At 41.2% G+C, this 72,089-nt stretch overlaps 2 protein-coding genes across 6 annotated transcripts in view; both read right to left on the reverse strand.

Moving 5' to 3' along the window:
• Nucleotides 1–27,218: 27,218 nt before the first annotated feature.
• On the reverse strand, nucleotides 27,219–51,233 carry LOC128690107 (RNA-binding region-containing protein 3). Of its 2 annotated transcripts, none has more exons than XM_070090701.1 (8): nucleotides 50,603–51,233; nucleotides 44,770–44,921; nucleotides 43,712–43,837; nucleotides 39,174–39,308; nucleotides 38,313–39,046; nucleotides 37,810–37,963; nucleotides 36,402–36,546; nucleotides 27,219–28,871 (listed from the first exon to the last, which is right to left on the reverse strand). In XM_070090701.1, exons 2-8 carry the CDS (start codon nucleotides 44,904–44,906, stop codon nucleotides 28,779–28,781), a joined length of 1,524 nt encoding a protein of 507 aa, XP_069946802.1. In that variant the 5' UTR covers nucleotides 44,907–44,921; nucleotides 50,603–51,233; the 3' UTR covers nucleotides 27,219–28,778. The 2 variants fall into 2 exon arrangements, with proteins under 2 accessions (XP_069946802.1, XP_069946803.1); XM_070090702.1 differs by having other exon boundaries at nucleotides 36,375–36,546; nucleotides 50,603–51,231.
• Nucleotides 51,234–56,154: 4,921 nt separating this feature from the next.
• Nucleotides 56,155–72,089, reverse strand: part of LOC128690106 (alanine--glyoxylate aminotransferase 2, mitochondrial) — a 47,535-nt gene continuing 31,600 nt past the window's right edge. For 3 of the 4 annotated variants that reach the window (XM_070090703.1, XM_070090705.1, XM_070090704.1), the window contains exons 7-12: nucleotides 71,779–71,871; nucleotides 71,428–71,649; nucleotides 66,574–66,789; nucleotides 65,309–65,385; nucleotides 58,708–58,879; nucleotides 56,155–56,738 (exon numbers count right to left, since the gene is read on the reverse strand). In XM_070090703.1, the coding sequence (XP_069946804.1) occupies nucleotides 56,640–56,738; nucleotides 58,708–58,879; nucleotides 65,309–65,385; nucleotides 66,574–66,789; nucleotides 71,428–71,649; nucleotides 71,779–71,871 (879 nt within the window). In that variant the 3' untranslated portion in view covers nucleotides 56,155–56,639. The remainder of the gene's footprint in view (nucleotides 56,739–58,707; nucleotides 58,880–65,308; nucleotides 65,386–66,573; nucleotides 66,790–71,427; nucleotides 71,650–71,778; nucleotides 71,872–72,089) is intronic. The other variant, XM_070090706.1, reaches the window with a different exon arrangement.

Raw genomic sequence — 72,089 nt, forward strand, 5'->3', positions numbered from 1 at the left:
TGAAAATGGGAAGCACAGTGCCTGTATTCTGAAGGCAGGGTGGGGATGTTGTAATCATGGGGGTAATATCATTATGATGTCGGCACACTTCTGGAAAGACAGCAATTGAGCGAACGTTGGTGAATGGTTTCTTTTTTGAGTTACTCTGCTGTGACAGGAGATGGTCGTTGTGTTTGAATAAATAAATAGCGCGCTCGCATATGCACACATGCACGTGCGTGTGCACACACACAAAAAAAAAGCACTGTGCAACAATACACATGGTATTCATGTCTGGTTTTATCCAGAGTGGTCAAACAGGTAAACATTGCATAAAATTTTAATAGAATTTTATGCTATCATTGATTAACATGGTATATTACTGTATACAAATTTTTATTTTTTGCACCAAGTGTAACTTAGCAGCTTACCAAAAACTAAAATTTATATAATACAGTCTACTATGTCTGTTATACATTATCTGTGAATCATTGCCCCTGCCTGCAGTCTGGTCTCAGACCAGGCCTCCTGCATGTGAAAGGAAATATTACTGGAATAAGAAGATTAAGCCCTACAGAAAAACCAGGGTGTGATCCAGAGAAATTATTGCTAATTATTATTATTAGACCATTCTCCGGTTAACACCCATGTTATTACCTGAGGTGGGTGCCACATCCCCTCCCAGATGAGAGTTGTATGCACAGTTATTTTTACAGATACAGTGAGTCAAGGACAAACAGTCAGTATTATTACAGAAGAATTATGTACACTAGATCATCTTTTGTTCACTCTGAGGACTTGTCATGTGCTGACAGCAAAACATCTATTAATTGACTCACATTTATCAGAGAGCAGGAAGCCTTCACTTCATACATCTTCCATTGCCATGAGACTCTTCCAGGTTTAGTTCTTAATTTGATTGTTTCATTATTCACTGCTCTCATTGACTTTATCTCCAAATGTCTCACATTTAATACAGTGACTTGCTGAATTTTTAATTGAAATTAACCTCTTACACCATCTGCTAGTCCTTTTCACACTTATGCTAGCCTTTACCTTCAAATGGAAGCACATCCTTGCTGTGCAGTTCTGAATGACCCATATGGATTTTGCACCTTATTTTACACATAGTAATGATACAGTAACTTCAGTTCACATGTGTGGCAGTACACATTTTATTTCCCTGGACATAGAATCCTTGTACCCATCCATTTCACTGGAGAGAGAGCAGCATCTGAAGCAGCTTTCTACAAGGAGAACCAAACAAGAATAACTGAACTACTTCAGGACTTGGGAGTGAGGCGACCCATGAGTTAGTCGCGATGGCTGTTGCGTGTAAGGAGGACAAGATCCCGCAATTCAGTGGCAAAAACTAAGAACAGAGGAAGGGAACAGCAATCTGAGCAAGGATCAGTATATTTTTTATTTATTTATTATCACACTGGCCGATTCCCACCAAGGCAGGGTGGCCCGAAAAAGAAAAACTTTCACCATCATTCACTCCATCACTGTCTTCATCCACTAGACCTTCAAAAAGAGTGAGCAATATAAGGCAGCCCTATTCTATGCAAGATGCACAATGATATTTGCGTCCTAGAAGGCAGGGAAAAGCAGCAGTTGGCCTGCATCAGTGGGTGAATGCAATCTGACCAAGGTTTAGGTTTACAAGAGAGAGGACAGGCAAACTTGCTGGATGTGGTAGTGTAAAGGGATGGGGATGGCCAGCCAGCTTCATACTAGAACAAGTTACAAGCCATTTAACTCACAAGAATACCTGCTGTGAGCCTTCATTAACCTGCTACCTGTGAAAGAGTTGCTACGATACTTCCTCTCTTAGGACAAAGAAACCTAGAGCTGGCATTTGAGGACCTAAATACTCTACATATACATCTCTATAACCCTTCCTCCATTGAATTACCTTTCATAATGCTGCACTGTCTTCAGTTTCTTCACATTATAAAATTTGCACCACACACACACTGATGAATTTTTTTTGTAACTAAATGTGAACAATTATGAAATAGTGTACAGTATATCCTTTCCTTGAGGAGTGCTAGACACGGACATATAGTACACACTAATTTATACTGGATACTATAAGTAAGTTGATCATAAGTTGAGCTGTATTTGTTTAATGTCAAATTGTACAAAGGCAATGAAGATAATATTTAGAAAAATTAAATCTAGGTCACTGTATAAAATTATAACAGGAAAGTGTCAACAAAATTGATTGGTACTTTATATCACTGGTACACTGTAATTTTTAAAGCATACCAAGTACAGTACCTTGTTTAGTGAAGAGATGAAGAAATTCTTTTATTAATTTTTTATATACTATCACTACTAATGCGATATATTATAACCTCATACACAAGTGAGTTACATGCAGCACAATTGTAAATAATTATTGTGGTACTGTATAACCCATTTGTGTATGTGACACTCTTGTAAACATAATAATATGCTAGTAACAGCAAGCAAACCCAAAAACACTTTTTTTTTCTTTTTTAAGGTATGTCTGGTATCACGTTATTAGATAAAAAGCAGTTAGAAAATATGTTGTACATATATTCTGTATCAGGTACATGGACAGTTAACATTATTGTTTTAGGGAAGAAATTTTCTAAATATTGTATGGGTGAATTGCAGTCTCCACCCTTTTGCTTGGGTTTAGCTCTTGGTTTTGGTAACAATAATAATAGTCTATCCTTTGTTGTCACCACCTCAATTGAAAGTGCTGATAGTGTTGCAGTTTGAAAAAAATAATGTTGAAATGGCAGAGAATCTTTTTCTGAAGGTAATGACACAAAAAATGTGAAAGTTGATGGAAAACTTAGAATTACTCAGGTGCAAAGTTGGAGGTCTAGAATTCAGTAATTTGGTTAGTGTTACACAAAATTCAGTAAATTCCAATTTAAAAAGAAAATCGAAAATAAACACTAGGTATTCCAGCCACTAAAGCAACCTTTCCTTTGTTCACTAATCACGCCCCCCCCAGGTCTCTCCTGTATATCGCTTACCCTCCATTTTGAATCCGTCATCACACACAAAAAATTAAAGTTTTACCCGACGTCTTGGCTAATAAATCATATTGAAGAATAATTGCTCATGGTGTCAGCCATCCAAATAATTGAAGCAGACCTAATAGAAACTACTTTGGTCCTGGGGAACACAGGGTTGCACTACTCTGGTCCTGGGGAACACAGGGTTGCACTACTCTGGTCCTGGGGAACACAGGGTTGCACTACTCTGGTCCTGGGGAACACAGGGTTGCACTACTCTGGTCCTGGGGAACACAGGGTTGCACTACTCTGGTCCTGGGGAACACAGGGTTGCACTCATAAAACACTTGGGGGGGGGGAGAGATGAAATTGGGGTCCCTACCCTTCTTCAGGAAAATCTCCCAAAAATCAAGCATTTCTGCCACTTGGGGTCTATTTCAAGAAACGTCTGACAAGAAACTAAAATCATCTCCTTTTCACTAGAATGTCTTCCAGTCTATCACCTGACACCAAGTAACCATTAAAAGTATGAAGACCACCCTAGACAATGCCTTAGTTTCAGTTTCAGTACCATACTTCTGACCACTTCAATCATGACCTTGCTAAATATTTCTTTCTTGGATACTATAAACTGAGTAGATATTAATTATATTCTTGTTAATATTTAAATAATCTACCTCCAGCTATACAATATCAAGCAGTTTTAAGGTCTAATTTTAATCTGGCCAAATTTTATTTTTATTTTTTAAATGTGTGAAATACATTAATTTATTTGAAGACAAACCCAGGTACAGTAGTTTGTAATGATGTGCAGATGGTTGGAAAAAATTCTCCCAATTGTTATTTAAACCTTTCAACAATCACAAAAAACATGAATTGTTCTCTGCACGTGCCATACATGTACAGTTATACATAGTGTGTGTGTGTCCCCTCACCTATGTGTGGTTGCAAGGGTTGATTCCTGGATTCTGGCTCTGCCTCTTAGTTATAACTTCATAAAAATTTATTTTCATTTTAAATATAGACTCTTTAGGATGGATAGATTTACATCACTCTAGCAAGGTTAGGTCAGGTTATTAAGTTTTTATTCTAAATATTATATTTGCATGCCATGTTAATTTATGTATTTATATCTTATCAGCATACAAGTTCAAATTATAAAAAAAAAAAAATGTACTGTACAGTTTAGTGTGTTTGGCTCTACTAAAACAATAATAATTTTGTCAGACTGTAAATCCATAGTTGCAAAAATAAGTCAGAACATCAAGGAATTAATATGCAGGTATTTCAGTAATGTTAAATAATAATAAACTAAATTTAGGTTGACTGGAGATAGGTTGGGTAGGATTAAGTTAAATTATATTATATTTTAGCAAGGTTAGGCTTAGTTGGTAAGCTTGTTTTGGTGCAAAAAAATTGTTTGTATACTATGTTAACTTGGAAAAATGCAAGGTTCACATTGATGCCTTTTTAAAATTCTTAGTATACTGGGTATTACTTTTTGGGGCTTTTTGTCTTGTTTGACCAACTAACCCCCCCATCCCCCCAATACGTATATACATACACTGTATTTATATACACTAAATATAAGTACACTACAGTATATATTTTATATAAAAACCTTTAGTGTCTCAGTAACCTGTTACAGGTATTTAAAAGACCAAAGGTGTAAGTCCAACCACTTATTGAAGTGTTAAACACATTATTTGCCAAAGTAACTAAAGAGTATTATATTTGAGAGAAATTTACATTTCTGCCTTTTATTAAGTTAACTTGTAGTTTTGAGTGTTGAAAATTTGAATAAAGATGTTAAAGGGTAGTTTATGATTAGGTGACTCATTCTAAGCACAAACATCCACTCATCTTGCTGTAATGTGTCCCAGTGTGCTGGTTTTAGTTCATCTCAGGTAGTACAATAATCATAAAAAGAGTTTATTATTTATTGTTACAAAATGCAATGTATGGAGCCGTGCCAAACTGTTAAGAAAAAGATTGTAGAGTTTATTAAAACTTTGGAACTGCTACTATCCAAGTCCTGATTATGAATATGGAGGTTTATCTCTTCTGATTTAGTGCTTTGGCCCATAAACATGTTGGTCAAAGACTAAGCTTACCATGCATCCAGTGGCATATTTTTAGGGTTAAAAGTTGAAGGTTGAGTGGACAGGCTCTGCATTTTAAATATTTTTTTAGTACTCATTATTAGTAACCACTATTCAGAATAAGGTAGCAAGTGCTTTGTTTCATATTTAGCTACAAGCTACACATGAAACAAAGGCATGGCGACAAAGTTTGTTGTTTTGGCCATCCAAAATTGGTTACAAGTCTTGACACCCTGCCATCACTCTTCTAAAAGAAGAATCTCCCCACAATTATTTGTTTATTTGTGTTGGTGAAAGAGTACAGTAATTGCAAGCTGACAAAGTTCAAGGTTGAGGTATTGAATGTCTCTTGGCATGTATGAGTGCTCAAGTGTTGTACAGTTTTATTTTTAACTTCATTTGTAATTGCTGTGAAGGAAGATGAGTAACCTATATGTTGTTGGCAACTAAAAGTACAGCAAGGAATGTTGCAGTTAAAGTACTCTATCACTGGTGATATGGTTCATTACACAGAACTTGGTGAATTTGGTGTCAAAACTTTTAATGTAAATGCAAATGTATATTCGTGCATATACTACACATACAGTAAATTAAATTACTAAACTATTTCTTTTTAATTATAAAATCAAGTTGTGTGGAGTCTTTTAAATCCACATTAACTTACAAAACTATTTAGTTTTATAATCATTAGTTGTGTGGAATCTTTTTTTAAACCAGTCACCATTTTTATAACCACTCACCATTTGTCTCGCCATTTATTTTGGTACACTCTAGTTCCTGATGACTTTCTGGGTGTGCTAACGCATACAATGAAATAAAAGCCCATGTTACCAAAATAAAGGTTTAAATTATGCAATGTGTGCTGGCAGGATTTTAAACTGTCAAAATATTTCTATAATAGTACACTAGTATTAATAATTGTGGGTAGTACAGTGCAGGTATTGCATAATCTTATTTTCAGGTTCTTGCAGTAAAAAGCTACCAAAATAATGCATTTTTTAATTAATGTACTATTACTTTGTATAACATCCCTAGTGAATGTACTTAATGCTGTACTTAATGGATATCAAAATGCTAATCAAATATTTGTTATCCAATCTTTCCTGTGTTTAAATTTCATGGAGTTTTATTTAGATTGCTTTTGTTGTTGAATTGATCATTGTTTAGTTAACCTTGTTTTTTATTTATTAATCATATATTTCTTAACCAAGTACAATACAGTGTGAGGTATTCTAAATTCAAGATACTGCTTGTAACAAAGTGTTGTTACTGTAACCTCTGTATAGGATTTTTTATATTATTCATACTACATGGGGTGGTAAATATTACATTAAACATTTAGTTCCTATGCAAGAATTATACTAGCCAATTTTTTTAAATAGGTGCCACAGCCAGCCTGTTTAATCCTTGTTATTGTGATTTAAACTAATGTATTAGCATTTTTAATGTTCCGAGCCGTTATGCGTGTGAGCAACAAAATATTGTTAGGCTGTCTCACAGTGTGCCGAGTGTTTTACACACGTGACATTCAGGTAACGTCATATACATACTGTATGATTCATATTATGAAGGTATTTAATCCAACTGGTATTGCAAAGCTATGAGGTTGTTCTAAAACAGTACCACCTTAAGTCAATGCTGTGGTATGACATGTAGGAACATAACTTTAAATAATGTGTGTATTTTAATTGCAATTAAAAGCATATGGTAAGTAAATTAAAAAGCATATGGTAAGTAAATTACACATACATACCTTTCCTTAACATATTTCAAAGCTTTATATGGCAATTCTTATACGTATAACTTTTCAGAAAAAAGTGTTTATATAGCGTTGAAAATACAGTAGTATATTGTCAAATTAAGAATATTTATTTTAAATGCATTATCTTCATGTAAACAGAAATTGTCACCAGTTGTAAACAATATAATGTGAGCCTGCAAGGGACAGTGTGAGCCTGGCGTGATAATGTAAATGCCCTTCGGTCCCCTTAAAGGCGTGACCTTTGCTGAGCTGAGCGAAATAAACCAGTGTAGCAGTCAAAAGTTTGTGTTATTTTCCATTTATAGAAGATGGTGAGGGTCTCTTAAATCTAAGAATTAATTAAATCTGCTCCAATTCCTTACATCAAGTCAGGCACTATATGTCATATCTTCAATTCTATAATGGGAGTTTACCTCCGTACTATCCCCTGCCCCGCTGTTTTCTGTAACCTACTGATCATCCCTCCTCCCTTCTGCTGCCCAATACCCTCACTTCCTTCCCTACCCTGCAGCGCTGTATATTATTATTATTATTATAATAAAAAAAGAAGCGCTAAGCCACAAGGGCTATACAGCGCTGCAGGGTAGGGAAGGAAGCGAGGGTATTGGATGGCAGAAGGGAGGAGGGATGATCAGTAGGTTACAGAAAACAGCGGGGCAGGGGATAGTACGGGAGTAGACGGTAGCAAGAGATTGAGGTAGAAAGGGCTGAAGGTATCAGAATTTGTGAAGTCAGTTGTTGTCAAAAAGTCAATGACAGAGTCCGGATGAAAGGTGGGTCCATCAGTGAGAAGGGCAGGTAAAGAGAGAGCAGCGGAGCGAAGACGATGATGGAGGTAAATTCTGTGTGCTCTTTGATAAAGTGGGCAGTCCAACAGAATGTGGCTGACTGATAATGGAGCCTGGCAATTCTCACAGAGAGGAGCAGGGCGCCTCTCCACGAGATATCCATGAGTAAGACGAGTATGGCCAATGCGAAGACGGGAGAGAGTAGTCTCCCAACCTCGACACTAGTGATAAGAAGACGGCCAGTAACCTATACTCGGTTTCCTCTTCAAGGGGGGCTCCTTGGCGTGGTGAAGAGGCTCTTGGTCTGAGGAATTAGCCCTGTCGGTCTTCTTCCTCAGACCGAACCTAATTACCCCCATTCTCCCCTATCCCATCCTCCCCTTTTTCCATATTCCTCCTCCTCCTCACCCCTCCCTTTTGCCCTTCCTCTTTTTGGCCTTTGGGATTTCTCCCACAGGCGCGCTAGTTCCTAGGTAGGGGAAAGGACACCGGGGTCCATCCCATTCCGTTGAGGTTCTTGGCGGTGGCGTAGTTTGCCGTGGAATCTGGATTGCCTGGGGATGTCCCGATCCCTCTCCGGTATCCCGGAGTAGCTTTGGGTGTCTTTCGGGCGACGGGTGTATCTCTGGAAGCCACCTTTCGGATTCCTGGGGTGGTGGCTGAAGGAGGTATGCTTTGTGGTGGATATCCGGCCGCCCTCTCTTTTGTCCACCGAGGTAGCTCGGCAGATGTGAGGTTGCTATCCCGGATTGCTGGTTTACTGGCATGAAGGGTAGGGTATGGCACGGGTTCCATGCTGCATCTGCGCTACTAGCAGTGTTGAGGTCCTCTTGGGCGCGGAGGGAGATTTCCGGCCCTTTCATTCCTCCTGGGAACTATTCCTCCCCGCTCCCCCCTTTTTTTATACTTTTTTTTATTTTTATTTTCTTTTCTTCTTTCTTTTTTTTCTTAAAAACAAAAAGCAAAGGAGTAACCTAACCATGGCAGCCCTAGTCCATGAACCCACTACCCCCGGGCCCCTTCTTGATACCGCACCCCATTCTGACCCTGCCTTGTGTTTAGACCACTCTTCGGACACTCCTGATGCCCCTGTACCTCTTGCTGGTGCTGTTTCCTCACCCGCTTCAGGTACCGGGGCTTCGACTGACTCCTTCGATTTGTCTGAACTCCGCTCTCCTTTGACTATGCTTCCGGCTTCTCCCTCTACGGTACGGCAATTTTTGAATCGCCCGCCCATTTCACGCTGGACCAACTCCGGTCCTACTCCTAAACGCCAACGTCAATCGCCTGATGATGCTCCTTCGTTACCTTCCCATTCTACTCGGAAAAGACCGACACGTCAAGCACTCCTTCTCCACACTCAGTTTCGGACCACACAGTGGACTAAATTCTTTACTTTAAGACCGACTTCTTCTTCTGCCTACCTTTCTGACCATAGTATTGGCAAAGCGCTCCTGCGTCATGTTGGCAGAGATATTTCATTTCATGCTCTCAAGAGCGGTACACGCATCGTCACTGTCCAGAATGCTACCCAAGCTCATGATCTTTCTCTCCTTTCGAATATCGATACTACTCCTATCACTATTGAAAAACATCTTTCTCTCAATTCTTGTAGTGGTACTGTCATTCTGCCCCATACCATAGTCCAACAGAATTTCCAGTCATGTGGCAATGACATTTATGAACAGCTGGAACTCCAGGATCTCCCAATCCTCAAAGTAGACACTTATGTCCTTCCTGCCCGGGGGCGGAGACGTTACCCTTGCAATGTGGCTCGTTTAACTTTTGACAGCCGAGAACTCCTGTCCTCTGTATATGTCGCTGGACATCGGTTACAAGTTCGAAAGGTGATACCTACACCGCAACAATGTAGAAATTGCTGGCGTTTTGGTCACCCAGCGAAATATTGCAGATCTATGGCCGAATGCCCAGTCTGTGGTGCCGACGACCATTCTAATACATCTTGCAGTCAACCTCCATCTTGCCTTAATTGTAATGAAGCTCACCCTTCGTACTCCCGCCGTTGCCAGGTCTACTTAAATGAACGTGAAATCCGTTGCCTCAAAGAGGCAGAAGGTCTCCCTTATGCTATGGCAGTTACTCATCTCCGCCTCCAAGGCAGACTACCCCGTGTTTCTTATTCTCGTGTTTCCAAACATCCCCCCACTTCTGGGGTCCCATCTTCTGCAGCCTCCTCTGTTGTTACCCCTCCCATAGCCACTACGGCATCTAATCCTTTTGCTGTCCTTGGCTCTGACGTCCCGACTACAACTCAGTCTGTTCTCACATCTTCGCATCCTTCCTCACAAGCCCCAGTATCGACAAGACCTCGTACGACACCTAATACCAATCGCCCCTCTACTCAGAAGTCCAAAAAATCCACATTGCTCAAATCTTCTTTGCCCCTTCTTCCACCTCCACACTTTACCTTTCCAGTCTCTGTACCTAGTTCTTCCCTCTCTCTGGCTCTATTACAAGTGTGGAGATTCACCCTCCTCCTCGTACTATGCCTTCCACCCCCGTCCCCTCCCAAGTTTCTCCCTCTTCTGCCACCTCCCAGGTTTCTGCCTCTTCTGTCCCCCCCCACACTTCATCTCCAGTCCCTTACACTCTTTCGTCCCCCTCTACTTTGGTACAGTCCATTACTGTCCCAATTTTTACTCACCCTCCTCCTATCTCCAATATGGTCTCCCATTCATCTTTGAATTCAGAAACACTTGAAGCCATTTCAGAATATATTGCAGAGACTAAACCTTCAATGGACACTGATTCACTTCCTGTTCCTTCTCTTCCCTCTCCTCTATCTTCACAACCCCATTCTTCGCAACACTCCGTTCCTTCGCTACTTGAACGTCTTCCAATGCCACCACATGTTGACTTTTCTAACCCCTCTAGTCCGTAGGTGCCTTTACCTACAGATTCCTGGTATTTTCTTCATCGCCAATCATGGCCTATTTACAGTGGAATATCCGCGGCCTCAGGGGTAATCGGGGTGAGCTTCAGATGTTGCTTTCCAGGTTTTCCCCTGTTGGTGCTTGCTTACAAGAACCAAAATTACACTCGGCTGTTTTCCAACCTATCTCAGGCTATAATTTATTGTATTCTTCGGATTCTTTCTCAGATGGGACCTTTAATGAAAGTGCCCTTCTTCTACGCAATGATATTCCGTACTGTCAACTATTTGTCCATACCTCGCTGCATTACACTGCAGCCCGTATCCACTTGAATAAGTGGTTTACAATATGTTCTTTATATCTCTCTCCTTCTCGGGCATTTTCTATCCCAGACTTTGCCTTTCTTGTTTCATCCTTACCGCCACCACTTCTGTTACTTGGTGATTTTAATGCCCACCATTTCCTCTGGGGGGGGGGGTCTCATTGTGACTCACGTGGCATCCAGTTGGAGGCTTTTCTCGCCTCTCACCCCCTTCATGTTTTAAATATGGGTACTCCCACCCATTTTGATCCTCGTACTCATACTTTCTCTTGCATCGATCTATCAGTCTGCTCTTCCTCCAATGCACTAGACTTCACCTGGTCTGTTCTACCAGACTTACATGACAGCGATCATTTTCCCATCATTCTTACTTGTCCTTCCTATTCACCACCTTTCCGTAGCCCTCGCTGGCAATTTGATCGGGCAAATTGGGATCTTTACTCACACCTCACTGCCTTTAATGAGGTTCCTTCTTCATCCTCCATTGATGAGCTCCTACACATCTTCTCGACGTCAGTTTATACCGCAGCTTCTCATTCTATACCCCAAACCTCAGGCAGGCATTCTCAGAAGTGCATGCCTTGGTGGTCTCCTGCTTGTGCTCGTGCAGTACGTTTGAAACGTGCTGCATGGGGCAGGTGCCGGTACAATAGAACCGCTGAGAGACTTCTTGATTTTAAGCAGAAGCGTGCAATCGCTCGCCGTGTCATCCGTGAAGCTAAACGCACTTGTTGGCGAGACTATGTTTCCACCATCACCTCTGCTTCTTCTATGAGTGCAGTCTGGAAAAGAGTGAGGAAATTGAGTGGTAAATACTCTCCTGACCCGGCTCCTGTTCTACGGGTCGCTGGTGTTGATGTAGCAAACCCTCTCGACGTTGCCATTGAACTTGGCACACATCTGGTCCGTATTTCCCGAGGGCTCCATCTATGCCCCTCGTTTCTTTCCTCAAAGTCTGCCAGAGAGTTAGTACCCTTGGACTTTTCTTCTCTCAGAGAAGAACAGTATAATGTGTCTTTTACACTTCAAGAACTGGAGGCAACGCTCTCAGCTTGCCGATCATCGGCAGCTGGGCCTGACGACATTCATATTCGTATGTTACAACATTTATATCGGTCAGCCCTTGTAGTCCTCTTACACCTCTTCAATCTTATTTGGGCACAAGGAGTTCTTCCCCAGCTGTGGAAATCTGCCATTGTTCTCCCTTTCCGCAAACCGGGTACTACAGGACATGTTGCCTCCCACTATCGCCCCATCGCTCTTACTAGTGCAGTTTGCAAAGTGATGGAACGTCTCTTAAATAGACGTTTAATGTGGTATTTAGAGACACAACAGTCTCTCCGCTGGTCAATATGGCTTTCGTAAGGGTCGTTCTACCATAGACCCCTTACTACGCTTGGATACGTATGTTTGTAATGCCTTTGCGAATAATCACTCAGTTATTGCCATATTTTTTGACCTTGAGAAGGCATATGACACAACTTGGAGGTATAATATTTTGGCCCAGGCCCATTCCTTAGGCCTCCGAGGCAATCTACCATCCTTCCTTAAGAACTTTTTAACTGACAGACATTTCCGTGTTCGAGTCAATAATGTTCTTTCCCCGGACTTCGTCCAAGCTGAAGGTGTCCCTCAGGGATGTGTTCTAAGCACAACACTTTTTCTCCTTGCTATAAATGATTTGGCCTCTGTTCTTTCACCCAGTATTTGGTCATCACTCTATGTTGATGACTCTGCTATTGCTTGTGCAGGCGCTGCCTGTCACCGTATTGCAGTTTCTCTCCAGCATGCGGTCGACCGTGTTTCCACTTGGGCCACCACGCATGGGTTTAAATTTTCAAGTACCAAAACTCACCAAATTACTTTCACTAGACGCTCTGTTATCTCCGATCATCCTTTGTATCTCTATGGCTCCCGTATCCCCGAACGTGATACAGTCAGGTTTCTAGGCCTTCTCTTTGACCGTCGGTTATCCTGGAAACCTCACATTACCTCTCTGAAGGCAACTTGTCACAGCCGGCTAAACCTTCTTAAAACCCTTGCTCATCTTTCCTGGGGAGCTGATCGTCGAACTCTGCTTCGCCTACATTCAGCCCTCGTTTTATCAAAACTCGATTATGGTGACCAGATTTATTCCGCGGCCTCTCCTGCTACTCTCTCTAGCCTTAACTCTATCCATCACCAAGGATTACGTTTGTGCCTTGGTGCTTTTCGCTCTTCCCCTGTTGAGAGCCTCTATACAGAAGCAAATATTCCATCCTTGTCTGATCGCCGTGATGCCCATTGCCTTCGCTACTATGTACGCTCTCACGATCTACACAATCCTTCCATTTATAGAATGGTCACCGATATTAGTAGACATTATTCGTTCGCCACCCCTGTTTGCTCCGTCCCTTTTCTCTTCGCCTACATTCACTCTTGTCTTCCCTTCAGTTACCACCTTCATATGTTCATGTAGCATCTCACTTTTCCCTACCCCCCTGGGAAGTTCCAGCTGTTCGGGTCTGTTCTTTCTCACTCCCTTGCTCGAAAGCTCAACTGCCTACGGTGACTTCCCGCTCTCTTTTTCTTGATCACTTCCACTTCCATTCTCATGCCACCGCTGTGTACACAGATGGCTCTAAGTCTTCAGACGGCGTCGGATTCGCAGCAGTGTTTCCGGACAGCGTCGTGTGGGGGCATTTACTATCTTCAGCTAGCATTTTTACTGCTGAACTGTGTGCCATTCTTACAGCACTTATTCATATTGCATCTATGCCTGTGTCATCATTTGTAGTAGTCTCAGACTCCCTTAGTGCTCTACAGGCTATAAGAAAATTTGATACATCTCATCCCCTAGTTCTCCGTATCCAACTTTGGCTACGCCGTATCTCTACCAAACAAAGTTATTGTTTTTTGTTGGGTCCCTGGTCATGTCGACGTACAGGGCAATGAACAGGCAGACACTGCTGCACGGTCAGCAGTACATGACCTACCAATTTCCTATCGAGGTGTTCCATTTCTGGCATAGTAGACCAACGTTGTTGCCAACGGGTGTGAAGGTGGGAAGATATTGCAGCAAAATAGTCCGTAAATGGAATACCTCTATATGAAACTGGTAGGTCATGTACTGCTGACCGCGCAGCAGTGTCTGCCTGTTCATTGCCCTGTACGTCAACATGACCAGGGACCCAACAAAAAACAATATCTTTGTTTGGTAGAGATACGGCGTAGCCAAAGTTGGATACGGAGGACTAAGGGGTGAGGTGTATCAAATTTCTGTATAGCCTGTAAAGCGCTAAGGGAGTCTGAGACAACCACAAATGATGACACAGGTATAGATGCAATACGGATAAGTCCTGCAAGGATGGCATACAATTCAGCAGTAAAAATACTAGCCGAAGATAGTAAATGCCCCCGTATGATGCTGTCCGGAAACACTGCTGCGAATCCTACTCCGTCAGAAGACTTAGAGCCATCTGTGTACACAGCAATGGCATGAGAATGAGAGTGGAAGTGGTCAGGAAAAAGAGAGCGGGAAGCGACCGTAGACAGTTGGGCTTTCGAGCAAGGGAGAGAGAAAGAACAGACTCGAACAGCTGGAACTTCCCAGGGGGGTAGGGAAAAGTGAGATGCTACATGAACATTGAAAGGCGGTAATTGAAGAGAAGACAAGAGCAAATGAAGGCGAAGAGAGAAGGGACGGAGTAAACAGGGGCGGCGATCAAATAATGTCTACTAATATCAGTGACCATTCTATAAATGGAAGGATTGTGGAGATCATGAGAGCATACATAGTAGCGAAGGCAATGGGCATCACGGTGATCGGATAAGGATGGAATGTTCACTTCTGCATAGAGGCTCTCAACAGGGGAAGAGCGAAAAGCACCAAGGCATAAACGTAATCCTTGGTGATGAATGGGGTTAAGGCTAGAGAGAGTAGCAGGAGATGCCGCTGAATAGATCTGGTCACCATAATCAAGTTTCGATAAAATGAGGGTGGAATGTAGGCGAAGGAGGGTTCGACAATCAGCTCCCCATGAAAGATAAGCAAGGGTTTTAAGAAGGTTCAGCCGGCTGTGACAAGTTGCCTTCAGAGAGGTAATGTGAGGTTTCCAGGATAACCTACGGTCAAAGAGGAGGCCCAGAAACTTGACTATCACGTTCAGGGATACGGGAGCCATAGAGGTACAAAGGATGATCGGAGATGACAGAGCGTCTAGTGAAAGTAATTTGGTGGGTTTTAGTGCTGGAAAATTTAAACCCACATTTGGTGGCCCAATTGGAAACACGGTCGACTGCATGCTGGAGAGAAACTGTAATGAGGTGACAGTCAGCGCCTGCACAGGCAATAGCGAAGTCATCAACATAGAGTGATGACCAAATATTTGATGGAAGACTAGAGGCCAAATCATTAATAGCAAGGAGAAAAAGTGTTGTGCTCAGAACACATCCCTGGGGGACACCTTCAGCTTGGATAAAGTCCGGGGAGAGCACATTATTAACCCGAACATGGAAATGCCTGTCAGTTAAAAAGTTCTTAAGGAAGGATGGTAGATTGCCTCGAAGGCCTAAGGAGTGGGCTTGGGCTAAAATATTATACCTCCAAGTTGTGTCATATGCCTTCTCATTATTATTATAATCAAAAAGAAGCGCTAAGCCACAAGGGCTATACAGCGCTGCAGGGTAGGGAAGGAAGCAAGGGAATTGGATGGCAGAAGGGAGGGGGGATGATCAGCAGGTTACAGAAAACAGCGGGGCAGGGGATAGTACGGGGGTAGAGGGTAGCAAGAGATACAAGTAGAAAGGGCTGAAAGTATCAGAATTTGTGAAGTAAGTCAGTCGTCGTCAAAAAGTCAATGAGAGAGTCCGGATGAAAGGTGGGTCCATCAGCGAGAAGGGAAGGTAAAGAGAGAGCAGCGGGGCGAAGACGACGACAGAGGTAAATTCTGCGTGCTCGTTGATAAAGTGGGCAGTCCAACAGAATGTGGCTGACTGATAATGGAGCTTGGCAATTCTCACAGAGAGGAGCAAGACGCCTCTCCATGAGATATCCATGAGTAAGACGAGTATGGCCAATGCGAAGACGGGAGAGAGTAGTCTCCCAACCTCGACACTGGTGATAAGAAGACGGCCAGTAACCTATACTCGGTTTAATAGACTGAAGTTTGTTGCCGAGCATAGTAGACCAACGTTGTTGCCAACGGGTGTGAAGGTGGGAAGATATTACAGCAAAATAGTCCGTACATGGAATACCTCTATAAGAAACTGGTAGGTCATGTACTGCTGACCGCGCAGCAGTGTCTGCCTGTTCATTGCCCTGTACGTCAACATGACCAGGGACCCAACAAAAAACAATATCTTTATGCTTAGTAAAGATGCGGCGTAGCCAAAGTTGGATACGGAGGACTAAGGGGTGAGGTGTATCAAATTTTTGTATAGCCTGTAAAGCACTAAGGGAGTCTGAGACAACCACAAATGATGACACAGGCATAGATGCAATACGGATAAGTGCTGTAAGGATGGCATATAATTCAGCAGTAAAAATACTAGCTGAAGATAGTAAATGCCCTTGTACGACGCTGTCCGGAAACACTGCTGCGAATCCTACGCCGTCAGAAGACTTAGAGCCATCTGTGTACACAGCAATGGCATGAGAATGAGAGTGAAAGTGGTCAAGAAAAAGAGAGCGGGAAGCGACCGTAGACAGTTGGGCTTTCGAGCAAGGGAGGGAGAAAGAACAGACTCGAACAGCTGGAACTTCCCAGGGGGGTAGGGAAAAGTGAGATGCTACATGTACATAGAAAGGTGGTAGTTGAAGAGAAGACAAGAGCGAATGAAGGCGAAGAGAGAAGGGACGGAGTAAGCAGGGGCGGCGAACAAATAAAGAATGTCTACTAATATCAGTGACCATTCTATAAATGGAAGGATTGCGGAGATCATGAGAGCGTACATAGTAGCGCAGGCAATGGGCATCACGGCGATCGGATAAGGATGGAACGTTCGCTTCTGCATAGAGGCTTTCGACAGGGGAAGAGCGAAAAGCACCAAGGCATAAACGTAATCCTTGGTGATGAATGGGGTTAAGGCTAGAGAGAGTAGCAGGAGATGCCGCTGAATAGATCTGGTCACCATAATCAAGTTTCGATAAAATAAGGGTGGAATGTAGGTGAAGGAGGGTTCGACGATCAGCTCCCCACGAAAGATGAGCAAGGGTTTTAAGAAGGTTCAGCCGGCTGTGACAAGTTGCCTTCAGAGAGGTAATGTGAGGTTTCCAGGATAACCTACGATCAAAGAGGAGGCCCAGAAACTTGACTGTATCACGTTCAGGGATACGTGAGCCATAGAGGTACAAAGGATGATCAGAGATGACAGAGCGTCTAGTGAAAGTGATTTGGTGGGTTTTAGTGCTGGAAAATTTAAACCCATGTGTGGTGGCCCAATTGGAAACACGGTCGACTGCATGCTGGAGAGAAACTGTAAGGAGGTGACAGTCAGCGCCTGCACAGGCAATAGCGAAGTCATCAACATAGAGTGATGACCAAATATTTGATGGAAGACTAGAGGCCAAATCATTAATAGCAAGGAGAAAAAGTGTTGTGCTCAGAACACATCCCTGGGGGACACCTTCAGCTTGGACAAAGTCCGGGGAGAGCACATTATTAACCCGAACACGGAAATGCCTGTCAGTTAAAAAGTTCTTAAGGAAGGATGGTAGATTGCCTCGAAGGCCTAAGGAGTGGACTTGGGCTAAAATATTATACCTCCAAGTTGTGTCATATGCCTTCTCAAGGTCAAAAAATATGGCAATAACTGAGTGGTTATTCGCAAAGGCATTACGAACATACGTATCCAAGCGCAGTAAGGGGTCTATGGTAGAACGTCCCTTACGAAAGCCATATTGACGAGTGGAGAGACTGTTGTGTGTCTCTAAATACCACACTAAACGTCTATTTACTAGACGTTCCATTACTTTGCAAACTGCACTGGTAAGAGCAATGGGACGATAGTGGGAGGTTTCATGTCCCGTAGTGCCTGGTTTGCGGAAAGGGAGAACAATGGCGGATTTCCACAGCTGTGGAAGAACTCCTTGTGACCAAATAAGATTGTAAAGGCGTAATAGGACTGCAAGGGCTGACTGATGTAAATGTTGTAGCATACGAATATGAATGTCGTCGGGCCCAGCTGCCGATGATCGACAAGCTGAGAGTGTTGCCTCCAGTTCTTGAAGTGTAAAAGGCACATTATACTGTTCTTCTCTGAGAGAAGAAAAGTCCAAGGGTGCTAACTCTCTGGCAGACTTTGAGGAAAGAAATGAGGGGCATAGATGGAGTCCCTGAGAAATACGGACCAGATGATTGCCAATTTCATTGGCAACATCTAGTGGGTTTGCTATATCAACACCGGCAACTCGCAGAACAGGAGCCGGGTCAGGAGAATATTTACCACTCAGTTTTCGTACTTTTTTCCAGACTGCACTCATAGAGGAAGCAGAGGTGATGGTGGAGACATAATCTCGCCAGCAAGTGCGTTTAGCGTCACGGATGACACGGCGAGCGATCGCACGCTTCTGTTTAAAATCAAGGAGTCGCTCTGTGGTTCTATTGTGCCGGTACCTGCCCCATGCAGCGCGTTTCAAACGTACTGCACGAGCACAAGCAGGAGACCACCAAGGCACGCATTTCTGAGAATGCCTGCCCGAAGTTTGGGGTATAGAATGAGAAGCTGCGGTGAAAACGGAGGACGAGAAGAGGTGTAAAAGCTCATCGATGGAGGACGAAGAAGGAACCTCTTTAAAAACAGTCAGGTGTGAGTAAAGGTTCCAATTTGCCCGATTAAATTGCCAGCGTGGGGTGCGAAGAGGTGGCGAATATGAAGGGGAAGAAAGAATGATTGGGAAATGATCACTGTCATGTAAGTCCGGGAGAACAGACCAAGTAAAGTCTAATGCGGCGGAGGAAGAGCAAACTGAGAGATCGATGCAAGAGAGAGTATGAGTCCGAGGATCAAAATGGGTGTGAGTACCTGTATTTAAAACATGGAGGGGGTGGGTGGCAAGAAAAGCCTCTAACTGAATTCCACGGGAATCACAGTGAGACCCTCCCCAGAGGAAATGGTGGGCATTAAAATCACCAAGTAACAGAATCGGTGGCGGTAATGACGAAACAAGGAAGGCAAAATCCGGAATAGATAATGCCCGAGAAGGAGAGAGATATAAAGAACAGAGCGTATACCACCTATGTAAGTGGATACGGGCTGCTGTGTAATGCAGCGAAGTATGAATAAATAGTTGATGGTACGGAATATCAGTGCGGAGAAGAAGGGCACTTTCATTAAAGGTCCCATCAGGAAAAGGATCTGAAGAATACAACAAATTATAGCCTGAGATGTGAGAAATAACAGCAGAGTGTAATTTTGGTTCCTGTAAGCAAACACCAACAGGGGCAAACTGGGAGAGTAACATCTGAAGCTCACCCCGATTACCCCTGAGGCCGCGTATATTCCACTGTAAAAAGGCCATGATTGGCAATGATAAAGATACTTGAAATCCGCAGGTAAGGGTTCCTACGGACTAGAAGGGTTAGAAAAGTCCACATGCGGAGGCAGTGGAAAATGTTCAAGCAGCGAAGGAACGGTGCGCTGTGAAGAAAGGAGTTGCGCAGATGGAGCAGAGGAGAGAGAAAGAGCGGAAGGTGGATCAGTGTCCATTGATGGTTTGGTCTCTGCAATATATTCAGAGATTGCTTCAAGTGTTTCGGAATTCAGAGATGTCGTATGGGAGACAATATTGGGAATGGTAGGGGTAGGATGAGTAAAGATTGGAACTGTATTGGACTGTACCAAGGTAGGGGGGGGCGAAAGGGTGGAGGGAACTGGAGAAGCGTGGCAGGGGACAGAAGAGACAGGAACCTGGGAGGTGGCAGAAGAGGAAGAAACTTGGGAGGGAACAGGGGAGGAAGGTACATTACGAGGAGGAGGGTGAACCTCTGCACTTGTAACCGAGCCAGTGAGAGGGGAAGAACTAGGGACAGAGACAGGGAGGGTAAAATGAGGAGGTGGAAGATGGGTAGGAGGTGTTACCGGACCTTTTTTTGACTTTTGAGAAGTAGAGGGGCGATTGGGAAGAGGTGTCGTACGAGGTCTCGTCGATACTGAGGCTTGTAAGAGAGAACTCGAAGAAGCGAGATTAGACTGAGGCGTTGAAGTAGGGACGTCTGAGCCGAGGACAGCAAAAGGATTAGATACAGGAGTGATTATGGGAGAGGTAACCACAGAGGTGGGTGTAGAAGATGGGATACCAGAAGTGGGGGGACGTTTTGAAACACGGGAATAAGAAACACGTGGGAGTCTCCCTTGGAGGCGGAGATGAGAAACTGCCATGGCATAAGGGAGACCTTCTGTCTCTTTGAGGTAACGGATTTCCCGCTCGTTTAAATAGACCTGACAACGGCGAGAGTACGAAGGGTGAGCCTCATGACAGTTAAGGCAAGAGGGAGATCGATTGCAAGACGTATTAGAATGGTCATCGGCACCACAGACTGGGCATTCGGCGATAGATCTGCAATATTTCGCTGGATGGCCAAATCGCCAGCAATTTCTACACTGTTGTGGTGTAGGGATCACCTTTCGAACTTGTAACCGATGTCCTGCTATATAAACGGAGGATGGGAGTTCTCGGCTGTCAAAAGTTAAACGAGCCACATTGCTAGGGTATCGTCTCCGCCCACGGGCAGGAAGAACGTAAGTGTCTACCTTGAGGATTGGGAGATCTTGGAGTTCCAGCTGTTCGAGAATGTCGGTGCCACATGTCTGGAAATTTTGTTGAACTATGGTATGGGGCAGAATAACGGTACCACTACAAGAATTGAGGGAATGATGTTTTTCAAGGGTGACAGGAACAGTATCTATATGGGAAAGACGAGAGAGCTCACGAGCCTGGGTAGCATTCTGTACGGTAATGATGCGCGTACCGCTCTTAAGAGCATGAAAAGAAATATCTTTACCAACATGGCGTAGGAGTGCCTTGCCAATACTATGGTCAGAAAGATAGGCAGTAGAGGAAGTTGGTCGTAAAGTGAAGAATTTAGTCCACTGTTCAGTCTGAAACTGAGCGTGGAAAGGTAGTGAAGGACGTGTCAATCGTTTCTGAGAAGAACGAGAAGGTGAAGGTGGAGAAGTATCATCAGCAGGTAATTGTCGTTGACGTTTAGGCGTGGGACCAGAGTTGGTCCGACGTGGAACGGGTCGGCGATTTGAAAATTGCCGCACCGTAGAGGGAGAGGCCGGAAGCATAGTCAGAGGAGAGCGAAGGTCTGATAAATCGAAGGAGTCAGTCGAGGCCTCAGTACCTGAAGCGGGTGAGGAAACAGCACCGGCAATAGGTACAGAGGCATGAGGAATGTCTGAAGAGTGGTCCAAAGACGAGGCGGGGTCAGAACGGGGTGCGGTATCAAGAAGGGGCCCGGGGGTACTAGGTTCATGGACTAGGGCTGCCATGGTTAGGTTACTTCTTTCTTTTTGTTTTTAAGAAAAAAAAAGAAAGAAGAAAAGAAAATAAAAACAAAAAAAAGAAAAAAAAAAAGGGGGGACCGGGGAGGGATAGTTCCTAGGAGGAATGAAAGGGCCAGAAATCTCCCTCCGCGCCCAAGAGGACTCGACACCGCTAGTAGCGCAGATGCAGCATGGAACCCGTGCCATACCCTACCCTTCATGCCAGTAAACCAGCAATCTGGGATAGCAACCTCACATCTGCCGAGCTACCTCGGTGGACAAAAGAGAGGGCGGCCGGATATCCGCCACAAAGCATACCTCCTTCAGCCACCACCCCCGGAATCCGAAAGGTGGCTTCCAGAGATACACCCGTCGCCCAAAAGACACCCAAAGCTACTCCGGGATACCGGAGAGGGATCGGGACATCCCTAGGCAATCCAGATTCCACGGCAAACTACGCCACCGCCAAGAAACCTCAACGGAATGGGATGGACCCCGGTGTCCTTTCCCCTACCTAGGAACTAGCGCGCCTGTGGGAGAAATCACGAAGGCTAAAAGGGGAAGGGCAAAAGGGAGGGGTGGGGAGGAGGAGGAGGAATGGAAAAAGGGGAGGATGGGGAGGATGGGATAGGGGAGGGGAGAATGGGGGGTAATTAGGTTCGGTCTGAGGAAGAAGACCGACAGGGCTAATTCCTCAGACCAAGAGCCTCTTCACCACGCCAAGGAGCCCCCCTTGAAGAGGTATGCCTTCTCAAGGTCAAAAAATATGGCAATAACTGAGTGGTTATTCGCAAAGGCATTACAAACATACGTATCCAAGCGTAGTAAGGGGTCTATGGTAGAACGTCCCTTACGAAAGCCATATTGACGAGTGGAGGGACTGTTGTGTGTCTCTAAATACCACACTAAACGTCTATTTACTAGGCGTTCCATCACTTTGCAAACTGCACTGGTAAGAGCAATGGGATGATAGTGGGAGGTTTCATGTCCCGTAGTGCCTGGTTTGCGGAAAGGGAGAACAATGGCGGATTTCCACAGCTGTGGAAGAACTCCTTGTGACCAAATAAGATTGTAAAGGCGTAATAGGACTACAAGGGCTGACTGATGTAAATGCTGTAGCATACGAATATGAATGTCGTCGGGCCCAGCTGCCGATGATCGGCAAGCTGAGAGTGTTGCCTCCAGTTCTTGAAGTGTAAAAGGCACATTATACTGTTCTTCTCTGAGAGAAGAAAAGTCCAAGGGTGCTAACTCTCTGGCAGACTTTGAAGAAAGAAATGAGGGGCATAGATGGAGTCCCTGAGAAATACGGACCAGATGATTGTCAATTTCATTGGCAACATCTAGTGGGTTTGCTATTTCAACACCGGCAACCCGCAGAACAGGAGCCGGGTCAGGAGAATATTTACCACTCAGTTTTCGTACTTTTTTCCAGACTGCACTCATAGAGGAAGCAGAGGTGATGGTGGAGACATAATCTCGCCAGCAAGTGCGTTTAGCGTCACGGATGACACGGCGAGCGATTGCACGCTTCTGCTTAAAATCAAGAAGTCTCTCCGTGGTTCTATTGTACCGGTACCTGCCCCATGCAGCGTGTTTCAAACGTACTGCACGAGCACAAGCAGGAGACCACTAAGGCATGCATTTCTGAGAATGCCTGCCTGAAGTTTGGGGTATAGAATGAGAAGCTGCGGTTAAAACGGAGGACGAGAAGAGGTGTAAAAGCTCATCAATGGAGGACGAAGAAGGAACCTCTCTAAAAACAGTTAGGTGTGAGTAAAGGTTCCAATTTGCCTGATCAAATTGCCAGCGTGGGATGCGAAGAGGTGGTGAATATGAAGGGGAAGTAAGAATGATTGGGAAATGATCACTGTCATGTAAATCCGGGAGAACAGACCAGGTGAAGTCTAATGCGGCGGAGGAAGAGCAGACTGAGAGATTGATGCAAGAGAGAGTGTGAGTCCGAGGATCAAAATGGGTGTGAGTACCTGTATTTAAAACATGGAGGGGGTGGGTGGCAAGAAAAGCCTCTAACTGAATACCACAGGAATCACAAGTGAGACCCCCCAGAGGAAATGATGGGCATTAAAATTGCCAAGTAACAGAATCGGTGGTGGTAATGACGAAACAAGAAAGGCAATATCCGGAATAGATAATGCCCGAGAAGGAGAGAGAGATAAAGAACAGAGCATATACCGCCTATGCAAGTGGATACGGGCTGCTGTGTAATGCAGCGAAGTACGAACAAATAGCTGATGGTACAGAATATCAGTGCGTAGAAGAAGGGCACTTTCATTAAAGGTCCCATCAGGAAAAGGATCTGAAGAATACAATAAATTATAGCCTGAGATGGGAGAGATAACAGCAGAGTGTAATTTTAGTTCCTGTAAGCAAACACCAACAGGGGAAAACTGGGAGAGTAACATCTGAAACTCACCCCGATTACCCCTGAGGCCTCGTATATTCCACTGTATATAGGCCATGATTGGCAATGATAAAGATACTTGAAACCCACAGGTAAGGGTTCCTACGGACTAGAGGGGTTAGAAAGTTCACATGCGGAGGCAGCGGAAAACGTTCAAGCAGCGAAGGAACGGTGCGCTGTGAAGAAAGGAGTTGCGTAGATGGAGGAGAAGAGAGAGAAGGAACAGGGGGTGGATCAGTATCCATTGATGGTTTGGTCTTGGTCTCTGCAATATACTCAGAGATTGCTTCAAGTGTTTTGGAATTCAGAGACGTCGTATGGGAGACAATATCGGAGATGGTAGGGGGAGGATGAGTAAAGATTGGAACTGTAATGGACTGTACCAAGGTAGGGGGGGGGGCGAAAGGGTGGAGGGAACTGGAGAAGAAGTGTGGCAGGGGACAGAAGAGGCAGAAACCTGGGAGGTGGCAGAAGAGGAAGAAACTTGGGAGGGAACAGGGGAGGTAGGTATAGTACGAGGAGGAGGGTGAACCTCTACACTTGTAACAGAGCCAGTGAGAGGGAAAGAACCCGGTACAGAGACAGGGAAGGTAAAATGAGGAGGTGGAAGAAGGGAAGGAGGGGTTAAAGGATCTTTTTTTGACTTCTGAGAAGTAGAGGGACGATTGGGAGGAGGTGTCGTACGAGGTCTCGTCAATACTGAGGCTTGTGAGGGAGAACACGAAGAAGCGAGAACAGACTGAGGTGTTGAAGTAGGGACGTCTGAGCCTAGGACAGCAAAAGAATTAGATACAGGAGTGACTATGGGAGAGGTAACCACAGAGGAGGTTGCAGAAGATGGGACCCCAGAAGTGGGGGGACTTTTGGAAACACGGGAATAAGAAACACGAGGTGGTCTCCCTTGGAGGCGGAGATGAGAAACTGCCATGGCATAAGGGAGACCTGCCTCTTTGAGGTAACGGATTTCCCGCTCATTTAAGTAGACTTGGCAACGGCGAGAGTACGAAGGGTGAGCCTCATGACAATTAAGGCAAGAGGGAGGTCGATTGCAAGACGTATTAGAATGGTCATCGGCACCACAGACTGGGCATTTGGCTATGGATCTGCAATATTTTGCTGGATGGCCAAATCGCCAGCAATTTCTACACTGTTGCGGTGTAGGGATCACCTTTCGAACTTGTAACCGATGTCCTGCTACATAAACTGAGGATGGGAGTTCACGGCTGTCAAAAGTTAAACGAGCCACATTGCTAGGGTATCATCTCCGCCCGCGGGCAGGAAGAACATAAGTGTCTACCTTGAGGATTGGGAGATCTTGGAGTTCCAGCTGTTCAAGAATGTCATTGCCACATGTCTGGAAATTTTGTTGAACTATGGTATGGGGCAGAATGACGGTACCACTACAAGAATTGAGGGAATGATGTTTTTCAATAGTGACAGGAACAGTATCTATATGGGAAAGAAGAGAAAGATCATGAGCTTGGGTAGCATTCTATACAGTGATGATGCGCGTACCGCTCTTAAGAGCATGAAAAGAAATATCTTTATCAACATGGCGTAGGAGTGCCTTGCCAATACTGTGGTCGGAAAGATAGGCGGTAGAGGAAGTCGCTCGTAAAGTAAAGAATTTAGTCCATTGTGCAGTCTGAAACTGAGCGTGGAAAGGGAGTGCAGGACGTGTCGATCTTTTCTGAGAAGAACGAGAAGGTGGAGAAGTATCATCAGCAGGTAATTGTCGTTGGCGTTTAGGCATGGGACCAGAGTTGGTCTGACGTGGAATGGGCCGGCGATTCGAAAATTGCCGCACCGTAGAGGGAGAGGCCAGAAGCATAGTAAAAGGAGAGCTGAGGTCAGATAAATCAAAGGAGTCAGTCGAGACCTCAGTACCTGAAGCGGGTGAGGAAACAGCACCGGCAAGAGGTACAGAGGCATGAGGAGTGTCCGAAGAGTGGTCCAAAGACAAGGCGGGGTCAGAACGGGGTGCAGTATCAAGAAGGGGCCCTGGGGTATCAGGTTCATGGACTGGGGCTGCCATGGTTAGGTTACTTCTTTTTGTTTTTAAGAAAAAAAAAAGAAAGAAAAGAAAATAAAAATAAAAAAAAAAGGGGGGACCGGGGAGGGATAGTTCCTAGGAGGAATGAAAGGGCCAGAAATCTCCCTCCGCGCCCAAGAGGACCTCAGCACCGCAAGTAGCGTAGATGCAGCATGGAACCCGTGCCATACCCTACCCATCATGCCAGTAAACCAGCAATCTGGGATAGCAACCTCACATCTGCCGAGCTACCTCGGTGGACAAAAGAGAGGGCGTCCGGATATCCACCACAAAGCATACCTCCTTCGGCCACCACCCCCGGAATCCGAAAGGTGGCTTGCAGAGATACACCCGTCGCCCGAAAGACACCCAAAGCCACTCCGGGATACCGGAGAGGGATCGGGACATCCCCAGGCGATCCAGATTCCACAGCAAACTACGTCACCACCAAGAACCTCAACGGAATGGGATGGACCCTGGAACCCTTTCCCCTACCTGGGAACTAGCGCGCCTGTGGGAAAAATTCCAAAGGCCAAAAAGAGGAAGGGCAAAAGGGAGGGGTGGGGAGGGGGAGGAGGAAAGGGAAAAGGGGAGGATGGGATAGGGAAGGGGGGGATTGGGGGGTAATTAGGTTCGGTCTGAGGAAGGAGACCGACAGGTCTAATTCCTCAGACCAAGAGCCTCTTCACGCCAAGGAGCCCCCCTTGAAGAGGCACCGCTGTATAGCCCTTGTGGTTTAGCACTTCTTTTTTATAATAATAATAATAATAATAATAATATAATGGGAGTTAATTGGGCCTGTTCAGTACATGTAGGACTATAACAAAATTTTTTTTTATTGAAAAACACTTGTACAATTACCTTCATTAGAAGCTTATACTGTATAATCCTACAGGTTTATTGCTCCCCCCCATGATTATAATTATAAAAAAAAAAAAAAAAAAGCTTATAACCCTTTTGGGTTTAGTGCTTAGCTTGATTGTTTATTAGAAGCTACCAGTAATTTTTTGTTATGAAGAGACAGTGAAGAGCTGTTATGTGGATAGTCTCTGACCTCCATATATATTCTTTAGCACATCCCTGCAGTGTTGTATGACTTGGATTTAGTGCTTATTATCCATGCGGACAACAAGGATATGTAGAAGAGAGGTAAATTATTTTCCAGTAAATGTTGGCCTTTGACAGGGATGCATGATATCATGGCTGTTTAGCAAATTTATAGAAGGGGTTATAAAAAATAGTGAATGCTTGGGGGTTGGGAAGAGGTGTGTAATTAAAATGGAACAAATTTGATTCAGAGTGAAAGTTGTCACAGTTGATTTTTTGCCATAACATGGTTCTTTTGGGAGATTCTGAAGAGAAGTTGCAAAGGTTGGTGGAGGAACTTGGGAGATTATATAAAAGGAAATTAAAAGTGAACACAGGAAAGAGTAAGGTGATAGTAACAAAAAATCAAGGCAATGAAATACTGGAGAGAAGGGGTATAGAGGAAAGGCAATTTTTTTTTTTTTTAACAAGTCGGCCATCTCCCACCGAGGCAGGGTGACCCAAAAAGAAAGAAAAAAAATCCCCAAAAAGAAAATACTTTCATCATTCAACACTTACACTCACACATAATCACTGTTTTTGCAGAGGTGCCCAGAATACAACAGTTTAGAAGTATATACGTATAAAGATACACAACATATCCCTCTAAACTGCCAATATCCTAAACCCCTCCTTTAAAGTTCAGGCATTGTACTTCTCATTTCCAGGACTAGAGTCTGGCTATATAAAATAACTGGTTTCCCTGAATCCCTTCACTAAATATTACTCTGCTTACACTCCAACAGCTCGTCAGTTCCCAAATACCATTCGTCTCCATTCACTCCTAACATGCTCATGCACGCTTGCTGGAAGTCCAAGCCCCTCGCCCACAAAACCTCCTTTACCCCCTCCCTCCAACCTTTTCGAGGACAACCCCTACCCCGCCTTCCTTCTCCTACAGATTTATACACTCTCCATGTCATTCTTTGATCCATTCTCTCTAAATGGCCAAACCACCTCAACAACCCCTCTTCAGCCCTCTGAATAATATTTTTATTAACTCCACACCTTCTCCTAATTTCCACACTCTGAATTTTCTGCATAATGTTTACACCACACATTGCCCTTAGGCAAATGTGTTCAAATATTTAGGAGCGGACTTGTCAACAGATACATCTATGAAAGATCACCCTTTAAGAGATTCATTGATATCAGTAAGGAGCTCTTGACCCAAGGAATTGAACTTGCTGCCCCTTGGATTGAATCTGAATGACTCCCATTCCCCTTAGTGCTGTATGACCCCTATGGGTTTAGCACTCCCCCATAAATATAATATGAAAGATGAGGTGAACTATAAAATTGACAAAGAAAAAAAAGAGGTGGGCAGTGCATTGAGACATCTGTGGAGACAACCTTATACACGCATAAAAAATAGAAAGTACCAGTGTTTAGTAGTGCCAACACTGTTGTATGGGTGTGAAATACAGTACAGGAGGGCCGTGCTTAAACAGAAGGTTAGGTTCTGGGGTATTGCTGTAAGGCAAAAATTGCTATAAAGTGAATCAAAGCCTTTTTTCACTCAAATGCATATAAAAGCCTGATAACATGTTTACACTATCATATATTGAGTGAGCAATATAGCTAGGTCTAAAAAAATTCATATACAGTACACACATTACCTTAGAATATTTTTGTCCTTAGCTTATAGTGAGTGGTAAATATATTTATTGCAGAAAGTCTGAATAAATGAAGAATGGGTATAATTGAAAACTGCTGCATCATTGAAAGGCTGTAAAGTGGGGCCTGCCTTTACTGAGGAAATAAGGGGTGCAGGAAGACTGTATAACTTGTAAATTACAAATTATTATTCATGGGGAAGCACTAAACCCATGGGTCATACATCACCTGAGGCAATCTGGTTTGATTTGTGGAATGGAAAGGTAGTAGCTCCAGTTCCCTGTATTAGGAGCTCTTAATTAAGCAGCATCAAAGCAGCCCATTGAAGGAGTAAAACTGAGAAGGGCCTGTTTCAGAGATGACACACCATAAGCTCTCTTGATAGCTTTACCCTAAGAGGTAAAAATAAAACAGAAAATTCTGAATAAATTTATATGTTCAGAAACTGTTTCCAACTAATCACTAACAAAATATATGTTAACCCCTAAACGGTCCAAACGTATATATACGTTCTCTCCCCCAGTGCCCCTAATATTTTGAAAAATAAAAAAATCTTTTTTTTTTTTCATTGAAATAAAGAGAAAAATTTTCTACGTGTTATAAGATTAAAATAAAAAAATTAGGGTTAGTACTTACTGAGATATGAGGCTGCAAAGTTGGCACTTAATGCTCACCTGATGGCAACATTGAGTCCTGCCACTTGAGGAAGTGTTGCCGATATACCATTTTTTCTCATTTCTATATTATTTTGTATACTTTTTATGTTCTGATAATAACAATATATTGTAGTTCTTGGCATTTCATGACCAACTTTTGTTATGACACTAATATTAGGTATTGAAATTGCACTCAAATTGTCACAAACACATTGACAGGTGGACATTTATACCTGCCTTGGTCATTTACTATTATCTAGGAATATATATTACACCTGCCTTGGTCATTTACTATTGTCTAGGAATATATACAAGTATTCTAGTTGTAGCTACAGTGAGAGTAAAAGGTAGACTGGATATGAGGAAAATAGCAGCAGCAAGTAAGAGAGAGGTGAAGGTGTATAAACTAAAAGAGGAGGCAGTTAGGGTAAGATATAAACAACTATTGGAGGATAGATGGGCTAGTGAGAGTATAGGCAATGGGGTCGAACATGTAAGGGGTAGGTTTAAGAATTTAGTGTTAGAGTGTTCAGCAGAAGTTTGTGGTTACAGGAAAGTGGGTGCAGGAGGGAAGAACGATTGGTGGAATGATGATGTCAAGAGAGTAGTAAGGGAGAAAAAGTTAGCATATGAGAGGTTTTTACAAAGTAGAAGTGATACAAGGAGGGAAGAGTATATGGAGAGAAACAGAGAGGTTAAGAGAGTGGTGAAGCAATGTAAAAAGAGAGCAAATGAGAGAGTGGGTGAGATGTTATCAACAAATTTTATTGAAAATAAGAAAAAGTTTTGGAGTGAGATTAATAAGTTGAGAAAGCCTAGGGAACAAATGGATTTGACAGTTAAAAATAGGAGAGGAGAGTTATTAAATGAAGAGTTAGAGGTATCGGGAAGATGGAGGGAATATTTTGAGGAATTGTTAAATGTTGATGAAGATGGGAAGCTGTGATTTTGTGTATAGGGCAAGGAGGAGTAACATCTTGTAGGAGTGAGGAAGAGCCAGTTGTGAGTGTGGGGGAAGTTCGTGAGGCAGTGGGTAGAATGAAAGGAGGTAAGGCAGCTGGGATTGATGAGATAAAGATAAAAATGTTAAAAGCAGGAGGGGATATAGTTTTGGAGTGCTTGGTGCTATTATTTAATAAATGTATGGAAGAGGGTAAGGTACCTAGGGATTGACAGACAGCATGCATAGTTCCTTTGTATAAAGGCAAAGGGGATAAAAGAGAGTGCAAAAATTATAGGGGGATAAGTCTGTTGAGTATACCTGGTAAAGTGTATGGTAGAGTTATTATTGAAAGAATTAAGAGTAAGACGGAGAGTAGGATAGTAGAGGAACAAGGAGGCTTTAGGAAAGGTAGGGGGTGTGTAGACCAAGTGTTTACGGTGAAACATATAGGTGAACAGTATTTAGATATGGGTAAAGAGGTTTTTGTGGCATTTATGGATTTAGAAAAGGCATATGACAGGGTAGATAGGGGGACAATGTGGCAGATGTTGCAGGTGTATGGTATAGGAGGTAGGTTACTGAAAGCAGTGAAGATCTTTTACGAGGATAGTGAGGCTCAGGTTAGAGTATGTAGGAGAGAGGGAGATTATTTCCCAGTAAAAGTAGGCCTTAGACAAGGATGTGTGATGTCACCATGGTTGTTCAATATATATTTATAGATGGGGTTGTAAGAGACGTGAATGCTAGGGTCTTGGCAAGAGGTGTGCAGTTAAAAGATAAAGAATCAAACACAAAGTGGGAGTTGTCACAGTTGCTCTTTGCTGATGACATGGTGCTTTTGGGAGATTCTGAAGAGGTTGGCGGATGAATTTGATAGGGTATGTAAAAGAAGAAAATTAAAAGTGAATATAGGAAAGAGTAATGTTATGAGGATAAAAAGATTAGGTGACGAAAGACTGGATATCAGATTGGAGGGAGAGAGTATGGAGGAGGTGAATGTATTCAGATATTTAGGAGTGGACGTGTCAGCAGATGGGTCTATGAAGGATGAGGTGAATCACAGAATTGATGAGGGGAAAAGGGTGAATGGTGCACTTATGAGTCTGTGGAGACAAAGAACTTTGTGGAAGCAAAAAGGGGAATGTATGAGAGCATAGTTGTACCAACACTCTTATATGGGTGTGAAGCATGGGTGATGAATGTTGCAACAAGGAGAAGGCTGGAGGCAGTGGAGATGTCATGTCTGAGGGCAATGTGTGGTGTGAATATAAAGCAGAAAATTCGTAGTTCAGAAATTAGAAGGTGTGGGATTACCAAAACTATTATCCATAGGGCTGAGGAGGGGTCGTTGAGGTGGTTCGGACATATAGAATGGAACAAAACAGAATGACTTCGAGAGTGTATAAATCTGTAGTGGAGGGAAGGCGGTGTAGGGGTCGGCCTAGGAAGGGTTGGAGGGAGGGGGTAAAAGAGGTTTTGTGTGCAAGGGGCTTGGACTTCCAGCAAACGTGCAAGAGTGTATTTGATAGGAGTGAATGGAGACGTATGGTTTTTAATACTTGACGTGCTGTTGGCGTGTGAGCAAAGTAGCATTTATGAAGGGATTCAGGGAAACCGGCAGGCCGGACTTTAGTCCTGGAGATGGGAAGTACAGTGTCTACACTCTGAAGGAGGGGTGTTAATGTTGCAGTTTTATAACTGTAGTGTAAAGCACCCTTCTGGCAAGACAGTGATGGAGTGAATGATGAAAGTTTTTCTTTTTCGGGCCACCCTGCCCTGGTGGGAATCTGCTGATGTGTTAATAAAAAAAATAATTATAGGTCCCAGCAATGTTTTGGATACATGGGAGTATAGAAGAAGAAGAAGGAAGAAGGAAGGGGCAGGAGGAAGAAAGAAGAAGTATAATTGAATTTGTGTGTACCTGTGAGACAGATAAAAAGAGAGAGAGAGAGAGAGACAGATAGAGACATACAGATACAGGGACAGATAGACAGACAGAGATAGACCCTAAACTTGGGGTTAACATCACTTTCCTCTTAAAAGGGGAGTGTTAATATTAGTGAATCCATGGTGTCTGCCACACTGTTTGCTCGAGCTGGCACTCAATTTAACTGGCGCTCCCACAAGGTTCTAAGTGGTCCCAGATTCTTTTAATATGGTGCACACCGAGTGTTAAGACCCATTCTATGCTGACCAGGCATCTCAGGCCAATCATGCCAAATTTGGAGGCAGGAAAATTAAAACGTATACTATATACGTTTGGGGCGCTAGTGGTAAAAACGTATATATACGTTTGGATCGTTTAGGGGTTAATACACAAGTAAACTTTCAATTTAGCAGACTAATAAGGAAGAGCAGGTGGCCGGATCAGCCAGCACAGCTTAGACTGTTTTTCTGTGATAACAATAATGGACAAACCCATAAACAACAGACTGTCAACTGTTCTTAAATAAATCAACCCAGCAGATTTTATAGTGTATTTCCAAAGTCTGTTAAGCTGAGTTTACTGATATACATAAGAGGAAACCCATGAGAAAAGGAGGAAGAAAGATAGTCTTCATATTTCTAACTGCAGCTGAGGTTCTCTTTAGCAGATACAGAAGACAGAATATTTATATCAGTAAGGTGAGAGAGAGAAGAACTTCTTGCATCCTTCAGGTGCTCAACATCTTATGACAGGCAAACTTTGGAATATGAAGGTGATTCGGATGATCTCTTGGTGGAATGTCTATATACAGGAGTGTGAAAGTTTCTTGGTAATTGTTTTGTATCATAATATGCTATGAATGTAAGAGAAAAAGGAACTGAGGAGCACAGCATTAATTCTAATGTCCCATGTTAAACTGATCCTCTCCATCACAATCTAAATGGTAGCCCTTATTTAAGGGTGTGATGTGAGGGTGTTTAGACTATTGCTGCATGAATGCCTCATTAACCCTTAAACGGTCCAAAGAGATCAACGTTCAAATTCGTAGTGCTACAAAAGTAGATCTACTTTTTTTTACATATTTTCAAATATAACAAAAAAAAAATGTTGATAAAAGTTTTTTTTACATGTTTTCAAATGTAAAACAAAAAAGAAGATCTACATTTTTTTACATACTTTCAGATGTTGAAAAAACATATATATATGTTTGGACCATTTAAGGGTTAAGGTATAGCTTGAATTAGTGTTGCTTCAACTGATTTAAATTTGTATATGTCTCATCTAGTAAGTGATGCTAATGCCATCCTAGTTGACTTTAGTGTGAATTTTTAATGTGTTTCAAGAGTGCAAAACTTTGACCATACCAGACTGAGGGTTTGTGTTCAATTATCCTAGTCCCAAGATGCCTGCAAGTTTCCCCCAGGTACATTACATTACAGCTGTTGCATGAAATTTGATACAGTAAGCTCCTTGTGTCATTTGAAACTTTTTTTTGTTGCTCTCTGTAACTAACTATTCTGGCATGTAATGTATCATGGATTACTTTTTTTCAGTTAAGATAACACAAGATTTTGTTTGGATTTTTAGCCCCAGAGGGTTAGCCACCCAAGATAATCCATGAAAGATGGTGCATCATCGAGGACTGTCTGTCTTATTTCCATTGGGGGTTCTCAATCTTGTCCCCCAAGATGCGACCCACACCAGTTGACTAACGTTAACCCAGGTACCTATTTGCTGCTAGGTGAGCAGGACAACAGGTGTAAGGAAATGCATCGAAATGTTTCTACCCCACCGGGAATCGAACCCGGGCCTTCTGCGTGTGAAGCGAGAACTTTGCCAGCCAGGCCACGGGGGTCACTTCAGTTTTCAAGTTCTGAGGTATATTAGAAGTTCTAATAAGGCATTCTGCAAAAGATCCTATGTTTCAGTGATGTTGATTGTACATGAATTTTCTGTTCTTTTCATTAATGAGCTGATCAGTTATTGTTTTCAAAGCAAATGTTCTCTACAGTCAATGAAAAGGGCTTTTGTTTGTCTGCTCCTCAAGAAGTCTTCTCTTGATTTGGAAAACATGTCAAGCTACAAAACTGTTTAAATGTGCTATGATCTAGATCAATTGCTTCTTTTTTTGCAGCAGTCATGTCTTACCATGTGTACAGTTTAGCAAACTGACCATTTCATTCAAGTGAGATGGATTTGTGTAAGGTTTACAATGCTTTGGTACTGAACACTTGGTTAGCAGATACAATGCTACTAATTTCATTGGGTATCTTGGCTGCATGATACTACTGATCATGGATTACTGATTAGTCATCTTTTTATCTGTGGCATCGAGAATGCTGCACTGTCTTCAGAAATTAAATCTTTCTGGTCGGTCATATCATATAGTAATCACTGACTGTATCTGAGCCACCTCCATTGCCCCATGGCATTTCTCAGGGTTCTGTTCTTGGACTGGTATTGCAATTATGTTAGTAGTACTGTTGGATCCCCATGAGGTTGAATGTTTTTCAGTTGATGATACATAGGTCTACATATGAATTCTGAACATGGATGCAAAACTGTTTTAGTTCTCTTACTGGATATTGGAACTTGGATGACAAACATTATTATAATAATGGAGGAGCGCTAAACCTGTAGGATTATACAGCAAATCGGGGGGGGGAGATGGAAGGTATTCAGGCTCAATTCAGGGAACTGGAGCACAGATCCAGTTCCCTAGATCAAGAGCCCCTCACCAGCATCAAGGAACCTCCCTTGAGGGGGGGATGACAAACAGAAAATTTGAAACTAAACAAGGAAAAATCTCAAGAGAAATCCAGAGTGGAGGTTTTGGTGCATTTGATTAAGACACTATCAGTAAGCAGCCTGTCAAATCAGTACAGGATCTGGGTGTGTTCTTGGATTTTCCATCATCATTTGCTGGGCACATTTAACCAAATTGTTAAATTTTGCAATTTCCCTATTTGTACTCTCTGTGTATTCAGAAAATATCTTGATATGAAAGAATATGTTGGTCCTTATCTATGTGTTTGTTTCCTCTTTAATAAAATTTTTGTAACTATTTGTGGGTTTGGAATTTACAGCATACAATAAACCCATACACACTTGTCAATTACAGCCAGTTCATTAGTCATCACTCCTCACAAATAAAGAAAAGAACAGTTTCCAACTTTTTCTACAGCTTTGAGGATATGCAGCCCCAGCCTCTGGGACCAAAAGACAGTCAGAACACAATTCTCCAAACATGAATAAGCAAAGTTAGCTAAAGCTACTTTAAAACCAAAAATCCAGCAAAGCAAAAATGAAGACAATAGTGCTGCAAAATTAGTCATACCAGTCCATCAAGATATTTCTGAATCTTGAGACTAGAATGATTGAACATAAGCTCAGTCAGGTATGGTCAAGAAAGTTGTGCAGTGCTCCAACACAAAAAATTTGTTCCATACCTGTGATGGAGCTAACATCAGTTACAGGATGGAACACCCATACAAATGAAAATCAATTGAGGTGATACTTAAGCCTTTAAAATTTCAACAGAAAACTACAAACCAGATGTAACGACCACATACACATTAACCCTTAAATGGTCCAAACGTATATATACGTTTTTTCAACATCTGAAAGTATGTAAAAAAATGTAAATCTTTTTTGTTTTACATTTGAAAAAATGTAAAAAATACTTTTATCTACTTTTTTTTTGTTATATTTGAAAATATGTAAAAAAAAGTAGATCTACTTTTGTAGCAATACGAATTTGAACGTCGCTCTGTTTGGACCGTTTAAGGGTTAAAAAACACATCCCAACACCAAGTTCAATCAAGCAGACACACAAAAATAGCCCTGACACTAGTAACAGCAACCCTTTAAACCAGGGCTACCATTTAGTGTGATGGACAGGACCAGTCTAGCATGGACAGCAGGATTAATGCAATGTACCTCAATTCCTCTGCTCTTATGCTCATACCATATTATGTCATAAAAAGACTCTCATATAAGGACATTCCAATATGAAAGGTCATCCGAGTACCTTTTAGCCTTTTATGAGATGCTATCAAACACCTTGAGGACCCAAGAAATGTCACTCCCACTCTCCTTACCACTATAAATATTTGATCTCTCTTCCTATTTCTTTGTACCAGCTCCAGAGGACCTCATCTGCAGGTCAAAACATACAGAGTACCATTCTTCCTCATTTTTGTCTCATGGGTTTTAATCTCGTTGATCAGTCTTCATTACACTTCACTGCACCAACCTACATACATACTACTATACATATATATATACATATACTAAAAAAATGTAAAAACTTATCCTCTTACAAAACTGAATGAAAAGATAAATATAAAATTATGTAGCAAATAATTACTGGGATGATCAATCAGGTTTTCTTAACCTTTCCATATACCACAACCATTGGCTTATCATTTAGGATAAAGCCATTGGTGTCCTCTAAGGCTTCACTTGCTTGCTTTATTGATGGAAATGTTACAAAGGCTTGTCCCTTCATCCGGCCCTCTTTCATGAGACGAATAGAGAATCTGAAAAAAAACATTTGTTACTTTTTTTTTGTGTACAGTATCTAACAAATGACAGTTTATTGTCTACATTCACTGTGCAATGATGATGTCCCAAGATTCTGCTCTGAACATTTATTTCATATATGCTGGTTAAGAAATTAATTTTCACAATTTTTTCATACATTTCAATTATATTTTTCTCCATTTTTATTAAATGCATTATTTTCCATATTTTGGTGTGGGGAAATGTTAGGTTTATGTAGTATAACCAAATGATCATTGTATGTATTCAATATACAGTGAACAATTTTTGTTAATGATTCTGAGCTTAACAATGAACAATTAACACTTTTTTTCTTATGATTTTATGATTAAAACTGAGGAAAAGTATATGTCTATGGATAACTTAGTGGAGGTGACACAAGAGAGAAGAGGATGAGGACATTATTTGACTGAGATTTGTTTAATGTACTGTAAGTATTGTACATATACTGGGTGTAGGGACAGGATTCAGAGGTCAACCATTATTTACAGTGTTAAACCAAGCCTTTGAGCAACATTTCCCAGGAATACATTCCATGCTAAGATCAATGGGGTATACACTGTTTATTGTCAACCTTAAACTATGGGCTATACACTATTTATTGCAAACTCTAAACCATTTTCATTGGTGTTATACCTATAGCAAAATGAAGCATTCAAGAGCAAACATTTAATTCTGTACAATTCTGAAATATAAATAAAGGATGAGAGAATATGAAGAAAAAAAGATTAAATCAGAAGGGATTAATTTTTTTACTACAATATCAATTGTCCTAAAAATTACTGTAATGAATAATTTACTTCCAAAATTTTCATTAAATCTCACTCTCCTTTTACTTTTTAAATTTCAATTACAAATTAATGAATGACTTTTTGACAAAAAGGCACTTATTTTTTTTTTTTTTTTCAACAAGTCGGCCGTCTCCCACCGAGGCAGGGTGACCCAAAAAAAAGAAAGAAAATCCCCAAAAAGAAAATACTTTCATCATCATTCAACACTTTCACCACACTCACACATTATCACTGCTTTTGCAGAGGTGCTCAGAATACAACAGTTTAGAAGCATATATGTATAGAGATACACAACATATCCCTCCAAACTGCCAATATCCCAAACCCCTCCTTTAAAGTGCAGGCATTGTACTTCCCATTTCCAGGACTCAAGTCCGACTATATGTATTCATATAAACTACTGAAAAATTTATCACTAAACTGAAATACAGATTTTGAACAAATACTTACAAACTAGATTCTTCATCATTTTGCCAAAATATATAACGGCCATATATATATTTCAGATTTTCTTCACTTGTTGTTTTAGCTAAATTTTTTATGTATAATTTAGTAGATGGTGCACCTGGCTGGTAATTTTTGAATACCGTTAACAAAGGCCAATCTGAAAAAAAAAAGCTATAAATTAATTCATGTATGGAATAACCTAGTGAACCTTACAGTCATCAGGGTGATATTTTATTTGACTGTGCACTTTTGGAAAGAAAGAATGGGTGATGGTGACTTTGGTTCTCCTGGGACATCCTGCCTTGAAAGAAAATGACTGGTGTTAAAAATATATTTATGTTATTAACATTGTTTTCCATTCACCTTAGTGTCAAAATATAATGTTACCCATTCTATGAGGCCAGAAAAGCAAAAGCCAAATATACAAAACAGTTTTTTCTACTGTATTTATGTAATGCATAAGCTTGGTAAGATAATTAATTCAGCTGCTGAAATGTGTATCTCACCTGCTTTGCTAACCATGTTGGCTTGTAAATCTTCTTTAGTTATGTATTTTGTAGATGCCCTCTTCCACTCAACCATATCATCTGCTGTCACCCTAGAGTCTGTAGAAGATTCAATCTTTCCAAAACCTCCTGGCTGAGAACAATTTCTCTCCTCTAACTGTGCCTGTGGGAGAACTGTTCCCTCCAACCTCATCTGCAATTTCTTTGCCCCAAGACTTTCACTGGCCTCAAACACATCCTTCACCGAAGTTGATTCAGAATTCCGAGGATGAGATACACAGGTCTGCTTTAACAAGGATAGTTTGGGTTTCTTATTAATAACATTTCTTGGCTTGAGTTTCCTCTTAATGGGTAAAGGTGTTTTCTGTTGCTTATCCATTGAATCATTCCCTTCACTTTCCAATTCAGACTCTGTCTCTGATGTGTCTTCTTCATCACTTTTATAATTTTCCTTGTCTTCATGATGAACACCCTCATTAGAATTTAATCCTTCATTAAATATATTTTCTTCATTCCCATTTAGAGCTGATTCCTCTTCCTTACTATTTATATGGTAACCCATCAAGTTTAAAACTTTTGCATAAAGTGGTGTTATCTTAGTAACTGATTCAAAAGGAGTTGGAAGATTCATCTTATTCATTAGATGTAAGACTTGAGTGTAAAACTTGGGAACAACTACAAGTGTCTGTGCTATGTTGGCTATAACAGATGGTGAAGGTGGAGGATACACATACCTGAAATATAATGAAATTTTTGTACACTACTTGTTAGCACCAGAACTTTAAAGGAAAATAATGTAAATGACATTGCTAAAAGCAATATATATAGGTATCAATAATACCAGTATACAAAAAAATGCACCTTAAGTTTGGTGGTATCGGATGACTGAAGCCTATATTTGGCCCAAGTGCACTTAGATGAGACTCAAATTCACGTATTTTTTGCTTTATCTTCTCTTGACGGCTTGGTATATTTATCTTGGTTTCCTCCTGAGATCTGAAACAATCAAGCAATGTCAATACTATCCATAACTATGTATAGTTTCTATAAACAAGAAACATGGCAAATCATGCACAGATTTGCAAAATACGTTATGGTATAAAATGTAGTAGCAAGTGCTGATATGTCATATTACATGTGAAAGAACTCTACTTGCTCTTTGCATTGTAAGGAATGCAATCTCTGCTGTTAGGTATTCTACAGTACTATGTTTCAGTGGTTACTGTGATCTGTAGTTTTTACTTCTGTGGCATCAATGGCTGCTCCTTACAAAGAGCATGGCAAGAAATTAATATTCAAAGTTTAAATCTTCAATGAATCTGTGACCTTTTAGGGACAGGTTTGTTTATCTGAATAGGTTAAAAGTCACCATAAGTAATGAAAGTTAGCAATGAGGTACGACCTGGCCTCTTGTGCATTCAGCAAGCACTCTAAACTCATTAAAGGTAAGCATCATGAAAAGTATAAATTATTTCTAGTACTTTGGAAGAGATAAAAGCCTGCTGGAGTTTTCTGTTCCAGTCTTGTTATAACTAAGTTATATTATATTTCAAATGATAACTTTATGATAGGGTATGTATTTACAATCATTTGTTACAGGTTGGTTTAAGAACTTCCTTAAATGACTGACAAAAACACAAACAATAAAGCATTAGCTGTTAGGTAATATACACTAAATAAATAATTAAATGAATTAGAGAAACTCATTATAAAATACTATATCATCTATTAAAGAATATGACCTGGTAAATACTATAGTAGAGTATATAGTTAAATACACAAATAACCTGCAATGACATTTCAGTCCGACTTGGACCATTATTGGATCACTACGACAAGGTCCTAGATGCACTAGAAGACAAAAAGAATGCAGATGTAATATATACAGACTTTGCAAAAGCCTTCGACAAGTGTGACCATGGCGTAATAGCGCACAAAATGCGTGCTAAAGGAATAACAGGAAAAGTCGGTCAATGGATCTATAATTTCCTCACTAACAGAACACAGAGTAGTAGTAGTCAACAGAGTAAAGTCCGAGGCAGCTACGGTGAAAAGCTCTGTTCCACAAGGCACAGTACTCGCTCCCATCTTGTTCCTCATCCTCATATCTGACATAGACAAGGATGTCAGCCACAGCACCGTGTCTTCCTTTGCAGATGACACCCGAATCTGCATGACAGTGTCTTCCATTGCAGACACTGCAAGGCTCCAGGCGGACATCAACCAAATCTTTCAGTGGGCTGCAGAAAACAATATGAAGTTCAACGATGAGAAATTTCAATTACTCAGATATGGTAAACATGAGGAAATTAAATCTTCATCAGAGTACAAAACAAATTCTGGCCACAAAATAGAGTGAAACACCAACGTCAAAGACCTGGGAGTGATCATGTCGGAGGATCTCACCTTCAAGGACCATAACATTGTATCAATCGCATCTGCTAGAAAAATGACAGGATGGAGGCCAAGCCCATGATGACACTCTTCAGGTCACTTGTTCTATCTAGGCTGGAATATTGCTGCACACTAACAGCACCTTTCAAGGCAGGTGAAATTGCTGACCTAGAAAATGTACAGAGAACCTTCACGGCGCGCATAAAACACCTCAATTACTGGGAGCGCTTGAGGTTCCTAAACCTGTATTCCCTGGAATGCAGGCGGGAGAGATACATGATTATATACACCTGGAAAATCCTAGAGGGACTAGTACCGAACTTGCACACGAAAATCACTCACTACGAAAGCAAAAGACTTGGCAGACGATGCAACATCCCCCCAATGAAAAGCAGGGGTGTCACTAGCACGTTAAGAGACCATACAATAAGTGTCAGGGGCCCGAGACTGTTCAACTGCCTCCCAGCATACATAAGGGGGATTACCAACAGACCCCTGGCAGTCTTCAAGCTGGCACTGGACAAGCACCTAAAGTCGGTTCCTGACCAGCCGGGCTGTGGCTCGTACGTTGGTTTGCGTGCAGCCAGCAGTAACAGCCTGGTTGATCAGACTCTGATCCACCAAGAGGCCTGGTCACAGACCGGGCCGCGGGGGCGTTGACCCCCGGAACTCTCTCCAGGTAAACTCCAGGACCTTTTTATTCTTTCCCATACTGTTAAATATTATCCAACTATTACTGAACAAATTTTCTTTTATTAAAGGTTTGTCTTGGTAAGCACCTGTTTTAACCCTTTCAGGGTTGGTGCCATACTAATACGGCTTGCACATCAGGGTTGGTGCTGTACTTGTACGCATAAATTCTAGTGCCTTCAAATCTAGGGAGAGAAAGCTGGTAGGCCTACATATGAAAGAATGGGTCTATGTGGTCAGTTTGCACAGTATAAAAAAGAATCTGCAGCACACAGTGCATAATAATAAAAAAAAAACTCCGACCGTGTTTTTGCTTTAACCCCTTGACTGTCGCAACCCCCAATCCTGAGGTGTCTCCTGGTGTCGCAAAATTTCAAAAAAAAAAAATTATTTTTTCTTATGAAATGATAGAGAATCTTTTCCCGATTGTAATGACACCAAAAAAACAAAATTTGATGGAAAACTGATGGAATTACACTCTCGCGAATTTAGCGACCTTAGCGATATTTACAAATCGGCGATTTCGCCCACTTTGAGCCCTATTTTCGGCTAATTCCATTGTTCCAGTCGACCAAACTCATAGCTATTTCTTTAGAACTCCATGTTTTTATCGATTGAGTACAAGAAATTGCCCATTTACCAATTTCAACTACCCAATAACATGGTCAGAAATTTGCAATTTGGCCAATTTCACGATAATTAAAAAATATGACAATTTCAAAATAAGGTCCAGAATGAACAGCAGACATTCCTGGCTCTAAAATAACATTTTCTTTGTTCATCAGTCATGTCTCCAGGCCCCTCTGATATTACTCTTGCTTTCTATTTTAAATTTTTATTCAAACAAAAAATAGAAGATTTACTATTATGCAGACTACTCCAATACTGTAATAACTGTATAAATAACATCAACCCATTCATGACTGCATATTAGAATGGCTAGTTGGACATTTATTGGACAATGAAGTCATTTGTTTACTTTTGAACATCGGCAAAAATCAAACATTTCCCCTACTTTGAGCTCCATTTCCAGGTTCTTTTTATAGTAAAATCTATCAAAATCATCTCTTTTTCTATAATATGTTTTCCATTCTATCAAAGGAGACCAAGAAAACGAGAATACAACCATAAATACTATACGAAAATAGACCACAAAGTCGGTATTTTAATTAAAAAAAAAAACGGTCGGAGTTTTTTTTCTCATTATGCACTGCGTGCTCCAGGATTTTTTTTATGTGGTGCACACTGACCACAGACCCATTCATTCACTTGTGGGCCTACCAGCTTTCTCCTCCTTGATTTGAAGCCGCTAGAATTTATGAGTATATATACGTCAAAAACGGTACCTCGTAAGACGTATATATACGGCCGCGACAGTCAAAGGGTTAAAACAGTGACTTTGCAGTGTATTTTCGTATGGTATTTATAGTTGTATTCTAGTTTTTCTGGTCTCATGTTACAGAATGGAAGACATATTACAGAAATTGAGATGATTTTGATTGGTTTCACAATGAAAAGTACCTTGAAATTGAGCTCAAAGCAGCAGAAATGTTCGATTTTTGCCGAAGTTCAAAAGTAAACAAATCATGCCACGCGTCCAATACACATCAACTGGTGACTAATATTCTTTCACAAGTGCACTGATATTATTTATACTATTTCTACACTAATGCAGTAGTCTGCATAACAGCAAATCTTCTATTTTTTTGCGAGAATAAAAATTCAAAGTGGAAAGCAAAAGCAATGTAAGAGAGGCCTGGGGACGTGACTAATGAACAGAAAAAAAATGTTATTTTAGTGCCAGGAATATCTGTCTTGTTTATTCTGGACCCTATTTGGAAATTGGCATCTTTTGAAATTTGTGTGAAATTGACAAAATTGCCAATTTCTGACCACTTTATTGGATAGTTGAAATCGGTAAATGGGTGGTTCCTTGTACTCATTCGCTAGAAAAAATGGAGTTCTAGCAAAATAGTTATGATTTTTGTCAACTGGTACATTGGAAATGGCCGAAAATAGGGCACAAATTAGGCGAAATTGCCGATGCGTAAACACTGTTGAGACCGCTAACTTCGCGAGAGCATAATTCCATAAGTTTTCCATCAAATTTCATACTTTTGGTGTCATTATGATCGGGAAAAGATTCTCTATCATTTCATTAGATTTTTTTCTTTTTTTTGAAAAATTTCCGACCCTGTGAACAAGTTTAGGAGAGGGCCTGCCGACCCTGAAAGGGTTAATTCAAATGAGACTTCACTTTTACATCACCAGGACTTATAATCTTATATACTGTAGAAGAAGAGCTTAAGTTATACCTGTGGGGCTGATCTGAGCATGGAGGTAATGAAGAATCTTTGTAGACTGCCATGAGTCTTCTTCCCATAACTTTAAGTTGGTGCAACTTTTGAAGTGCATATTTACAGTCTTGATCATTTCTAAAACTGCAAAAAAAAAAACCTGCTTTATTTTTATTTGGGGCTAGTCTGTTATTTAAAAAACAGAATTCTTCAGTTTCATTATCATTTACCAGTGAGTTATGTGCCACAAGCTTATTTGTACTGTACTTAATGTAATGTATGTATAGTAAAAAGTAAAAAAAAAAAATAAATATTTAAACAAATGATCTTTTATTTAAGTTACATTTTAAGTGAGGTCAAGTAAAAGTTGGTTGCTTAATCCAATATTTTAAAAATGCATAAATTGCTTCCACTGTAATTCCTTGGAAAATGTTTCCAGTTCTTCTCCAGTGTCCATATCCTACCAAAGTGAGGTACACAAAGACAAACACATTTAACATGATTCATTCAATAGCTGTCTTGCCAGAAGTGAGAGGATACCACAAGTAAAATGACCCTACAAACAGCAACATTTCCATCCATCCTTCAGAATGCTGGCACTGTACTTCCCACCTCAAGCACTCACATCCAACTAACCAGTATCTCCTGAATCCTTTCATAATTACAGTAGATCACTGATTATATGGCCCTTTCATGGACAATGGTATAACAAATTTTCATCAACTCTGGATGGTCACATCATTTTTGTATGGCCCCCTTACTTTTACACATTATTTCTTCATATAGGTGCTGAGTCAAACAAGGCAATCAGATAATGTTGAAAGTCAAATAACCCATAATTGTATACTCAATGATCTGCCGAATTAGTTTGTTTGCACTTCAAAATCACGTAAAATCCAAATTAACACTTTTCTTCATTCTGATCTAACACACACGCCTGCTGGATGCTCAAGCTCTTTCAACATTTAAAAGATGTTTGACATGCCTGAAGAAATGTCTACATGAACCAACACCTTCAAGAAATGATGTACTTTTCCTATAGAAACACGGCTTAAAAAAAAAAAAATAATACTCACCTAGCAAGTACAGCTGTGTATTGGCCTCGGCAAGAAATGTGTGTAACATTCCCAGCACCAAAATGTTTCAATAAATCTTCTTTGTCTGCATTAGTAAGAGATTTATCAAATGACCAAACTTTGAGGTGGTGTGGCATCTTGTAACATTATACCTGAGATATTAAAATAATTAATTACATTTAATACTGAGTTCAGGGCTTGAGTAAATTCTTTAATATTGAGTGGGCTATGTAATGGAAACAGTTATATTTTGGGTCTAAGGAAAGAAAGTATTTTTTTTTTTTTTTGGTAACCCATTTTTATACATAAGCCAACCTAGGATTTACCTCTAAAACCACATTAGGTTGGGTTGGGTTGGGTTACATTTTTTTAAGGGAAAAAGGGCCTAGCAATGGATATATCTTCCCCTATGTATATTCTACTTGATATTTGAGAATTTACATAACAGATTCTCTCTAAGCTTAAAATTGAGCCAGCCCCTAAACTCAAAGTTGCTCTTAATTACTGATAAATGCAAAGCAATCATGTCTGATCCAAGAAAGGAGAGTGTGGTGCTAATTCCTAGAATTGAGAACCCTTTAACAGTATCAAACCCATCATTTGAAATTATAACAAGAGTTACAGCTTCATTACCTGTGACAAGGATCCCAATGGAAATAAATCATTTTGCCTGACTTTTTTTTGGGTTATCTTGGGTAATTCACACATTTTTTTTTTTTTATCACACTGGCCGATTCCCACCAAGGCAGGGTGGCCCGAAAAAGAAAAACTTTCACCATCATTCACTCCATCACTGTCCTGCCAGAAGGGTGCTTTACACTACAGTTTTTAAACTGCAACATTAACACCCCTCCTTCAGAGTGCAGGCACTGTACTTCCCATCTCCAGGACTCAAGTCCGGCCTGCCGGTTTCCCTGAACCCCTTCATAAATGTTACTTTGCTCACACTCCAACAGCACGTCAAGTATTAAAAACCATTTGTCTCCATTCACTCCTATCAAACACGCTCACGCATGCCTGCTGGAAGTCCAAGCCCCTCGCACACAAAACCTCCTTTACCCCGTCCCTCCAACCTTTCCTAGGCCGACCCCTACCCTGCCTTCCTTCCACTACAGACTGATACACTCTTGAAGTCATTCTCTTTCGCTCCATTCTCTCTACATGTCCGAACCACCTCAACAACCCTTCCTCAGCCCTCTAGACAACAGTTTTGGTAATCCCGCACCTCCTCCTAACTTCCAAACTACGAATTCTCTGCATTATATTCACACCACACATTGCCCTCAGACATGACATCTCCACTGCCTCCAGCCTTCTTCTCGCTGCAACATTCATCACCCATGCTTCACACCCACATAAGAGCGTTGGTAAAACTATACTCTCATACATTCCCCTCTTTGCCTCCAAGGACAAAGTTCTTTGTCTCCACAGACTCCTAAGTGCACCACTCACTCTTTTCCCCTCATCAATTCTATGATTCACCTCATCTTTCATAGACCCATCCGCTGACACGTCCACTCCCAAATATCTGAATACATTCACCTCCTCCATACTCTCTCCCTCCAATCTGATATTCAATCTTTCATCACCTAATCTTTTTGTTATCCTCATAACCTTACTCTTTCCTGTATTCACCTTTAATTTTCTTCTTTTGCACACCCTACCAAATTCATCCACCAATCTCTGCAACTTCTCTTCAGAATCTCCCAAGAGCACAGTGTCATCAGCAAAGAGCAGCTGTGACAACTCCCACTTTGTGTGTGATTCTTTATCTGTTAACTCCACGCCTCTTGCCAAGACCCTCGCATTTACTTCTCTTACAACCCCATCTATAAATATATTAAACAACCACGGTGACATCACACATCCTTGTCTAAGGCCTACTTTTACTGGGAAATAATTTCCCTCTTTCCTACATACTCTAACTTGAGCCTCACTATCCTCATAAAAACTCTTCACTGCTTTCAGAAACCTACCTCCTACACCATACACTTGCAACATCTGCCACATTGCCCCCCTATCCACCCTGTCATACGCCTTTTCCAAATCCATAAATGCCACAAAGACCTCTTTAGCCTTATCTAAATACTGTTCACTTATATGTTTCACTGTAAACACCTGGTCCACACACCCCTTACCTTTCCTAAAGCCTCCTTGTTCATCTGCTATCCTATTCTCCGTCTTACTCTTAATTCTTTCAATAATAACTCTACCATACACTTTACCAGGTATACTCAGCAGACTTATCCCCCTATAATTTTTGCACTCTCTTTTATCCCCTTTGCCTTTATACAAAGGAACTATGCATGCTCTCTGCCAATCCCTAGGTACCTTACCCTCTTCCATACATTTATTAAATAATTGCACCAACCACTCCAAAACTATATCCCCACCTGCTTTTAACATTTCTATCTTTATCCCATCAATCCCGGCTGCCTTACCCCCTTTCATTTTACCTACTGCCTCACGAACTTCCCCCACACTCACAACTGGCTCTTCCTCACTCCTACAAGATGTTATTCCTCCTTGTCCTATACACGAAATCACAGCTTCCCTATCTTCATCAACATTTAACAATTCCTCAAAATATTCCCTCCATCTTCCCAATACCTCTAACTCTTCATTTAATAACTCGCCTCTCCTATTTTTAACTGACAAATCCATTTGTTCTCTAGGCTTTCTTAACTTGTTAATCTCACTCCAAAACTTTTTCTAATTTTCAACAAAATTTGCTGATAACATCTCACCCACTCTCTCATTTGCTCTCTTTTTACATTGCTTCACCACTCTCTTAACCTCTCTCTTTTTCTCCATATACTCTTCCCTCCTTGCATCACTTCTACTTTGTAAAAACTTCTCATATGCTAACTTTTTCTCCCTTACTACTCTCTTTACATCATCATTCCACCAATCGCTCCTCTTCCCTCCCGCACCCACTTTCCTGTAACCACAAACTTCTGCTGAACACTAGCACTACATTTTTAAACCTACCCCATACCTCTTCGACCCCATTGCCTATGCTCTCATTAGCCCATCTATCCTCCAATAGCTGTTTATATCTTACCCTAACTGCCTCCTCTTTTAGTTTATAAACCTTCACCTCTCTCTTCCCTGATGCTTCTATTCTCCTTGTATCCCATCTACCTTTTACTCTCAGTGTAGCTACAACTAGAAAGTGATCTGATATATCTGTGGCCCCTCTATAAACATGTACATCCTGAAGTCTACTCAACAGTCTTTTATCTACCAATACATAATCCAACAAACTACTGTCATTTCGCCCTACATCATATCTTGTATACTTATTTATCCTCTTTTTCTTAAAATATGTATTACCTATAACTAAACACCTTTCTATACAAAGTTCAATCAAAGGGCTCCCATTATCATTTACACCTGGCACCCCAAACTTACCTACCACACCCTCTCTAAAAGTTTCTTCTACTTTAGCATTCATGTCCCCTACCACAATCACTCTCTCACTTGGTTCAAAGGCTCCTATACATTCACTTAACATCTCCCAAAATCTCTCTCTCTCCTCTGCACTCCTCTCTTCTCCAGGTGCATACACGCTTATTATAACCCACTTCTCGCATCCAACCTTTACTTTAATCCACATAATTCTTGAATTTACACATTCATATTCTCTTTTCTCCTTCCATAACTGATCATTCAACATTACTGCTATCCCTTCCTTTGCTCTAACTCTCTCAGATACTCCAGATTTAATCCCATTTATTTCCCCCCACTGAAACTCCCCTACCCCCTTCAGCTTTGTTTCACTTAGGGCCAGGACATCCAACTTCTTTTCATTCATAACATCAGCAATCATCTGTTTCTTGTCATCCGCACTACATCCACGCACATTTAAGCATCCCAGTTTTATAAAGTTTTTCTTCTTCTCTTTTTTAGTAAATGTCTACAGGAGAAGGGGTTACTAGCCCATTGCTCCCGGCATTTTAGTCGCCTCATACGACACGCATGGCTTACGGAGGAAAGATTCTTTTCCACTTCCCCATGGACAATAGAAGAAATAAAGAAGAACAAGAGCTATTTAGAAAAAGGAGAAAAACCTAGATGTATGTATATATATATGCATGTGTGTGTCTGTGAAGTGTGACCAAAGTGTAAGTAGGAGTAGCAAGATATCCCTGTTATCTAGCGTGTTTATGAGACAGAAAAAGAAACCAGCAATTTACACATATGTTACAATAATTGTACTTGTGTGTACCTGTACCTTAACCTGGTCAATTACAGTGAATGTACACAAAGTTGTGGCAGATATAAAGACCATTGACAGAGTAAGGTTAAGTTATGTTAGGTTATTTTAGGTATAGGTAGGATGGTTTCATTAAAACTGATATTTCTAAGTAATATAACTATTACTTACTATTTGCACGAAATAATGCTATCTACCATGAAAAGCCCACTCAATATTCTACATTTTGGTAATAAGTCACTTTATCTGAGTCTGAGTTATCCTGGGTTCTCTACACATAAGTTGCTATGTATAATTTATGTAACTGTATTTATAAGGAATGTTCATTTATTATTCTAAGTCAAAACGTAATTTTATATAAAAAACGGTAAATCTGATCCAATTAAAACAATCAATTAAGACAAGAAAATGATTGGCAACACTGATACATGTTTTTTTGTAAGATAACTGGGCACAAGAGTAATTTATAACAGGAATAAGAAGGTAAGACAGAGGGAGTTTTCCTGAAGCGGGTGTGGGTGATGTAGCAAGTAAATAAAAGTAGGTAAGTAAAAGTACGTAAAGTAAGTAGGTTAAGTAGGGCGGGCGAGCAGGCAGGTAAGTAGGTAAGTAGGTAGGTAGGTAGGTAGGTAGGTAGGTAGGTAGGTAGGTAGGTAGGTAGGTAGGTAGGTAGGTAGGTAGGTAGGTAAGTAGGTAGGTAAGTAGGTAGGTAAGTAGGTAAGTAGGTAGGTAGGTAGGTAGGTAGGTAGGTAGGTAGGTAGGTAGGTAGGTAGGTAGGTACGTATGTACGTAAGAAGGTAGGTACGTAAGTAGGTTGGTAGGTAAGTAGGTTGGTAGGTAAGTAGGTTGGTAGGTAGGTAAGTAGGTAGGTAAGTAGGATGGTAGGTAAGTAGGTTGATAGGTAGGTAAGTAGGTTGGTAGGTAGGTAGGAGGTAAGTAAGTAGGTAGGTATGTAAGTAGGTAGGTAGGTAAGTAGGTTGGTAGGTAAGTAGGTTGGTAGGTAAGTAGGTTGGTAGGTATGTAAGTAGGTACGTAAGTAGGTACATAAAAAGGTAGGTAGGTAAGTAGGTAGGTAGGTAAGTAGGTAGGTAGGTAAGTAGGTAGGTAAGTAGGTAGGTAAGTAGGTATGTAAGTAGGTAAGTAGGTATGTAAGTAGGTAAATAGGTAGGTAAATAGGTAGGTAAACAGGTAGGTAGGTAAGTAAGCAGGTTAGGTAAGTAAGCAGGTTAGGTAAGTAAGCAGGTTAGGTAAGTAAGCAGGTTAGGTAAGTAAGCAGGTTAGGTAGACAGGTAGGCTAGTAACTAGGTAAGTAAGCAGGTTAGGTAGACAGGTAGGCTAGTAACTAGGTAAGTAAGCAGGTTAGGTAGAAAGGTAGGCTAGTAACTAGGTAAGTAAGCAGGTTAGGTAGACAGGTAGGCTAGTAACTAGGTAAGTAAGCAGGTTAGGTAGACAGGTAGGCTAGTAACTAGGTAAGTAAGCAGGTTAGGTAGACAGGTAGGCTAGTAACTAGGTAAGTAAGTATATTCGGGTACAGGTACAAGCTGAGGACAAACGTCCCAGAGAGAACGAGGGATATTTGTGACTGATACTCAGGCAAGAGCGACACATCCACACCTGACGAAGGCTGCTGCAGAAGTCTGACTTTAGTCTTCTGTCCTCTTTCTTTGTTTGGTTTATCAGGGCCACTGTTACCATAAGCCGTATCGAGCCCGACTTCTCGATGGTACGAGGAAAATTTGTTTCCCAAGGCTGGGCGATGAGAGAAAAGGAACAAAAGTTCATTTGTAAATAGAGATAGAAACTTTATGTTTCCAATTAGATCCGGTGGACGCCCTTGCCAAGCCCCAGCAGAGAGGGACGCCCACACTCCCACCAGAGTTCAGTAACCGGCTTCCTACAAAAGACCGATAAAGAATTATCCGCAGAGCGGAAAAATGGATTATTATTATTATTATTATTATTATAATTATGGGGGAGCGCTAACCCGTATGATTATACAGCGCATGTGGGGGGATGGGAGGCATTCAGGCTCAATTCAGGGAACTGGAGCGCAGATCCAATTCCCTAGATCAAGAGCCCCTCACCAGCATCAACCTCCCTTGAGGGGGGAAAAATGGAGCTGGCTAAAAGTAAGCTGATGAACAGGTGCCCCTCCTGTAGACTGCCCGGCGGGCCAAAATAGATGAGGACAAGTGTCGCAGAGAGAACGAGGGAAATTTGTCACTGATACTCAGGCGAGAGAGAGACGTCCACACCCGATAAAGGCTGGCGCAGAAGTCCTCTGAAATTAGTCTTCTTCTTCTTCTGTTGGGTTTCAGGGCCACTGACAGCATACGCCGTATCGAGATCTGAATTTAGTCGTTTTTAGGGCTCTTGACAGCTTACACCGATCCTTATTATTGGGTTTATAGGGCTACTGGAAGCTTACGCCGTATCTTCATGTTAGGTACATATTCAAATTCAAAGTTTATTTCCGCATGATGCACTGTTTTTACAGAAATGGGTAACACCTGAATGCACCTGACGAGGATTAATGATGTAGAAAACCCATGGTTATGTTGGGGTTTATACGAAAACCACACCACGAACGGGGATAGAAACCGCGATCAGAGTCACTTTGTCTGGCTTTTTATTGCGTTATCTTAGGTATTTACACATATGTTACTATACATAATAATTGTACTTATGTGCATCTGTACCTAAATAAACCTCTTCTTCTCGTTGAAGTTTATAGGGCTACTGACAGCTTACGCAGTATCGAGCCCTGTTTCCCGATGTACGAAGAAGAAATATTGCTGAAAATTGAGCAATGAAAGAAGAGAGAACAGGAGCCCCTTCGTAAATATAGACATAAATTAGAAGTTTCCAATTAGACCAGGTGCACACCCTCCCTCGCCAAGCCCTAGCAGAACGAGACCCAATACTTCTTACAGAGAATTGTGAAGGCTTACTCAGCCCTGTAACAACTTCAGACAGTATTACCAAGGCTGGCTCCTCCTCAGGAAAATTAATGAATAGAAAAAGAAATAACAGACAAATATAAGCACTTTATTATATAGAAAATATAAAATATAAAACACTTAAATATGAAATATTAATCCTACATTAAAGAAAATGAAAAATGAAAAATATAAATGATATCTGAATTCAACGCTAATATATATATATAAAACTTGGGTGTCTGGTGTTGGTGACACTGCGTGTTGTTGAAATCGTAGCCGTTGCTGATGATGGGGGGGGGTCGCAGGTGTTGATGACAACCCACCGGCTCGTTCTTCACGGATTTTCTAGCCGTCAATAATTCGTCCAGATGACAGGAAAGCAGTTTTTTTTTCCACTGCAATGATGAGGGGTTATATCCTGCTACTTGCATACACAAACAGGTAAGTGGATCAAAAATTTGGGACGTCTCAGAACGTTAGTCCATCTCCTTCAATTCTACTCATTGATTAGCAGGTGACCCTCCCTGTCCTTTCAAGCTGTAAAGAGAGACAGATTACTCACTGCTTAAGAAATCACTCTCCATGATAAGTACAATACCTAAAAGATGTGGTGATTATTAAAACATTTTAACCTATCAAGACTGAAAGGACTAAGTTAATTATTGGTCAAAAGTGAAGCTTTCAACCAATAAGTCCACTAAAATATGATCAGGCGTGTACTTACAGTAGTGTTGGGAGCTGCAAGTAGAGTGATTTACTGTTTGACCGGAGCCCCACACGTCACCTTTTGGGGGGGAAGAGGGAGGGGAAGGGATAGCGGGAGCTAGACTGACCCTACCTTAACAAGCAGCCGACAATCAAACTATCACTTTCGGAGAGGGGGAAAAAGGGGGGGGGGAATAGTGGGAGCGGGACTTACCCTACCTTAACAAGTAGCCAGCAATGAAACTATTGTTATTATATACTCCCTCACTACTCCTATCTATTGAACTTTTCCTGCACACTCCCCCATACCAAGACTTATAGTCAAGGAGTATAAGAAGAATAGGTGAGGAAAAAGTTCAAACATGTGGAAGTCGCGTAAGGCAACAAATCTTCTACTGACTGTCACGACTTAACCACTCAGAGAAATAATTGGATGAACCACTGATATACACAATATGGAACTTAAAAGCCTGGAGTGCCAATGTCCACCTCAAGAGGTGACTGTTGGTTCCCTTAAAAGTTTCTAGGTATATCAAAGGTTTGTGGTCCGTTTCTAAAATGAATTCTTTTCCCAGCAAATAAAATTTAAGTTTGGAGATACCCCACACAAGGGCCAAACATTCCTTTTCTATGGTGGAGTATCTCGTTTCTGCGGGAAGGAGTTTCCGGCTTAGGAAACATACAGGGAAGGGAGTACCATCATGGTATTGTAGTAGCACTGCACCTAAGCCAGTATTGGAGGCATCAGTTCTCAAACAAAATGTTTTATTACTATCTGGAATCTTAAGTATAGGGGCTTTTGAGAAGATATTTTTAATCTCATTAAACTTTTCCCGAGCTACGTCGGAAAGTTCAAGAGGTTCCTTCACAGACTTTTTAAGGAAGTCAGATAAGATGCCTGTAAGATCAGTAAGGTTCGGGATAAACCGTGCATAAAAATTTACAGAACCAAGAAAGCTACGCATGAGCTTCTTGGTTTTGGGGAATTTAAATTCTAATAAAGCTTCGATCTTACTGGGGAGAGGCTGCAGAGAGTTATTAGAAAGTATCAGTCCAAGATATCTAATCTTGTTATACCCAAGGAAGCATTTCTTCGGCTTGGCAGTGAGGCCATGTGAGCGTAACCTATGCAAAACTGATGTTAATGTTTGGATATGCCTGCCCCACATGGATGTCATTACGTAAATGTTATCAAAATAAACTGAAACATTTGGCATATTACCCAAGACCTTTCTCGTCAGTCTCACATAGGTAGCACAGGCAGTTACCAAACTGAAGGGCATGGTTCTATACTGCATCAGTCCTTGGTGGGTAGGAAAAGCGGTGTACTGCTTAGAAGAAGGATCTAACATTACTTGATGATATGCCTGCGCAATATTAATCTCTGAAAAGATGGAAGTCATAAAATTTGTGTAGATCGCTATCTATTAAGGGCATAGGCTCAGCATCCCATCGAGTTATAGCATTAAGGCCTCTGAAGTCAATAGCAAGTCTATATGAATTATCCTCCTTCTTAACCATGACTACTGGTGAGCAATATGCAGATACTGAAGGTTCAATGATCTTTAGTTTTAATAATTTGTCTACCTCTCGGTCAAATGCATCCCTAAGGTGAACTGGAACTGGGTATAATTTTCGTTTGATAGGATTGTCCGTCACTAAGTCAATCTTATGGACTACCGTGGAGGTAACACCTGGAATATCAGTAAAGACGTCTGAAAAGTTACTCACACATTGAAGTAGTTCATGTCTCTTACGGTCATCCAAAGATTCATTAATATTAATGTTGGTTGCGCCCGAGTGGTCAAGAGTCACCAAGTCGTGTAGTTCTTCATCATAGTCTAAGTTAGAGGTGTCAATTACGCACACCTTACATTCTTCAGTTGTTTTATCAAGTTCGTGTGGAAAAACTAAGTCAAAGTTATTAAGGCAGTTAACCGAATTTCTTCGGTAATATTTCTTAAGGGGGGGAAGAGGGAGGGGAAGGGATAGCAGGAGCTAGACTGACCCTACCTTAACAAGCAGCCGGCAATCAAACTATCACTTTCGGGGAGGGGGAAAAAGGGGGGGGGAATAGCGGGAGCGGGACTTACCCTACCTTAACAAGTAGCCAGCAATGAAACTATTGTTACTATATACTCCCTCACTACTCCTATCTATTGAACTTTTCCCTCACAAGAATAAACTTTGAATTTGAATTTGAATTCTTACCCGAGTTCAGTAACCGGCTTCCACCAAAAGCGTTATAGAATTTCGCAGACCGGAAAAGTGATGCTTGCTGAAATTAATTCGATGGACTTCTGCCCCAGCCTTCGTTGGGTGTGGATGCCTCTCTCTCGCCTGAGTATCAGTGACAAATTTTCACTCATTCTCTCTGGGACACTTGTCCTCATCTATTTTGCCCGCTGGGCACTCTACAGGAGGGGCACCTGTTCATCGGCTTACTTTTAGCCAACTCCATTTTTTTCCGCTCTGCGGATAATTCTTTATCGGTCTTTGGTGGGAAGCCGGTTACTGAACTCAGGTTGGAGTGTGGGCGTCCCTCTCTGCTGGGGCTTGGCAAGGGCGTCCACCGGATCTAATTGGAAACATCAAGTTTCTATTTCTGTTTACAAATGAACTTTTGCTCCTTTTCTTTCATCGCCCAGCCTTAGGCAACAATTTTTCCTCTTACCATCGAGAAGTCGGGCTCGATACGGCTTATGGTGTCAGTGGCCCTGATAAACCAAAGAAAGAAAGAAAAAAAAATTAATCCGATGGAAGATTCCCTCCTGTAACGTGCCCAGCGAGCAAAGTAAAATGAGGACAAGCATCCCAGAGAAAACTATTTGCCACTGATGTGAGAGTAAGATGTCCATATTCAGGGAAGGCTAGCGCAGGAGATATTGGTTCACTGATGTCTATTTTCACTTGTTGGGGTTCTTCTGGGCCACAGAAAGTTATGCTTTGACTCACGAAATCGTTATGACACGATTGCAAACAAACCATATCACGGATGGGATTTGAACTCGCGGTCAGAGTCTCAAAACTCCAGACCGTCCTGTTAGCCACTGGACCAGCTAGCTTCAATAAGATTCATCCAACTAGGTATATTTATACACCATAGGAAGGTTAACAAAAGCACCACTGTGACCACAAATGCAAGTTTTTACAGACGAATCTCCCACTAGTGTGGCAGTGGCGAACTCTAGCTCGGGCCCCCTCAAAGCCGTCAACATGACTCACAAAATCGTAACGACACGATTGCAAACAAACCATACCACGGTCTGGAGTTTTGAGACTTTCTGACCGCGGGTTCAAACCCCACCCGTATTATGGTTTGTTAAGTTACGGTTTATTGACAACTTCTTTCTGGAAGTCCGGGAAAATATATTGCACAAGTATGGACTGAAAACAGAAAGGAATCAAAGTTTCCTCCTTAAAAAAGCAAGGGAACATGAAATTCGAAATTAAATCAGATGGCCCCAGCCACCCGCAGAGCCAGGAATATTCTCCTTGCAGGGTAATGACACGAAAAAATAGAGTAAACTATAAATATTTAATGCAATATAGAATAGCATAGGGATTAAAAATTTGTATATTTTATTAGTATGTTTCTTGCCTGAAGGTGACGTTCAATATATATGTGGTGTACTTGTAGTTAATTCATTATATCTGTGGTGCACTGGGACCGCAATGATCCGGTCCCAGGACCATCCCTACTAGTTAATGGCTTGATCAATCACTCTGTTGGTGATAGCAGCGCAGTCCAACATAACCTGATAGCTAGTGGAGGGGTCAAGTATACTAGATTATAGATCATCACAAATATTACAATTTAATTTTAAGCATGAGATGTGAAGGCCATTAAATAAACAATTATTAATTCAAAACTATGCAATGTAAGGAAAATATCGTCACCTAACAGCAACACCATCAGATTTCTTAACATATTTTAATATTATGCGGTGGATACTGTAGCAATTTAGGTCGTTGAGCCAGAGATATTATCTGTATTTATTGAATTATAATAAGTTAGTGGGTTGTAGTGCCTGACGCAGCACAGTCACGGTAAAGTCTACATCGTCACGGTTGATGCACATCGGAGGTTTGATCCTGAACACCTGAAATACAAAAAAAAAAAGTATTTAATAACTGAGAATATTATTGGGGGAGCGGTAAACACGGTGGGGTCATACAACACTTGGATGATCAGAGGCAATCATGTCTGATTCAGTTCCCTGGATCAAGAACGCTTCCCTTCCCCTGGAAGAATAAATCTTGGAAATTTATAGTACATAAGCTTTTTAAGTTACAAGTTACCAATTTGAAAATCGAATAATTATGGTCGATTTATTTATTTTAAAGTCTATCTACTGAACAAGCACTACTGCGCCTTACAGTTATTATTATTATTAAAGATTAGCCGGTATTCTCCCGGCCCGGGCCTTTTCCAAGTGGTGGCCCGGCCTTGGCTCCCTCTTTAGGGAGTGTCTGAGACCAAAGTCTCCCATGGGAGGAGGCACAAGTACCTCCTCATCTTTGGGACCAACTGTCCCCAGGCCTAACCACAAGCTAGGCCTCTCTGGTCTGCCATCCCCGCCCCAAGGGAGCAAATGGGAATGACAGTCTTATGAGCTAAAAGCTCGGACTCAGGCACCTACCCTACCCTAGAAGGGTTAGGCATGGTGTCGATGCCTTACAGTTTTAACCCTAAAATATATATATATAAGTTGACACAGCATAAACCTGGCGGTGCACGTACCTGCATGTGAGTGTGTATATTATGTGATGTTGTAACACTCTGACAGGTATTGTGGAAAATTGCATTTATCTGAATGTATCATTATTTACATAACAATAAATGAACATAGATAATTATTATTTATCAGTTAGACAAGTAGGAATTTGGGACACCTAGGTCGCAAAAAATGTCCCCCTTCGATACCTACCACTGTCATAACCACAAGTTGCTCTGGACCTATTAATTAAATGAAATATACATCACCAGGAATGCTGGTAAATATATAAATTTGTGGACTGTATCTTAAATTAAAAAATGATTATATATAAATACACATTTATATAACAGAAGGAGAATATATCTTAATCATAACACTCACTAATTTGACTGGAAATCAAGGTGTATCATACTCAGAAAACCTCTGTCTATACATGAAAATAACAACTGGCCAGAGTTATAACATAACAGACTTATCTGAGGTTCCTGGAGCTGTCTTGTCCAGTCGCCTGATATCTCAAGTTATGCAGGAATGCACATCCAACAATTTCGTCTCCTATTTGAGAAGTGTCAGCCCAATTTTAACCTCTAAAGCATGAAAATTCCTTCCCATTACACTAACGTTGTATCCAATTCAAATTAACAATGGCGACTCTCCTGTCTGCGCAGGCGCAGGTCCAGTTTCCCATTTTCTATGACATAAATATTATTAAATACAGTATGACCATCTATTTACATATAACTACTGTATTTCAGGCGCTGATCCACCAGGAGGCCTGGTCACAGACCGGGCCGCGGGGGCGTTGACCCCCGAAACTCTCTCCAGGTAAACTCCAGGTCTCCAGGTATAATGTTTGTCAGGACACAAGACAAATGTTGCATGACGTGGGTCTGGGTCATATAATGACCCACAGCTGCAGCTTTTGGTCATCTGACTGAGACCTTCCACTTACATAACAGTGTCCAGATATGTGGTAAATATCTACTTTATACCATATTTTAATTTTGTGGGTTTAACTTACTTCAAAAAATTGTTTAATAGAGTAAATAAATTAGGCTATTATATATGAAAATAAAAATGTTTATGTCCTTGCAAAGCTTATAATATGTGGTTTATATATTACAAAATATTAATTACAAAGAAAGTCACTAGCATGCCTAGGCATTTCAGGCTTGAAACTTAAAAAATATTACAATATGGTGCTAAACTAGCTTTCGTGAAGAAAGAAAAATGGCATCTTTAACAATTTTCCTTTTTTGGGGGGGGGGGTGAATCTTAATTGAGCTCCCGTATACACAATATTCGTTTTATTAACTGGAACATTTCTATATATCAGTGCCATCGTACTTACATTTCCATGGAAACCTCCTTTACCCAGGAGGACACCATGGTCTTTACAAGTGTCCCATATTTGCATCATGAGGTGTGGACTCAGAGGTGTACGTGAAGTACTATCTTGTACCATTTCCATGCCAATCATCAGTCCCTTACCTCGTACATCTCCCACTACTGGATACTCTTCTCTGAAAGGTAAAGTAATATTGTCAACCATTATTATTCGTCCTTCCTTATTTATCGTGTTCCTTCTCGATTATTCAGACTGTTAATGTCTACGGCAAAAAAAAAAGTCTTTCCCCAGTGGTAATAAGTTACTTTGTCTGACGATTTTTGGGAAGTTATGCTAGGTAATCTACACATATGCTATGTATGGTAATTTATGTAACTGTATTTATGTGTACCTGTACCTGAATAAACATACCACATACCATAGAGTTGGCCTTATGTTACCTGGAGTCTACCTAGAGGGTGTTCCATGGGTCAACACCCCCCCCGCCTCCGCCGCCCGGTCCATGACCAGGCCTCGTAGAGGTTGTATGTTCAATGTATCTGTATTTTTCTTCTATTTTCTTGACCTGATGATGAGACGTCGTCACTAACATGAACAGAGTACATCATTAACCCAGAACTTGGAGAGGAAATTTTTAGATGTTTCGGTCGTCTCTGAATCATTACAAGCTGATGAATAAGACTTTTTCAGCACCTGGTTTAATCAGTCCAATACACAGAATTACCCAAACTCGCGAATGGCCAAAAAAAAAAAAAAGGAGAAAGCCTTTCCAGTGCTCTGTTAGTGTCAGCTAAAGACCCACAAAATATATATCTAATGTATTAACACTGGAACTGGAGTCTTGCAGCAAATGGTTAGTAGACAACAAACTATCATTACACTTCGGGAAAACTGAAGCCATTCTCTTTGGCACGAAACATAAACTGAGAAGGGTAAATAATTTTAATGTCCAGTGTAATGGGGAGCCCATCACTTCAGTTTCCTCAGTAAAATATCTGGGAATCCTTTTTGACCCATGTATGTCAGGAGAATTGATAGGGAACAGTATAGTAAAGAAAGTGAATGCCAGACTGAAATTCCTCTATAGACAAGTACAGTGTCTACCTACTGAGCCACAGTGTCTACCTACTGAGGCACAGTGTCTACCTACTGAGGCACAGTGTCTACCTACTGAGGCACAGTGTCTACCTACTGAGGCACAGTGTCTACCTACTGAGATACAGTGTCTACCTATTGAGGCACAGTGTCTACCTACTGAGGCTCGCAGGACACTATGTCTGGCCGTTATACAATGTCATATGGATTACGCTTTCAAAGTTTATTCTCTATAAGGATTACAATGCTGAGTTTACAGAAATTTGGTTATTGTTTGGGTTACATGTAGTAAAATTGTGATTACAGAGTGTACCACTAGAACGCTTAGCATGGCTAGGCATTTCGGGCATACTTAGTTTTATTCTTAATTGTAAAATATTACAAATTATGAGGTAAGTTGGTATTATGGCTAAGTGACTAAATACTAGTTTGTGAGTTTAGCAATGTGAATGCTTTTGTTTTGGCACAGGACATAGTTTCAGTATTGGAGTATCACAGGATTCATTATTTTAAGACTGAGATTAATATTTCTGTTTATGGTCAAATGAGTGAGTGAGTGTAAGTGTGAACCACCAGGTGGTATTCGTGTAGTTAGTTGACAGGGTGTATCAGGGAGATAAGATGTTTTCTAATGGTAGTTTTGAAGGTGATGAATGTGTCTGCAGTTCTAGAGTTCTCAGGTAGGGTATTCCAGATTTTAGGGCCTTTGACATACATTGAATTTTTGTAAAGGTTTAGTCGGACACGGGGAATGTCGTAGAGATGTTTGTGTCTGGTGTTATGCCTGTGGGTTCTGTCACAACTATCAAGAAAGTGTTTTAGGTCAAGGTTGATATTGGAGTTTAAGGTCCTGTAGATGTAGATTGCACAGTAGTAAGTGTGGATGTACTGAACTGGGAGCAAGTTTAGATCTATGAAGAGTGGGGGGGGGGGTTGCCAGGGATGGGATTTAGTGATTATTCTTACTGCAGCTTTTTGTTGGGTTATTATTTTACTAGGTACTCTGCCTTGACAAAAAAAAACTGATAGACTGCAAATCATCCAGAACAAAATCGTAAGATTCATCCTGGGCCTGAGTCCAAGAGAACATGTAGGCCAGGATGAATTACAGCAGTTGGATATGATGAAAGCTGAAGACAGAGTAAAACAACTGAAGCTAAATCATGTTTATAAAATTGCTCACAAACAGTGTCCAGAATATCTTGCTGTCAATTTTGTCAAGGTTGGGAACCAAAGCAATCATAGCACTAGGGGGAGAGAGCACAACTTTGTAGTACCCACAGTCAGTGGCCAGGCTTCAAACACCTTTTATTGTACAACAATTAAGGAATGGAACAGACTGCCTACACTTGCCAGAGCCAGTCATAGCATGAACCAGTTCAAAAAGAGTGCCAAAAGGTGTCTGATGAATGTAGCTACAGAAAGGCAGGGGAATGATTTTTTATTTTTTTTTTAGCTAACACACGTGTAATTTTACCTTATTCCTAGTAATGACCCTCGTGTTGTAGATAGACTTAATGACCCTCGTGTTGTAGATAGTCTTAATGACCCTCGTGTTGTAGATTCAAATTCAAATTCAAATTCAAACTTTATTCTCTATAAGTATTACAATGCTGAGTTTACAGAATTTGGTTATTGTGTGGTTTACATGTAGTAAAATAATAATTACAGAGTGTACCTAGCATGGCTAGGCATTTCGGGCAGACTTATATTAAATCTTAGGTTTAAAATGTTGCAAAATTATGAGATAAGTTGGTATTATGGCTAAGTGACTAAATACTAGTTGTGAGTTTAGCAATGTGAATGCTTTTGTTTTGGCACTATACGTAGTTTCAGTATTGGAGTATCACAGGCCAACTTATGACTAGTTAAGATTCATTATTTTGAGATTGAGATTGATATTTCTGTTTATGGTCAAATGGGTGAGTGTAAGTGTGAACCACCAGGTGATATTCGTATTATTAGTTGACAGGGTGTATCAGGGAGATAAGATGTTTTCTGATGGTAGTTTTGAAGGTGATGAATGTGTCTGCAGTTTTGGAATTTTCAGGTAGGGTGTTCCAGATTTTAGGGCCTTTGACATACATTGAATTTTTGTAAAGGTTTAGTCGGACACGGGGAATGTCATAGAGATGTTTGTGTCTGGTGTTGTGCCTGTGGGTTCTGTCACAACTATCAAGAAAGCGTTTTAGGTCAAGGTTAATATTGGAATTTAAGGTCCTGTAGATGTAGATTGCATAGTAGTAAGTGTGGATGTACTGAACAGGGAGTAAGTTTAGATCTATGAAGAGTGGGGGGGTGGGGGTGTTGCCAGGGATGGGATTTAATGATTATTCTTACTGCGGCTTTTTGTTGGGTTATTATTGGCTTTAGGTGTGTTACTGCAGTTGAACCCCAAGCACAGATAGCATAGGTGAGGTATGGATATATAAGTGAATGGTATAGTGTGAGAAGGGCAGTTTGCGGCACGTAGTATCGTATCTTGGAGAGGATCCCAACCGTTTTGGATACTTTTTTGGTAATGTGTTGGATATGGGTGCTGAAGTTCAGGTTGTTGTCGAGGTATAGGCCTAGGAATTTGCCCTCATTATGCCTGGTAATTAGAGTGTTGTCGATCTTAATGTTAATTTGCGCATCTCCTGCTCTGCTACCAAACATAATGTAGTAGGTTTTGTCAACGTTAAGCGTAAGTTTATTGGCTGTCATCCAAGTCGATATTTTGATCAGCTCCTCATTAACAATGGTGTTGAGGGTTGCAAGATTAGGGTGAGAGATGACGTAAGTCGTGTCGTCAGCAAAGAGAATGGGGTTCAGGTGTCGAGATACGTTTGGAAGATCATTGATGTATATGAGGAAGAGCAGGGGACCAAGGACACTTCCCTGCGGAACTCCAGTATCAAGTGGCTGTGTTGTTGATGCTGTGTCTTTAATGGTGACATACTGATACCTATTAGTAAGGTAAGATTTGAAATATGCAAGCGCATGGCCTCTTATACCATAATGGTCAAGTTTGTGGAGTAGGATGCCGTGGTCTACTGTGTCAAAAGCTTTTCTTAGGTCAATAAAAATTCCTAGTGGATATTCCTTATTTTCCAATGCTGTGTAAAGCAGATCTAGCATTTTTATAATTGCATCGTTAGTGCTTTTATTTTTCCTGAATCCAAATTGGCAGGGGTTGAGTATGTTTTGAGACGTTATAAATGAATATAGTCTCCTGTGCACGAGTTTCTCAAAGATTTTGGATAGCAATGGTAAGTTTGATATTGGCCTATAGTTGTTTAAATCTGTAGGGTCACCACCTTTATGTATTGGTGTAACCCTTGCCGTCTTGAGTAGTTTCGGGAAGGTGCTAGCTTCTAGTGACTTGTTAAAAAGCAATGAGATAGTATGCGAGAGGACATGGGCCACTCTCTTGTACAATAATGGTGGGACATGAGACAGATTCCCTGAGTTGTTTTTAAGTGACTTTATAATCTCGGTGACTTCTGTGGGCTCAGTTGGAGCAAGATAGAAGGAATTTGGGAAATTCCCATCTAGGTAGTCCCCGGCATGGGCATTGGTACATGGGATTTTATTGGCGAGATTAGAACCTATGGTTGAGAAGAAGTCGTTTATCTTGTTAGCTGTGTCAGTGGGTTGCAGTGGTGTTTCATTAAGTTTAGTTAGGACAATATTCTTGTTTTTTTTTCAGTTTGTGGGTCCCTAGAATGTGAGAGTGTTTTCCAGGTCTTCTTTATATCTCCTCTTGTGTCAGTGAATCTACTGGAGTAGTATAGTTGTTTGGCTTTCTTTATTACTTTGGTGAGGACTGATGAATAGTGTTTAAGAATATCTTTGTGTATTAAGCCCTGTCTATATTGCTTTTCATATTGGTGTTTCTTATCAATGGATTTCAGAATGGTGCTGGTTAGCCATGGGCAACCAAGCCGTTTGTTTGTGATCTGTTTCGTTTTTATAGGACAATGTTTGTTGTATAGTCTAAGTAGTTTGTTAAGAAAAATGTCTGTCCAGTCGTCAATACCATTGGCCTTGGAGAATTCTGTAGGCCAGTCAACAGTCTCTAGGTCAGCTGTGAACTTCCTTATTGAGGCCTCATCATGGAGTCTAAATGAGACTTTGTTGTATTCAAGTGGTGGTTTACTAATGTTTGTCAGGAGGAAGGTAGGGTAGTGGTCTGTAGTGCTATCTGTGATTATCCCTGATTTAAGGGGGGCTAGTATATTGGTCCATATGTGGTCTATTATAGTTGCACTTGTTTCAGTGAGCCTGGTTGGTTTAGTTATTGTTGGTATGAGAAGTGTGTTGTTCATATTGTTGATGAAATCAGTTACAGGCTGATCATCTAGTAGGCCAAGGTTGATGTTGAAGTCTCCAGCTAAGAGAAGGTGGTGCTTATTCATTTGTCTGTTTGTTATTAGTGACTTTAATTTCTCACTGGAGTTTGGGATGTTAGTGTGGGGTATCCGGTAAATGGCACCGATTGTTATAGGCGTCTTAAGGTTTTTTACAGTAAAATTAGCAAAAATGTATTCTCCATATTCATCACTAAAGCAATTGGTGCTGATACAAGATAATTGGTTAGAGTAATAGATTGCAATACCACCCCAACTTGGTATGGTCTGCAGTTGTGGATTGCTGTGTATCCTGGTAGAGGGTAGATATCTATTGTGTCCTGCTTTAGCCAGGTCTCGGTAAGAATAATGCAGGAGAAGGGTGTCTTAATGGCCCTCGTGTAGTAGATAGTCTTAATGACCCTCGTGTAGTAGATAGTCTTTTTAGCATAAGATAAGATAAGATAAGATTTCGTTCGGATTTTTAACCCCGGAGGGTTAGCCACCCAGGATAACCCAAGAAAGTCAGTGCGTCATCGAGGACTGTCTAACTTATTTCCATTGGGGTCCTTAATCTTGTCCCCCAGGATGCGACCCACACCAGTCGACTAACACCCAGGTACCTATTTGCTGCTAGGTGAACAGGACAACAGGTGTAAGGAAACGTGTCAAATGTTTCCACCCGCCGGGAATCGAACCCGGGCCCTCCGTGTGTGAAGTGGGAGCTTTAGCCACCAGACCATTATAGAATAATAATAAGATATTGTAACCTTTATATTATAATAATAAGGTAAAAGGACCCCATTGGAAATAAGTCACTCTGACTTTTTTTTGTGTTATCCCAGGTTCTCTACACATATGCTGCTATGTATGATAATCTATGTAACTTTATTTGTGTATACCTGAATAAACTTACTTATTACGGGTTAGCTGCAAATTATTCCAGTCACGGGATTGTGGGTTAGTAGAAAATTGTTCCAGTAACTATTTAGGTTTAGTTGAAAATTGTTCCAGTCATGGCATTGTGGGTTAGTTGTGAATTGTTCCAGTGACAGTTTCGTGGTATTTATTTTTAATTAATGTTTGTCTTCATCCTCCTATTCCTGCAAGTTTTCCATTTACATAACAGGCTGCTGACACACATCTATGACACGTACAAGTTTTGGATAAATATTTACCTGAGTTTAGCCAAACTATGCAGGAAGTATGTCCCCACCTCGAGAGCTTTTTCTTGTGTCTTCTCTTCCTCAAGAACCTGAAACAAATACTTATAACTATCTTCAGAACACATGCTTTCAAAACACTGCCTCACATATTTTATACTGGTCACTATACATGAAATATCTATTACATTTTTAATTATTTTTTTTTATCTAGTCTTAATATGTAAAGTCTGTTTCAAAATTCGTGCGATTTATATTGATTTACTCTTTTCAGTAGAGTATATGATAACATTTCAAGGCTGGTTAGTTGGTTAATGGGGCTTAAAAGCTCATCGACTACTCAGTCAAGAATGCTGCTGTTGGTTAATTTTTGCGTAATTTAACACATGGTTACAACAAACTTGAGTTAATAGCGTTATTATGCAGCCGATACCCATGCTGTGGGTGGTAGTCAAAAGTTAACAGTGGCACATAATGAGTCCAGGAACTGGGTCTAAAAGTTTTGATAGCTAAACAAGCTACTATTTACAAATTAATGATGTAGTTACAATTGTAATCAGTTGTTTATTTTGCAGACATGAATTCAGTCATTTAAACATTAGTGTAGTTTATGTAAGGTTTTCAGTCATTAATATTAACTTATATTAATATTAATATTAACTTAAATCACCGACCAGTATGTTTTAAATAAGTGACCCACTGATCAGAGCAGATCGACTGGTCCGAACCCTTGACTGGTCCGAACCCGGGACTGGTTTCAAACAGTTTCATTGGACAATAAAGCAGACTGTAAACGGATGGGTTTGTAGGCGCCCTTATAAACACAAACATTAAAAATCAGGAACGTGACGGTAAGCTGTCCAATATACAAAAAGAGTTAGAAACAGAAATACAAATAGCTAGAGCTTCATTTAAGGTTATTAATATAATATTCAAGAGGTTGCTAGTAGACTTGCAGTAAATCAACCATTCAAATCATTATGAAGCTGTGTGTAGTCTGTGGTCAGTCAAACAAACGGGCTACCACATGGATAAATTGTCATTTTTGTGGAAATTGGTGTCACGCTCCTTGTGCAGATATCCCAGAACTAGCTACAAGCAGTATTAAAACAGAGAAGTGTTTTTGGGTATGCCCAAATGAGGAAAATCTGTGGACTAAAATCACAAGGGTATTAAAAGAGGATAACATCAAAGCTGCTTTCATAGAAAACCTGGAAGCTTTCTACAACAGATGGGAACATAAAAAGTCCGGGCTGAATGGTACTGCCCTTGATACTGGCCATGTAGTCACAAACTGTAAGGCTGGAGGTGATGTCCTGGTAGTCAGTAAATGTAGGGCTGATAGTGCTGTCCTGGGAGACAGTAATGGTGAAGCTGGAGGTGCTGTCCTGGGAGACAGTAATGGTGAAGCTGGAGGTGCTGTCCTGGGAGACAGTAATGGTGAAGCTGGAGATACTGTCCTGGGAGACAGTAATGGGGAAGCTGGAGGTGCTGTCCTGGGAGACAGAAATGGTGAAGCTGGAGATACTGTCCTGGTAGACAGTAATGGTGAAGCTGGAGATTTTGTCCAGGTAGTCGGGAATTATACGCAGGAAGGAATACATATAAATGACCTCATAGAGGACAGGAGCCATAGTAGGGAAACAAGTGTAGTCAAAGATAAGATAAAACCAATATTGCAAACCAGAAATACCGCAGGAAATAGCAAACAAGAGGACTCCAATAGCAATAGTGAGGATAAATTACCAAAAACAACTGGTGGGAGCTCCATTGTTGGTGCTAGGGAGGATAGGAATAAGACAGGGAAACATGCACCAACAGGGAATACAGTCACAGAAACCCAAGGCAAACGGAAACCAAGCCTGTGCACATACTATGCACTTGGTATCTGCTGGCATGGGAAATCTGGAAAAACAGATGGGACATGCAACTATGACCACCCTAGAAAATGTCATGCCCATATGACAACAGGAAAATGCAAACTCCCTTCCTGTAAGCTTTTTCACCCTGAAATGTGTACCTCTTCAGTACAGGAAAGACTGTGCTATAACTTAAATTGCCAGGCATACCATCTAAAGGGGACAAAAAGATACAAAACATCCAGGCCATGGGAAAACCTGGGTAGCCACAGCCACTCAAGAGGGAGAGGTTTTTTAGTGCCAGGAAGGAAAAAAAACTGGCAGGAAATGGCAGAAATCGTACACCAAATCCAGTCATTCCTGGAGTGGAACCACAGTCGATGGCCTCCACTCCAAACCAACAGATACAGATACTAATGCCGGAAAAAAAATCCCCCCCCCAGTACCAACAATACCACCAGTCCGATAACATTCTTCTTTGCAAATATACAGGGTCTAAAGCCAGCAATAAACAACAAAATACCTTTCATCCGTGGACTGCTTGCAGAGGCAAAGGCAATGTTCGCGGCTTTCACTGAGACCCACATAAAGGATCACTTGGACAACGAAATATGGATCCCAGGTTACAACCTATACAGATGTGACAGAGTGAACAGGCAAAAGGGGGGGGTTGGCCTGTACATTGCAGAGTCACTTGTTTGCACAGAACTGCTTAATGCCTCAAATGACGTAGTGGAAGTTTTAGCAGTAAAGGTCGAGAACCAAAACCTAGTCATTGTGGTAGTCTACAAGCCTCCGGATGCAACATCCCAGCAATTCCAGGAACAGCTGTTAAAAATTGACCACTGTCTGGAAAATCTTCCAGCTCCTGCACCCAACATCTTGCTCCTGGGGGATTTCAACTTAAGGCACCTAAAATGGAGGAATATAGCAAATAATATTGTTGCAGTAATAACACCAGGAGGCAGCTCTGATGAAAACTCACACTCACACGAGCTTTTAAATCTCTGCACAAAATTCAATTTAAACCAGCAAATAATAGAGCCTACTAGACTGGAGAATACACTAGACCTCATCTTCACTAACAATGATGATCTGATAAGAAATGTCACCATATCAAAAACAATATACTCAGATCACAACATAATTGAGGTTCAGACATGTATGCGTGGAGCCTCAGACCGACAAAATGAGACTAGTCACGAGGGAGCATTCACCAAATTCAACTTCAATAACAAAAACATAAAGTGGGACCAAGTAAACCAAGTCCTAACCGATATAAGCTGGGAAGATATACTAAGCAACACAGACCCAAACTTATGCCTAGAACAGATTAACTCGGTGGCACTCGATGTATGCACAAGGCTTATTCCTCTAAGAAAAAGGAGGAGTAGATGTAAAATAGAAAGAGACAGGCGCTCCCTTTACAGGCGACGGAAAAGAATAACAGAGCGGCTAAAAGAGGTCAATATATCAGAAATGCGCAGGGAGACACTGGTCAGAGAAATAGCAAGCATCGAACTTAAGCTAAAAGAATCCTTTAGGAGTCAGGAATCGCGGGAAGAACTAAAAGCCATAAATGAAATCGAAAGAAACCCAAAGTATTTCTTCTCCTATGCCAAATCAAAATCGAGAACAACGTCCAGTATTGGGCCCCTACTTAAACAAGATGGGTCCTACACAGATGACAGCAAGGAAATGAGTGAGCTACTCAAGTCCCAATATGACTCAGTTTTTAGCAAGCCGCTAACCAGACTGAGAGTCGAAGATCAAAATGAATTTTTTATGAGAGAGCCACAAAATTTGATTAACACAAGCCTATCCGATGTTATCCTGACGCCAAATGACTTCGAACAGGCGATAAATGACATGCCCATGCACTCTGCCCCAGGGCCAGACTCATGGAACTCTGTGTTCATCAAGAACTGCAAGAAGCCCCTATCACGAGCCTTTTCCATCCTATGGAGAGGGAGCATGGACACGGGGGTCGTCCCTCAGTTACTAAAAACAACAGACATAGCCCCACTCCACAAAGGGGGCAGTAAAGCAACAGCAAAGAACTACAGACCAATAGCACTAACATCCCATATCATAAAAATCTTTGAAAGGGTCCTAAGAAGCAAGATCACCACCCATCTAGAAACCCATCAGTTACACAACCCAGGGCAACATGGGTTTAGAACAGGTCGCTCCTGTCTGTCTCAACTACTGGATCACTACGACAAGGTCCTAAATGCACTAGAAGACAAAAAGAATGCAGATGTAATATATACAGACTTTGCAAAAGCCTTCGACAAGTGTGACCATGGCGTAATAGCGCACAAAATGCGCGCTAAAGGAATAACAGGAAAAGTTGGTCGATGGATCTATAATTTCCTCACTAACAGAACACAGAGAGTAGTCGTCAACAGAGTAAAGTCCGAGGCAGCTACGGTGAAAAGCTCTGTTCCACAAGGCACAGTACTAGCTCCCATCTTGTTCCTCATCCTCATATCCGACATAGACAAGGATGTCAGCCACAGCACCGTGTCTTCCTTTGCAGATGACACCCGAATCTGCATGACAGTGTCTTCCATTGCAGACACTGCAAGGCTCCAGGCGGACATCAACCAAATCTTTCAGTGGGCTGCAGAAAACAATATGAAGTTCAACGATGAGAAATTTCAATTACTCAGATATGGTAAACATGAGGAAATTAAATCTTCATCAGAGTACAAAACAAATTCTGGCCACAAAATAGAGCGAAACACCAACGTCAAAGACCTGGGAGTGATTATGTCGGAGGATCTCACCTTCAAGGACCATAACATTGTATCAATCGCATCTGCTAGAAAAATGACAGGATGGATAATGAGAACCTTCAAAACTAGGGAGGCCAAGCCCATGATGACACTCTTCAGGTCACTTGTTCTATCTAGGCTGGAATATTGCTGCACTCTAACAGCACCTTTCAAGGCAGGTGAAATTGCCGACCTAGAAAATGTACAGAGAACTTTCACGGCGCGCATAACGGAGATAAAACACCTCAATTACTGGGAGCGCTTGAGGTTTCTAAACCTGTATTCCCTGGAACGCAGGAGGGAGAGATACATGATTATATACACCTGGAAAATCCTAGAGGGACTAGTACCGAACTTGCACACGAAAATCACTCACTACGAAAGCAAAAGACTTGGCAGACGATGCACCATCCCCCCAATGAAAAGCAGGGGTGTCACTAGCACGTTAAGAGACCATACAATAAGTGTCAGGGGACCGAGACTGTTCAACTGCCTCCCAGCACACATAAGGGGGATTACCAACAGACCCCTGGCAGTCTTCAAGCTGGCACTGGACAAGCACCTAAAGGCAGTTCCTGATCAGCCGGGCTGTGGCTCGTACGTTGGTTTGCGTGCAGCCAGCAGCAACAGCCTGGTTGATCAGGCGCTGATCCACCAGGAGGCCTGGTCACAGACCGGGCCGCGGGGGCGTTGACCCCCGAAACTCTCTCCAGGTAAACTCCAGGTAATATTTTAGCAAAGTATGGTTGAATTTAAAAAAGTTTAAGAAGTTATGTTATTTGCAATAGACAAAGTCAGGGCATTTCATCTGACAAATATCACTGTGGATAAAATACTTTGACATGTCTAGAATGTTTATTTTTGAGAATTGTTTATGAATTTATTAATTTTATCGCATCCTAGCACATTATGACACAGGGTGTGACAAATGTTCATGTGGTAAAGCTTACACTTGGTCATGTCACTACTACCAGCTGGAACCTGCAGTAGTGACATCCAAAAGTTTGCTGATTTTGCTGGATGCACATAGACCATGTGGCTAGTTCTGCATGGTGGAATGATGATATAGTGACTAGTGTTAATCCCCCTCAAATCAATGAAGTTTAAAGTTCTTTTCGTATTGCTGTCCTCAAAACTACTAGTTGACAGCCCAAGATTGTAATCTACTCCCTCTTTTGCTAATTCTTCATTTCTATCACGTATCTGAAGACCAATGTGAGATGGGATCCAAGGTGCACCTTGACTCCAGTGTCTATAATCGATCAAACTTTAACTGTTTTCAAATGTACAAAGAAGGTTGGGAGAGGAACTCCCAGGTGGCGTCATTGAGGCAAAAACTTTGTGTTGTTTTTAATACAGGTTGGACGAGTACGTGAGCGAGTGTGTGTAGGTGTGAGTTAGACCTCTCTAGTATGGACCAGTAGGCTTGTTGCAGTGTTCCTTCCGTCTTATATTAATTTATAAGGGATGCAAAATGGCAATACTCAAGTCTTACCTCAAGAACAGATACTCCAACTGCTGAGGCAACTGGATTACCACCAAATGTGTTGAAGTGTAGAGCCTGAGACATAGTTTTGGCTACAGCTGACGTGGTAACAACAGCAGCAATTGGGAAGCCATTTCCCATACCTTTAGCCATAGTCACAATGTCAGGAACAACGCCGTGGCCTTCAAAGCCCCAAAAATGCTCGCCAGTCCGACCAAAGCCTGTCTGTACCTGTAAGAGGACAAACAGAAATATATCAAATAAAACATGTGTAGGGTATATAGGTTTTTTGAACATGCGAAATATACATTCACTTCTTTTATGCAGTAGAGAAGAGACTACATATATAAACAGTGTTACCTCATCTGAGACACAGAGTCCTCCATGGGAACGGACCAGCTCGAAGGCTTTCTTCAAGTAACCCAGAGGATACTGTACTGTTCCTCCAACTCCCTTATGATGCACAGTTTGTTAACAAAATAAAAGATAAAAGTTAATATGAATATGAACATCTATAACGGTGAATCAGTATCTAAAATTTTTTCTGAATCGAAAATTTATGAAATATCTTACATTGCAAAGCAATACTATTACAAGACATCATATTTACTGATAATGAGTTAATTAAAATAGCTAAATTACACGTTATTATATCATCCTTTGTTGCAATT

Source organism: Cherax quadricarinatus, chromosome 32 (assembly GCF_038502225.1).
Source record: "Cherax quadricarinatus isolate ZL_2023a chromosome 32, ASM3850222v1, whole genome shotgun sequence".
Lineage (NCBI taxonomy): Eukaryota > Metazoa > Arthropoda > Malacostraca > Decapoda > Parastacidae > Cherax > Cherax quadricarinatus.

Bases quoted from the DNA above. Each gene is read 5' to 3' on its own strand.
- LOC128690107 (XM_070090701.1), bottom strand. From the start codon at position 44,906: ATGCCACACCACCTCAAAGTTTGGTCATTTGATAAATCTCTTACTAAT. The intron at 39,309-43,711 runs GTATAACTTAAG...TGATTGTTTCAG, and splicing joins TGCTCAGATCAGCCCCACAG to ATCTCAGGAGGAAACCAAGA. The intron at 37,964-38,312 runs GTGAGATACACA...TTTTTTTTTCAG, and splicing joins CAACATGGTTAGCAAAGCAG to ATTGGCCTTTGTTAACGGTA.